Genomic DNA, 71,175 nt, shown 5'->3' with positions numbered 1-71,175 from the left:
ATCACGTCTGCACGCTGCCTGGATCTGACCTCTGCCTGGAACCTGACTCCTGCTTTGGCTGACTATCCACGGACTGACCACTGGTATTGACCTCTGCTTTGGCTGACTACGCTACCTTGATTCTGGCCTTGATTCTTGCCATACATTCAGAGACTTTTATTCTGGCCTTCTCTGGCACCCCGGACTTCTAGCCTGAACATCGACTGCGTACCCTTGATCGTGATGGGCACACCTCTGATCTTTCTCTCAAGGAGATCCTGTGAGGCCCACCTAAGACCAGGCGGCACGGGTAACCAAGGGCTCAACCTGAGGGAACCTCGGGTTGCTATTGGTGAAGCTCCAGCTAGCCTCTGTCTCCTCCTGGTGGCAGGTGCTCTCTGGGTCTGACCAGGGAGCCTACCAATCCTGCACTAGGCCAAGGGTCCACCTCCCGGCGCAACAGGTTCTTAAGGCCATGGACTCGGTGGAGCCCGCCCCGCTGCAGGCCATTCCTGGTTTGGTGTCCAAAATACTGGAACAACAGCGATGTCTTGAGGCCCTAGTCTCCACCGTGGAGTGTCTGCAGAGCCAACTGGATTCCTACCCCAGGACCATCCAGAAGCTCCAGTCAACTCTGGAACAGGTGGTAATGGACATGAATTGCCTTGCTACCCGAGAAGACTTCTTCCACCGGCTTAACGTCCCACTACTTACGTCAGTGGACTCCGTACCCCTGGCTCCCAGCCCTGCCTGGCCGGTCATTCCTTTGCCTGCACCACCTCGCTATTCAGCAAACCCTAAACAATGTCGGGGTTTTCTCATCTTATTCCAAATGCACTTCATCCTTCAACCAGCGCTTTTTCCTGATGACTATGTCAAGACAACGTTCATCCTATCTCTATTGGACAGCAAACCCTGGCATGGGCCTCCCCCCTGTGGGAGCGCTCCGATCCTTTACTGTCAAACTTTCCACAGTTCGTACTTGCCTTCAAGCAAGTTTTCGAGGAACCAGGAAGACTTCCTACCATGGGTGCTGATCTCCTTCACCTGCGGCAAGGATCCTGTGCCCTGAACGACTATGCTATAGAAATTCAAACTCTGGCATCAGAGCTAAACTGGCAGGGGGCCAGTTTGCATGCCATTTTTTTGGAGGGACTCAAGCCTCGAATAAAGGATGAATTAGCAGTCCGTGAGCTGCCTACCTTCCTGGAAGGCCTTATCGATCTCACTGGGTAGATTGATCACCGGCTCCAAGAACGGGCCAGAGAGAAGGGTTCCTCCCAGCGGGGCCATGCCAAGGAACCACTCTTCCCGACGGATGGACCCAACTTAGCCGTGCAGGAACTTATGCAGCTAGACTACAGTCACCTCACGGCAGCTGAAAGATCCCGTCGCCTTCAAGGTGGTCTGTGTCTGCAATGTGGGAACTCCACACACTTCTTGTCCCAGTGCCCCAAGAAGAAGGAGCGAATTTCGCTTCAGGGAACGCCCACGAAGATAATGCTCGGCCTTACTACACCGACAACGTCCTTGCTCCAAATACCCACCTCTCTGGAACTTCCCGCCACCGGCTTTTCCACTCAAGTCTTAGTGGACTCCGGCGCTAGTGCCAACTTTATCCAGCAGGATCTCATTGATCAATACATAATTCCTACATGTCCGCTGACTTCTCCAATAACACTCTCCTTGGTTCATGGAGATCTTCTTCCAAGTTTGGTGACTCAGATCACGACTCCTCTTACTATGAAGATTGGACTGGATCACACGGAACATATCTCCTTCCACGTTCTACCTTCAGCAGTGAGCCCAGTAATCCTGGGCTTGCCTTGGCTGCAGAGACACCAACCATACTTTGACTGGACCACTGGCAGTCCAGTCCTTTCGGGTCCGCAATGTTCGGAGTCTTGTTTGAAGTCACTGGTACCACCCCAGAGCTTAACCGTGGCCACTGTTCTTCCAAAGTCTCTCCCCTCTGGGAAAAGGTCATAGGAGACTCAAACTCGACCCTCCATCCTTCAGAAGAACGTTTTGGGAACAGTGTTCAATCATCTGAAGGAACAAATGACACACAAGATGTCCGAGATCGAGATGCTCGAAAGGGGATACAAGCAGGCTATAAATGGCTTTGTGTCTCTCCTGGCTTATAAGGAGGAGGAAGTCCTGAGTCTGCATACTAAGCTACATTTGAAGGAACAGAAAGGACTGTCAAGAACTCCAGTCATCCCTCCGGACCACTCTGAGAAAGAAATAACTCGGTATTCCAGTCAGGATCACTTCCCTTATATACCAGAACCCCAACTTGAGGTGCATCCAATCTTCTCGAACCCTTCGGAGGGGGCCTTTGAGGAGGGGGTACTGTTGCGATGGCCGGTCACAGGGTGCACAACCGGTCTGTCTTATCTACCTTCCCGCGCCATCCCGGAACTGACCCTGCTTCGGGGCAGGATGGGAGAGGCATCCGGAGAGCCTCCGGGCATTTCCGGATAGCCCTCCCACTGCAGGCCTTCACCTCGTGGTGGAGACGCCACCACCAATTCTCTCAGGGCTGGCCCTTAGGCACACTCGTGCGCTCCTCCACTCCTTTTAAAGGGCCAGCTGTGTGCCAGAACTGCCGGCCCCTCCTGATGACATCAGCCCCGGAATACTACATAAGGCGGCTCCTGGCACTCAGGAGTTGACTTAACAACTTCTCCCTTCCTTGGATTTGTTGTCTCTCGGCTTGTCTGTCTGCTGACCAGATCTGCCTTCTTCCTGGAATCTGATTGCTGCCTGTATTGATCCCTGCCTGTCCACCAACCTCGTCCGACCGCCGCCTGCCTTGACCTCTGCCTGTTACTTGACCACGTCTACACGCTGCCTGGATCTGACTCCTGCTTTGACTGACTATCCATGGACTGACCACTGGTATTGACCCCTGCTTTGGCTGACTACGCTACCTTGATTCTGGCCTTGGTTCTTGCCATACATTCAGAGACTTTATTCTGGCCTTCTGGCCTGAATTTCGACCGCACACCCTTGATCGGGGTGGGCACACCTCTGAACTTTCTCTCAAGGAGATCCTGCGAGGCCCACTTAAGACCAGGTGGCCCGGGTACCCAAGGGCTCAACCTGGGGGAACCCCGGGTTGCTATTTGTGTAGCTCCAGCTAGCCTCTGTCTCCTCCTGTGCTCCGCCTCCTGGTGGCAGGCGCTCCCTGGGTCCGACCAGGGAGCCTACCAATCCTGCACTAGGCCAAGGGTCCACCTCCAGTGCAACAATTCTTAGTGGAATGCAGGATTTGTTGAGAGTAATTGTGGTGGGGATAGTGACAATAGTGATCATAACATGACCATGTTTGAACTAATGACTGGAAGGAAGACAATATGTAAATCTACAGTTCTAACACTAAACTTTCAAAAGGGAAACTTTGATAACACGAGGAAAATAGAAAAAAACTGAAAGCTGCATCTACAAAGTTTAAGAATGCACAACAGGCGTGGACATTGTTAAAAAATACCATCTTAAAAGCGCAGTCCAGATATATTCCTTGCATTAAGAAAGATAGAAGGAAAGCCAAGCGATTAAATAGCATAGTTAAAAGATGAGGTGAAAGAGGCTATTTTAGCCAAAAAAAGTCCTTCAAAAATTGGAAGAAGGATCCATCTGAAGAAAATAGGAAAAGGCATAAGCATTGTCAAGTTAAATGAAACAGGGTCCAATAAAGCAAAACGGAAGATGGTCAAGCGTAGCCACAGGCAACAAAAAACGGAAGAAGACTGTTCGCCTTGGAAAGTGAATTCTTATTAATGACAATTAATCCAAATTAAAGGGAAAACTGCCCGACTCTGGCCGAGTTTTGCCTGATCGGCTGCAGCAGGGGCTCAGTTATCCAGATAAAGTCTTAATGGATTTTAAAATTCACATTTATACCAAGATGGCTGTATTAACTGCATATGGCACATAATAATATTATCCCAGTCACCACTTTACACATTTTGTTTTTCTCTTAAAGATACCGCAGTTCCTTTTCCTTTTGTCAAAGTACGCGAGGGTATACTGCCCACGCAAGTTACTGCTCTTCAGGGCAGCAGGTGAGTAAGGGGGGGAAATAAAAACCTAGTTAGAGGGTTTTTAGGGGTTGGGACGGATAGGGGGAAAGGCAGGTAGAGTGGGTAGGGGGTTAAGGAAGTTCCCTCCCAGTCCACTCATTTATTGGAGTAGACTGGGAGGGAACTGGGAAAAGGCCTTATTGCGTCGCTGCACGCATGTAGCAATATCCCCCCTCCCCTTGCGTGTGAGAGTCGGCGCTCACACGCACATGGATGTGAACACCGGTATCCGTGCATATGCGAGCGGATAACAGATTTCATAACATGCGTGTGTCGGAGCGCGCATGTTATAACATTGGGGCGTGCCGGGAACCGCGCACACACATGGATGCCCACATGCGGGTCTGAAAATTCACCTTTTAGGGAATAGCCACTGCTATTGCTGGCATTAGTAGCATGGGATCTATTTGCCAAGTGATTGTAACCTGGATTGGCCACTGTTGGAAAAAGGATACTGGACTTGATGGACCCTTGGTCTGACCTAGTATGACATAAAAACAGAGAAATGACGGCAGAAAAGAACCAAATGGTCCATCCAATCTGCCCAGCAAGCTTATGGTAGTATCTGCCGCACCATGCAGGTTACCCCCTGCTTATCAGTTTCTTAAACCGTAAAAGTCAAGGCCCTCAGTTACTGTCTGAATCCAATTCCCTGTTACCCCCTGCCATTGAAGCAGAGAGCAGTGATGGAGTTGCATCAAAAGCATGAAGGCTTATTGGTTAAGGGTAGTAACTGCCACACCAGTAAGTTACCCCCATGCACTCTTTTCCTCATTCCCATCCTCTAACTTTTAGGGATCCACAGTGTTTATCCCATGCTCCTTTGAAATCTTTCACTGTTTTGGTTTTCACCCCCCCTCCTCCGGAAGGGCATTCCAGGCATCCACCTCCCTCTCCATGAAGAAATATTTCCTGACGTTGGTTCTGAGTCGTCCTCCCTGAAGTTTCATTTCTACTGATTTCTTTCCAATGGAAAAGGTTTGATGTTTGTGCATCATTAATACTTTTCAGGTATCTGAAGGTCTGTTTCATGTTTCTCCTGCATCTCCTCTCCTCCAGGGTGTACATATTCAGATCCTTCAGCCTCTCCTCATAGGTCTTCCAAACAGAGCCCACACCATTTTGGTGTCCCTTCTCTGGATCACCTCCATCCTGTCTCTGTCTCTTTTGAGGTAAGGGCTCCAGTACTGAGGCCTCACTGAGGTCCTGTACAAGGGGATTATCACCAGCTCCTTTTTCTTACTGGTTATTCCTCTCTCTCTCTATGCAGCCCAGCATTCTTCTGGCTTTAGCTATCGCTTTGTCACATTGCTTCACCATCTTCAGATCCTAGACACTATCACCCTAAGGTCCCTCTCTTGTTCTGTGCACAACAGCCCTTCATCCCCCATCACATACAGCTCTTTTGGATTACCGCACCCCAGGATGCATGAATCTGCACTTTTTGGCATTGAATCCCAGCTGCCAAGTCTTTGACCACTCTTCAAACTTTCTTAAATCTCTTTTCATTCTCTCTACTCCTTCAGACATGTCCACTCTGTTGCAGATCTTAGTATCATCTGCAAATAGACAAACTTTACCTTCTATCCCTTCCATAATGTTGTTCACAAATCGGTCCCAACACTGATCCCTGTGGCACTCCACTTAAAACTCTGTCTCCTATCCTTCAACCAGTTTGCACTCCACGCCACCACCTTGGCACTCACTCCCAACCTTCTCGTTTTATTCACAAGCCTCTTATGCAGGACCGTATCAAAAGCTTTGCTGAAATCCAAGTACATCACAACGAGTGCTCTTTCTCGATCCAATTCTCTGGTCACCCAATCAAAAAAATCAATCAGATTTGTCTGACAGAACCTTCCCCTTATGAATCCACACTGCCTCGGATTGAGGATCCTACCAGATTGTAGATAGTTCACTTTCCTTTCCTTCAGCAGAGTCTCCATTACTTTTCCCACCACTAAGGTGAGGCTGACCGGCCTGTAGTTTCCATTCTCCTCTCTGCTCCCAGTCTTGTGAAGCGGGACCACCACCGCTCTTCTCCAATCACTCGCCACCACTCCCGTTTCCAGGGATCTATTGAACAGGTCATGCAGCGGAGCCGCCAGCACATCTCTGAGCTCCCTCAGTATCCTGGGATGAACTTCATCAGGCCCATGGCTTTGTCCACTTTCAGTTTCCCCAGCTCTTCCCATACTTTCTCTTCTATAAATGGAGTTATGTCCATCCCATCCCCAATCTATGGTCTTTCTCCAGAACTGAAGTATTTGTTTAATATTTTTGCTATTTCTTTGTCTCTCTCCTCACACTGCTCCTCGTCACCTTTCAGTTTCACTGCACCAGTATGGACCTCCCTTCTTTCTCTGATATATCTGAGAAATGTTTTGTCACCTCGCCATCCTTTCTTCCGCCTGACTTTTTGCTTTCCTTTATTCTTTCTTTGTCTCCCTCAGATGTTCATCCCTGTGATCCCTGTGTTCTTCTGATGTTCTTATGTTCTTAAATATAGGAGGCCCGATATTCAAAGCACATTCAGCACTACTTAGCCGGATAAGTAGGACTTGTGTCCTTAAGCCGCAGCTGCTGAATATGCGCTTGCATTTAGTGACTGCTGCTTAGCCACATAAATCCCCTATATGGCTAAAACGTTAGCTGCATAAGTTGTGGGCGGGCAGTAAGTGGAGCATAACTTATGCAGCTAAAGGAGCAATATTTGGTCTTGGCCACATAAGTTACCCAGCTAAGTTAGACGCTTATAACTTAAATGGTTAAGTTCAAATATAAATGTGTATATTCAGTGACATAGCCATTAAGTGTGTAATGTATATGGTATTTAACCATGAAGGTCGGTATAGAAAAATGTTAAATAAATAAATAAATAAATAAATAAATAAATAAAAAAATAATGTTGGACGTTGGTCAAAATTATGTTTTTCTAATGATTATGAACATTCGTATTTCTGACGCAGAAACAAGCCCTTGAGAAAGGACATTATACAGTCCGAAACACAGCAAGGATATCGCTACATGTGGGCAAGGAAAAGGCTATAAATTTAAAGACTGCAACAAATTATAATACCTTACAGAGAATTCGGAGTGAATATGAAGATTGTAAGATCATCAAAATTGAAATCTAAGATAAGTTGAAGTTTTCATAGATCATAGATATATTTTAATATCACGGGTGATGAAGTATAGAAAAATATAAAAAAGAATTTGAGGTGATAATATTGACCTATGATTATAAATAAGGCAGAGTGCAAAAATTGCGAAGAAGCATAACACAATGATGCCTATTTTGATGGTCAAAGATCTCTAGCGTTCTAAGTTCTGTGAAGTAGGGAAAGTAGTCATTCAGTGTTGTACATTTATTAGACCAACTATTCCCACAAAAAAAAATGGGGCCGTGTAGCATCAAGAGTTATGTATTAAATAGCTAGTCAAAGGACAGGCAAAAACCAGGAGTTTGTGTGTTTGTATTAAATAGCTAGTCAGAAGGCAGGCAAAAGCCAAGAGTTTGTGTTTGTCTTTCCCTCCCTCCCACCCACCCCTAGCGCATCCTTTAATTTATAGGCAGGTGACACTTTCTCACTAAAAAAATAAAATATTGGCGGGGTGGTGCTTTATATCCAGGATGGCATAGAGTCAAACAGGATAAAGATCCTGCAAGAGAATAAATGCACAATCAAATCTTTATGGGTAGAAATCCCTTGTGTGTTGGGGAAGAGTATAGGAGAATACTACCGTCCACCTGGCCAAGATGGTGAGACTGTTATGACCCAGAAGGTGGACCCTTGATCCGAGGTAGTAACACCTAAGTTCCTTCTGTCGGAAGGCGAGGCAAAACTCAGAAGATCTTGTGAAGTTAAAGAGGGAAATCTGGATGCAGGCGCCTCCTGCAGGTCATGTGTCCAGATAGCTGGCGCCTCCAGCAGGTCGTATGGTCCAGATGGCTGGCGCCTCCAGCAGGTCGGGTGATCGAGGTGACTGGTGCCTCCAGCAGGTCGTGTACAGCTCTAAATCACGCTCGAGGGTAGTTGAAGTTAGTCCAGGGGTCCAGACCAGAGAATACTCCGCAGCCAGTCCAGAGGTCAAGATCAGAGGATATTCCGCAGCCAGTCCAGGGGTCAAGATCAGAGGATATTCCGCAGCCAGTCCAGGGGTCAAATCCAAAGAGAAGTCAGCAGCCAATCCAGAAGTCAATACCAGAGAGAACTCAGCAGCCAGTCCAGGAGTCAATACCAGAGGGAACTCAGCAGCCAGTCTAGGAGTCAAGCACAGGAAGACACTCAGCGGAACAGGAACAGAACCCAGGAACTAACACCAAACAAGAGCCAAGAAGCCAAGGCAAGGTCTGAGGGGCAGGCCTTGCCTTAACTAGTCCCCCACAGATGGAGCCCGCAGGAAGGAGCCAATCCCATTTCCTGTAGTGGCTCCTTTAAAAGATTAGCTTCTGCCGCGCGTGCGGCTCTAGGGAGGTCCGGCAGGGGCGGAGCCAGACGCGAGCAGGAGGATGGTTGACGCCGTGGCCATGTTGGCTGAGCAGCAGGAACTGCCGCGGGACGAACCCGCCGATGCCGAGTGCAGTCAACGCGAGCGGGGTGGTCTGCTGCGCCGGTGAGTGGCTGGCCCCGGTTGTGGCTTGCCGCTGCCGGTGGCCATAACAGTACCCCCTCTTTTAGGCCTCCCCCTAGAAGGCTTGGGTTTTCCTGGGTGACTGGTGTGGAAGTTCTTGAGAAGATCTTTAGGATGTTTGTAGCTGGCTCCCAAGAATTCTCTTCTGGCCCAAATCCTTCCCAAGCTAGGAGATATTCCCATTTACGGCCTCGTCTCCGCACATCAAGGACCTCCCGAACTTGATAACTAGTGTCCTCCTCAGCCCTCAATTGTGGAGTAACAGGCACCTTCCGAGAGGGCCAGGCGAGGAGCAAGGGTTTCAATAGAGACACATGAAATGAATTGTGGATACGTAGTGTGGCGGGCAGGCATAGTTGATAGGTCACGGGACCTAATTGTCTTGTCACTGGAAAAGGACCAATGTAACGAGGAGCCAATCTCATCGAGGGAACTCTTAAACGGATATGTCTGGTACTGAGCCACACTCTTTCTCCTGGATGAAATCGTGGTGCTGGTCGTCGGTGTCAATCTGCGAATTTCTTTGCAGAACTTGCTGCCTTCTGTAGCATCTGCTGGGTATGCCTCCAAAGTCGTTTCAGTTGTATAGCAGTAAGCTGGGCCACTGGGGAGGGGACCGGCAAAGGTAGCGGCACCAGTGGAGCAGGTTGTTGTCCGAAAACAATTTGGAATGGTGAAGCCCCAGTCGAGGTACAGGCATGAAAATTATGGGAAAACTCTGCCCAAGGCAGCAGTGCCGCCCAATCATCCTGTCGCGCATTAACATAGGAGCGTAAGAATTGCTTTAGAGCCCGATTAGTCCTTTTTGTCTGCCCGTTGGCTTGGGGATGAAAGGCGGTGGTGAAGTCTAGCGTAATGTGAAACTTGGTGCAGAGGCTCCGCCAGTATCGGGCCATGAATTGCGACCCTCGGTCAGAGGTGATGTGCTGAGGTATTCCATGAAGACAAAAGACATGTAACATGAATAGTTGATATCAATCACAAACCTTGCCCCAAATATCACTGTATTCCAGTTTACTTTAATGTATATCCACAAAACAAAAATAGTGGTTCAACTGGTCAAATCTGATTCAATACATTCCTTTTACAGTCCCAGTTGGTAAGACGGTGGTACCCGGGAGACTTCGTAATAAGGTATTGAAATGGGGGCATGATTCCCAGTTGGCTGGGCATCCAGGACGGAGACGAATGCAAGCCCTTCTTCAACAACATTATTGGTGGCCTGGGATGCGCAAGGACATTCGCGCTTATGTAGACTCCTGTCCCGTTTGTGCTCAGCATAAGAGTCCTACAGGGAAAGCTTGGGGGCAATTACAACCACTTCTGGCGCCTACTAGACCATGGACTCACATCTCCACCGATTTCATTGTCGATCTTCCATCTTCAGAAGGACATACTGTAATATGGGTAGTGGTGGATCAATTTTCTAAGATGGCCCACTTTACACCACTACCTGCCTTCCCATCTGCTCCCCGTCTGGCTCAACTATTCATGTATATCCACAAAACAAAAATAGTGGTTCAACTGGTCAAATCTGATTCAATACATTCCTTTAGCCAACTATATATGTGGGCCCCTTACTCTAAGGGTCTGTATTTAACACAGAAAACGAACTAAAAAAAGGAGTTGTAATAAAAGTAAGGTGACCCTATACCATATCAGAGTCTGTGTTAAATACAGACCCTTAGAGTAAGGGGCCCACATATATAGTTGGCTAAAGGAATGTATTGAATCAGATTTGACCAGTTGAACCACTATTTTTGTTTTGTGGATATACATGAATAGTTGAGCCAGACGGGGAGCAGATGGGAAGGCAGGTAGTGGTGTAAAGTGGGCCATCTTAGAAAATTGATCCACCACTACCCATATTACAGTATGTCCTTCTGAAGATGGAAGATCGACAATGAAATCGGTGGAGATGTGAGTCCATGGTCTAGTAGGCGCCAGAAGTGGTTGAAATTGCCCCCAAGCTTTCCATGTAGGACTCTTATGCTGAGCACAAACGGGACAGGAGTCTACATAAGCGCGAATGTCCTTGCGCATCCCAGGCCACCAATAATGTTGTTGAAGAAGGGCTTGCATTCGTCTCCGTCCTGGATGCCCAGCCAACTGGGAATCATGCCCCCATTTCAATACCTTATTACGAAGTCTCCCGGGTACCACCGCCTTACCAACTGGGACTGTAAAAGTTGCTGAGAGAATGATGCGGGCAGGGTCGATAATGTTCTGCATAGGCTCCTCAACGTCTTCACTGACAAATGATCGAGATAACACATCAGCCTTGATATTCTTGTTTGCTGGTCGATATCTTAGTTCGAAATCGAAACGTGTAAAGAATAGTGCCCAGCAGACCTGACGTGGGTTTAGGCATTGAGCTTGCTGTAGGTATACTAGATTTTTATGGTCTGTAAAAACTGTGATACGGTATTGAGCCCCCTCCAACCACTGTCGCCATTCTTCGAATGCTAGTTTAATGGCTAATAATCCTTTGTTGCCAATGGAATAGTTGCGTTCCGCAGGAGAGAATTTCCTAGAAAAATAGGAGCACGGATGAGACGTTCCTGACCCCCCAAAAAACTTTTTACAGGTACCTGGTGGTCCAGTGGGGGTCCCTGGAGCGATCTCCCGCTCCCGGGCCGTCGGCTGCCACTAATCAAAATGGCGCCGATGGCCCTTTGCCCTTACCATGTGATAGGGTATCCGTGCCATTGGCCAGACCCTGTCACATGGTAGGAGCACTGGATGGCTGGTGCCATCTTGTGCTCCTACCATGTGACAGGGGCTGACCAATGGCACCGGTAGCCCCTGTGACATAGTAAGGGCAAAGGCTATCGGCGCCTTTTTGAATACTGGCAGCTGACGGTCCGAGAGCAGAAGGTCGCTCCCGGACCCCCGCTGGACTTTTGGCAAGTCTTGTGGGGGTCAGGAGGGTCCCCCAAGACTTGCCAAAAGCCCCTGGTGGTCCAGTGGGGGTCCGGGAGCGATCTCCTGCACTCGGGCCATCGGTTTTGTTTATCGGCTCGGGCGCAGCTGATAAACAAAACCGCGATCGGGCCCGATGAAAAAAAAACCACTTGTGAATCGGAACCAGAATCGGAACCGATTCCGGTTCCGATTCACATCTCTACTAAAGAAGTTAGGGCTGTTCGGTTTGGAGAGCAGCAGCTGACGGGGGATATGATAGAGGTCTACAAAATTATGAAAGGACTTGAACAGGTTAATATTAATCATTTATTTACTCTCTCAGATAATAGAAGGACCAGGGGCACTCCATGAAGGTAGGAAGTAGCTCTTTTAAAACAAATCAAAGAAATTCTTTTTCACTCAGCACATAGTTAAGCTCTGGAGTTCATTGCCAGAGGATGTGGTTATGGCAGTTAGTGTAACTGGGTTTTAAAAAAAGTGTTGATAAATTCCTAGAGGAAAAATCCATAAACTTCTATTCATTTATAAACAATAGTAGTTTGAGATCTATTTAATGTTGGGTACTCACTTCGATTGGCCACTATTGGAAGCAGGATTTTGGGCTTGATGGGCCCTTGGTCTGACCCAATATGGCATGGCTTATGTTCTTGTATTTTTATATTCTTATGTTCTCTCCTTCACACCCAGAGGCACTCTTTCTCTCATACACATGCAGGCTGTCACACACACATTCAGGATCTCTCTTTTTCTCACACACACGTGCAGGCTCACACATGCAGGATCTCTTTCTCATATACATATGCAGGCTCTCTCACATCCAAAGGCTCTCATGAACACTTTCTCTTTCTCATACACATGCAGCTCTCATACACATACAGTTTCTCTCATACTCACGCAGGTACTCTCATGCACATATGCAGGCTCTCTTTCCTTCATACACACACACACCGATTCTCTCTCTCTCATACAGACATGCAAGCTCTCACTCTCTCGTACACACATGAAAGTGCTCTCTGATACAGTCATGCAGATGCACTCTGTCTAATACATGTGGCTCTCACACACATGCAGGTGCTCATCTAATGCACATATTCAGGATCTCTCATATACACATGCAGGCTCTCTCTCTTTCGTATACTCATGCAGGCTCTCACTCTCTCTCATACACACGTGTAGGCGCGTGCTCTCTCTCTCTCATACTTTTATGCAGCTCTCACACACATGCAGGTGCTCTCTCTCACACACACACCTCTCAGGCATCCTCCTTTCTTCTGGGCCTTGGCTATGCTCGCACTGCTCCTTATTTACTGCAAGATGCATCCTTCTGCCGACCCCAAAGTCGGCAGAAGGATGCGTATCTTCTGGCCTTGGTGACCTCCCTCAGGCTGCATTGGATTGTGCTCCGTCGTGGCCCTGCCGAGACCTCCCTCGGAGCATGTCGGATTGGCTTCCGTTGCGGCCCTACTAAAGATGAGCTGAGATGAAGACCATGTGAACAGTGTGACTGGCCCACCAGGGGATGCCTGATCCTTTGATAGGCCAATCCGCCCCGGGTTCAACCAGCTCAGCAAACCAGTTGTAGGTGAGACCTTTGCATTGGACTGACTCAATACATCTGTGAGTAACGCATGCAGGTAACCTCTTCCTGGCTGATTCTACAGAATAACCCAGCATAACTGTGCTGCTCACTGAGCTGATGGAGGGAGCAGAGCTCTCAAAAGCTCCTCACAGAGGTATTGAGTTAATCCAATAAAAAGGTCTTATTTCTTCCCTTAAAGAAGCAACAAATTGCGTTCTGGAGGCTCTAGACTGATGCTGCCTCACGTCGTCAAGAGATGAATAGTTGTTTATTTATCTTCTGTAAATGGTGCTCATTGGTGCTGCAAAACACAGTTCAGTAGATTATGCCCCTATAACCACATGAAGTATGGGCAGAACAAAATAAAAAGGTTTATTTAAAAATGCGTTAGAACCCCAGATCTGTCTGCAGTTATGTCAAAACGTGCACAGGCTGCTACTCACAAGGAAAGAAAATGTTAGTGGAGAAAAATGGATTTTGGACAGCAGATGTTAAGATGTCAGATTCATCCATCCTTCAAGCTTGAGCTGAGTTCTTCAACTCTCATTTGGCACTTAATAAACTTCCTACCACTGCTGATTTCATTTGTGGCAACAACATCTTTTCAATGCCTCCCACTAATTGAACTAAGCAGAGACAAATGCCTGTAAGTTTATTGGGGGGATAAGGAGGTTTGAAGGAATAAAAGCTTGGGAATGCTAACTGGGGAGCCTGCCGCATTTGACTCGTGGATATTGACTCTTCAAGGTAAAAAAAAAAAAATCAGCAGCCTCTCTTTACAACTTCCGCCTCGTCCAGTCCTTTCTGGCAGAGGAAAGTGAACCAGGACGCCACGAAGACCCCCTCCATCAGCCCGTTTTCTGTCAAATTCTTGTCCCCAAATGGAGGAGGTTTACCATACATAGTAGCAGCCTGGTGAAACCAAGGGGACGGGGAGAGAGTGGTAAACTGAGACCCCCCTCTCTATGTGGCTGAGCTAAAAATAGCCGAGTGGGAAAAGGGCCGAGTCAGGACTCTGCAGGGCTAGTAGTCAATGGGCTGAGAGAAGCGATGGAGCTCGGCGCTCTGCTGCAGCTGACGGGCTATTTTTTGCCCTGCTTGCCTAAATATGGTCAGAGAGGGGATGGCATGGCCGGGGGGGGCCACTTGTCTCTGCCTGTGGGACGCGTGTTTCGGATGCTTGGCCGGGTATATAAGCACTGGAAAGGTGGACTCGGTTTCTGATCAGAGGGCTCGGTTTTTCCCCCCCCAGCCCCCTCTCCTTCCCCTCTATCGGAAGTCCCCTCCCCCCTTCTTCTTTGCTGGTTGGGCTTGTTAGGTGGTTTCCATGTTGTCCTTGGAGGTGGCTTTGCTTTGCTTTCCTTCAGTTGCTGTGATGCACCCTGACCTCTGTCTCCAGCTGCTCCGGAGGAAGGCGAGACTTCTGCAGACTCTGCCCTTTTGGCGGATAAAAGAGGGGGGTGGGGGGAGGGGAGGGGGTGTGTGGTCCTCTTCTCCTCAAGGTGTATGAAAACCCAAGCCAAGAAAAGCTTCCCCTCCCTTAATTTGTGCTTTGCCCTCTATCCTTGTCTGTGCTCTTCAGCGCTCTGCCTGTCCCTCCCCTCCCTCTCTCTCTCTGTCTCTCTCTCTCTCTCTCTTAGCCTTTGCTCTGTGCTTTCAGGCACTCCCATCCCTCCCCCCCCCCCCTCCCCATCCTAAGGGTGCGATGCAGCAGAAGACACCGAGCTCCGGTTGTGCGTGTGTGTGAGTGGCCCGAGGATCTCTCTCTCTCCGCCCCCCAGTGCCATCCCCGGGCCTGCTCTCTCCCTCTCTCCCCTTCCTGCAGTGCTGAGACGGCTGCGGGCTGCAGCAGGAGGCGCAGTGCTACCTTGTGATGCTGTGACCCTCCTCCTCCTCCTCCTCCTCCTCTGTGCATCCCTAACTCTGGGACGCTGATTCAGCTCTCGGCTCGGGGCTCGGGGGGGGACTCCGCCGGCTGCCGCAGGAGCTTCGGACCGGGTACGTCGCGCTCGCTCTCCGCTGCCCGCGCTTCCCTCCCCCCCCCCCCCCTCCTGCCAAACTTGCCCGCGGACTTTGCCTGCGGCTGCTCGTGAAGCGATGCGGGGGGGGGGGGGGGGGGGCTGCAATGTGTGCGTGGCCGAGGCGGCAGCTGAGCGTCAGAGGGAGCCGGAGCCCGCGGGGAAGGCAGGGCACTTGTGCGGGGCACTGGTGGCCATAGGGGGGGGGTCGTCGGTCTGGGCGGAGAGCATTCCCGGCTCCGAGCTGGAACGGGAGCAGTCAGGCAGCCCAAGTTGCAAGGTAGTGGCACCGGGCGAGTGAAATGCAGAAAGCAAGAAGCCGGGATGTGCGCGCTTATTTCACTAAAGATATTACAGGGAGAGGCGCACATGCCCGGCTTCCTTAGAAAAGTTACATTAATAAAGTGCAAAAATGCTAAATGACGGCTTCCATTCCTAACCTGAAGGCGGTTTTATTTCTAAGGGGTCTCGCCTTACATGTGGACGAAGCTTTGACCCTGCAGGAAGGAGCATGCATGCATGTTAGCGAGGGCAGCTCTCTGCATGCAGACGTGTGCCTGACCTGGGCTGAATTTCCAGACTCGGGGGGGGGGGTCCCTGCTCCACAAAAACCTTCACTGAAGGACACCAACTTGGGCTGCAGCGTTAGCGCCGGTATTTCTGAACTGACTTTCCCGAGCCCAGGATTCCTCTGTTTTTTTTATCCCCCCGTGGCTACCTTGGAAGACGCTTCTTCAATCCTTCAGCTTTTCTGGCGCTGACACAAACTTCTCTTGCATTTTCAACTTTTCTCCTGGCGACGAGAAAGGCTGCCTGTCCCCTCTCCCCCCCTTCCAGCTGTAAGGACATAGCTAGTGCTGCTGCTGGGGGAGGGGGAGGGGGGCCTAGTGCGCGCATTCCTGCCTCTGCGGTTTTCCCCAGGACGGGAGGGCAGGCGGAAGAAAAGTTGGGTAACTGCGCCCTTCCTTTCTCCTTGAGTGCAGGGGAGGGGGAAAAGCGAGGCGTGAGGTTAAAGGGAGCCCGGAGATTTCTTCTGCGCTTCCCCAAATTAGGAGGAGCCACCTGTCCACACCCCCGGTCCCCACCGATGCTTTCATGACAGCCCCAGGGGCGTTGTACGGGTGCTTTGCTCTGCTCCGGAGAGGTGTAATGAGCCTTCCGTTCTCATGATGCCTACTGTGCGTGCAACCGTGAAATAAATCCTGTGGCTCAGGGTTCATGAAGAGAATGAGTCCCTTTTGTGCCAGGGGAAGGGGAAAAAACAACCCCATAATTTAATTACAGGCGCTGCTGGGTAAGAAAGGATCCTCCGACCTGGGCCCAGTGGGATGGAAGCTGCGTTTTCAATCCCTAAAGCCACCCGGGTGGCCGCCTGAAGAAATTCGGAGCCCGGGCTTGCTGCCCGGCTGTGCAGGACTCGGGCGGCTGCTGCTGCGCGCTCTTAGGGAAGGCCGGAGAGGGCTTCACCTCCCCTGGTGACCCCGGGGGGAGGCCACCGACCCAGATTTCACCCCCGGAGCCGCTCCTAACTTAAATATAATCATCAGCAAAATCACCCAGGCCCTTCTTAATGCGACCTTCCTGGCGGGGTGAAGTGGCTGCGAGAGGGCGAAGCAAGGTCTCAGCCAGGGCACACCCGGTTCAGGGTGTCTGTCTGTCTGTCTGTCTAATGGGGGACAAGGCTTTATTACTCAGCGAGGGGACACTCGGTTCAGGGTGTCTGTCTGTCTAATGGGGGACAAGGCTTTATTACTCAGCCAGGGGACACCCGGTTCAGGGTGTCTGTCTGTCTGTCTGTCTAATGAGGGACAAGGCTTTATTACTCAGCCAGGGGACACCCGGTTCAGGGTGTCTGTCTGTCTGTCTAATGAGGGACAAGGCTTTATTACTCAGCCAGGGGACACCCGGTTCAGGGTGTCTGTCTGTCTAATGAGGGACAAGGCTTTATTACTCAGCGAGGGGACACTCGGTTCGGTGTCTGTCTGTCTGTCTAATGAGGGACAAGGCTTTATTACTCAGCGAGGGGACACTCGGTTCGGTGTCTGTCTGTCTGTGTGGGGAGGGGCAGAAGGCTTTGCTTCCCCTCCCCCCAGCCCTGCTAGGATGCAGCAGCAGGAAAGCCATCGATACAATTGAGCAGTTCAGAGGCCCTTGCTTTGCCACTTGCTAAGTTTTACTTCAATCCGCTTCCAAGGGCTCGTTAGAGACGGTGAAAGAGCTGGGGCGAGGGCGAGCCGAGCCCGGCCTGCCCCCTCTGACCTCTGCGGCTCCTCACCTTCAGCAGCGCCCCTGGCTGCACGGGGAGCTCAGCGTGGCCAGCAGGGGGGGGGGGGGAGGGGGAGGGAGCGACGCCCGCCCCGCACGCACGCGGCTCCCACCTCGGCCTGGGCCACTCACATCTCCGGCTGCCCCCCTCCCCCTCTTCTCTTTCAGATGTCCGCCGACTGCAAGAGGAGCCGTGCAAAGAGCTCTGCACCCGCCATGCGTGAGGGAGAGAGAGAGGACCTGCCTGCGCCCCCCCCCCACCCCCCAGGTAAGCGCGGGGCTTTTCATTGCACGGGCATTCAGGGCTGCCTGCACGTTTCTTGCCCTGCAGTGGATTCTGCGGCTGGAAGCCCCCCCCCCCTCCTCCCCCCGCCTATACCTTCCCGCCCGAGGGCCATACTTCTGTATATGTCCATATGTACGTGAGCAGCTATGGAATGTAAAGAAGTATGGTTCTCAGGCCGGGGACCGAGCGAGGAAACTGCCGGCGGCGGCGGCGGCGGCGGCGCTGGGGAGCACCGGCAGGACTGCGGCACCCCGGCCGGGCTCTTTCCCAAGGAGGATCCGGAGGAGCCCGGAACGGGGGAAAGGAAGAGAGACCCCCCCGCCCCGCGTCCGTGGAAAACGCCTTTATAGCACAATTACTGCCATCACAGGCGGAGCAAGGTCGGCGTCTGACTCTGGAAATGGGACTTTGGCCGCGCGCGCGGGTTCAATTCTTGCCGGATTCCGCAGTTTTCACAGCCCAAACTTGCGCAGGGGGGAAATGCCAGTTCGCCCCCTTCAAGCAGATTTTTTTTTTAAATTTAAAGTACAGCAGCGAAGGGTCCCTAGCCTGCAAGTGGCGGCGGCCGGGCAGTGAGTGGCCCTCTCCCTCCCCAACGCTTCTTGGCGGCCCGCGGGCCTTGTTCCTTAATCTCGGCTTTTCTAAAGTCCGGCACTCAAAGCCAGGGATGAAGCAAGCTCAGTGACTTGCTGTCTGCCCTCCCCAGGCTCGGGGTCAGGCACCGGGCAAGGCTTGACAGCGCGGGTGGGCGTAGCAAGGCAGGAACCTCAGGGAGGAAGGCTGGCCCCGGGGCTGGTTGTGCTCGCAGGCCCGGCAGCCTCGCCACCGTCTGCCCTGGCTGGGAAGTGCTTATTCTGCGGCCGCTGTCCGCCTCCGGCTGCCCCGTCCGCATTAAGTTAATGGCCGTCGCCGGCCGAGGAGCCCCGGCAGCTTAGGCAGCCTCTCGGCAGGAGACTTGCTCAGTGTCCCGAGGTGCATGAAATTGCAAAACGATCGCCTTTCGGCTCCTCTTCCAGCATGCTGCGATATCACTCGCAGGGCGCCCGGCCTGACGGGGCCAGCGTACGAGCGTTACCGCCAGCCAGTAGTGCGCACAAACGCCTCATAGCAGCGCTGTGCGGAAGGTCGATGTTAGGGCTCTATTTATTAAGCTGCGTTAATGCACGTTTAATCGCAGCATTTGAATGCTTAACGTGCATTAAAATCGCGGGGGGGGGGGGGGGGGGGGGGGAGGGAAATCTTCAGCGGGTATCACTCCTGCCATTTGGTAAAAAAGGATTCCAGGGTGGGGGCTGGGGTGAGCGGAAGCTTTGGGGACCTTCAGGGGTGTAGGGTGACTGTTAGCCTGCCAGTGTTTTGGGGGGAGTGGAACTTTCCCAGATCCTGAAGTTTATTGTGATCTATGTTAAAGCCATTTTTAAATTAGTAAGCTGCTTGTGTTAAGTGATGAACACATTTTAATAAATGTAAAGAAATGCATTAACATGTTAGCACAGCTTAATAAATAGGCCCCTAAGTCACCTGAATGTTTACAGGGAAAGTGCAGCTGAAGTCTGAGCTGGCCACAGTCATCGTTAATTATAAACCACCCTGCTATAAAGCCATCACCCAGAACACCCACCAACCCCACCTAGAGCTTCCAAGCAAAACCCAACTGTCCCCCACCCCACCCCCTCATAATATTTACTGACTCCCACCCCACCTAGAGCTTCTGAGCAGCACTGGACAGCAAACAAGAAAAACCCACTGGGTGCATTTTTACATCTTAAAACAGAGCCACCTTATGAAAAGAAGTAAGAATGAGCTGAGGAACTGCTGGGTCAGCAGTTTTTCTCTTCCTCTTCCTGGCCTTGTAATTGTTGAAATTTTGGAATTTTGCTCTGCCCCCAGCGACTTGCTGGGAGTTTGCTGTGGCGGAAGAGAGATTCTGCCTTATTCAGTGGAACTGGAATGTGGGTGCCATTGGGGAAACAGAGAGGAACAAGGCCTGGTGTTCTTCGGCCATTTACACTGTAATTTGATTTCTGAAAGCAGAACCTGTAGGGCCTGCCAGGAAGGACCAGGTTAATTCAACTTTCCCATTCGATTCTATGGCCAAAAGCAGCCTGCCTGAAAGTCAGAGCAGTTATGCAAAGGCACTTAAAGCAGGTTTAGCAGCGATTCCCTTTGTGTGCGTGCGCAATTTGTGTGGAAGGTGTATTCTGGTGGATCCTTCTGGCATTCCTTTGTGAGCAGATGACATGCACCATTTAAACTTCCACATCCACCTGCCTCTGCAGGTTTAAACAAAGCCACAAAAAAAAAGGTGGCTGGCGTGTGCAAGGGAATAGTGCATTCATCAGGAGCAATAAAGCATTTTATTGTGGCAGTATTAAAAGTGTGAGCTGGCCCTGGTAGGAGCATTAGTAAAGGGGTGTATCAGCAATCTCATTTAAAACTGTCGACCCAACATGAAAAATGTAATGTTGGAGAGTAAACTGCTATTAAGGATGATTAGATTGACCTAGAGGACAGATATTTTAGCTGCTGTAGCATGAGTCGATCAAAGTGTGCGTTGCTGGGATTGCACTTTTGTTTTTTTCTAAATGAAAGAGCCGCAGAATATTTAAGATGCACGAGTGAGCTTTTTTGTAAGAGATGATTTTCACATTGGATTTCCGGCTTTTTTTTTTTTTTTTTTGCAGGGAGGGGATGGTGAATACAGGGTTTAATTGCTAGCACTTTAGCATACATTGAAGGTATCTTACTCTCAGATCAACCAATCAAAAGCAGCAGTGTGCTGACTCAGGCTCTGGACTGTGCACGTTCGTTTGCAGGGAAAAAAAAAGCACCACTGCAGTGCAGCTTCTTCCACTGCCTTCAGCAGCAGCAGCAGCATGGCTGGGCAGAGCCTCCCAGGGCTGGCCGAGGCCCAGAGCAAAGGAAAGGCCCTGGAAACTAGCAAGCAACACATTGAAATGTGTGTGCGCACCCATCCCTAAACTACTGACCCCCATCACCTGGGGGGACTGCAGGCCAGCCGCTTACTTTCAACTCCCGTTCCAGGCTATTCTGAGAACTGCACTCCGCTTTCTTCATAAAGGAGAGATGAAGTGTGCGGCCATCCAGGGCCAGACTCAATAGCCCTAAGGTCATTTAGGGACAGATGGAAAGTATAGAATCAGCAGCGACCTTCAAGGGCTGCAAACAGGTCTGGATCTCCATGTGATGAGCTATGCAAATTAACCTGGCTCTAGGATCAAATATTATGCAGAAATAGTCTGATATGTATTTCTGGTGGATCTCCAGAAAAGCTGGTGGCCTTTCCTGACCAGGCTTGTGGCACTGCTGCTGCTGCTGTAGCTTCTAATTTTAAAGCATAGGGTCCCCAAATGCAGGACCCCCGGGGCTGCAAACGGATCTGGTTTTGATTTCCATGGTGAATATGAATGAGAGCTATTTGCACACAAAGAAGGCAATACATGCAAACACATCGCATGCATATTCGTTGTGGAAATCCTGAAAGCCAGATCGAAGGTCTGGATTTGGTACTATCCAGGCCTTTCTGAGATTGCTTCTGAGTCTGTGCACGTTGGAGTTTCATATCATGACCCCTAGTCCTGCCATTGGAAGAGGCTTGATTCCTGTGCATTTTCCCCTGTCCCTCCTCTCCTCCAGGGCATACACATTTAGATCCTTCAGCCTCTCCTGGCAGGTCCTTTGAAACAGGCCTTATCCCCTCCTTTTTCCTGCTGGTTATTCCTCTCTCCGTGCAGCCCTCTGGCCTTAGCCACATTGCTTCGCTACCTTCAGACCGTCAGGCACTGCCACTCTAAGGTGTCTCTCCTGCTCCGTGCACATCAGTTTTCGGCCTCCTCCCCCGATCATGTACAATTCCCTTGCATTTTTGTTTGCCAGTTGCCTGGCTCTGCCCTCCTTTGCCATAGTTTCGGCCACTCCTCAGGCTTCGTTAGATCGCTTTTCATTCCTTCAGGGCTGGGCACTCCATTGCAGATCGTAGGGTCACCTACAAAAAAGACAAACTTCTTGCTTTCTCTCTCTCTCTCTCTCTCTCTCGGGCACAAAATGGGTCCCGGCTATCTGTGCCCTGCATGCTGCCCAGTAATTACCAGGCTTCGTGTCGCCACGTGATTACACAGGGTCTCAGGAAGGCGCTCCTGCACCTTTAAGAGCCACTGCTGGTGTCTCTTGTTTGATGCGAGATGCCGAGAGCAGATCCCGGGTGCTGGCCTGGATCTGAACGTCAGGCAGTGGTAGCTTTTCCGTGGCATGCCAGTGGGAAAACACTACTCTAGGATGCAGCAGGGATGTGCATTCGTTTCATCCGTTTCATACATTTCCTATACAAGCATGTAATATGAAACGAATGAAACATATGAAACGAATGCACATCTAGTTGACATGTAATGGGAAACCTATGAAATGAATTAAATGAATGAAACGAATGCACATCCCTAGGATGCAGCAGGGATGTGCCTCATCTCCTGTTCGCTGGATAGAAAGGGGGCAAGGGTTGCTGATGCAAAAGACCAATATCAGTGGATGGAAACCAGGAAAATTGTACCCTTTTTGCCTCATTCACAGATACCCCTTGTATGTGAAGTTTCTCCCTAACCATAGAAACACTGCAAGATGGGTCAATGTCAGCATTTTCTGCCTTTTTGCATGGAAATCCTCTCACTAATGTCCATGGCTAGTAACTTTGAGAAACTGGGAAAGTTTGCAGATAGTTTGCTAAATGAAAATGTTCCTGTGTTACTTCTGTTAATTAACCTGCTGGTCAGCGTGCTGGCAGCGATGGGAACAATTAACATTCTGCCCCACTGTTTTCAGGGTGGAATCCCAGAGGTAATGTTACTGCTCTGCTGATGTGAATAGGAAACACGGGGGTTAAGGAGCTTTGCAAAGTCACTTCTAAGGAATACAGAATGTCGTTTTTACAGTCATAACAACATCTTATGGGCTGACTTAAGATGCTCTACTCAAGTTATTAATTATGTATCCATTGCTGACCCAATGATTTACAAATAACTGTGAAAAGCAAAGCCACACATGGGTTAGAACAGGTAGGCTGGAGATGGCATCTTAGACATTCTGTTTATTTAGCAGTGTGCTGAGAGATTTAGGATTTTTTTTATTTTTTTTTGCTTGCTTGTTTGCTTTTGAAGATCAGAACGGACAACAGAACCTTTTTCTGAACCTCGTAGAACAAGCAGTGAATCTTAAAAGCAAAAAAAAAATAAAAAACAGATTCCCTTAGGTTACATTCCACACATGTCCAACAGTTGTGGTCATCGTTTACCAGCTGTGATAAAGTCCCACGTTAGCCTGGTACTTAGGTCGTCAGTGGTCTCTGGAGCGTCCCCAAAACTAAATTGTTCTGGGTGTGTGAGATCCTCTTGTCATACTTTAGAGCAGATGCATCTTTTCGTGCCTTTGTAGGAATACTTACGTCTATGCCTAACTATGGAGATCTTACATTTACGTGACCTTATGGGTCGTAGTGCTTTTGGTGAGGGGGTAGCTAGATTCTGGCCCAGGCGGCTTCAGGGGAGTAAACGGCGCGCCAGTGCTTCAGAGGACGTGATTTCTTCTATTACTGCGTGGGCCAGGAAAGAGCCTTGAAACTGCCAGGACTAGCTCGGTTCACATTTTAAATATTCAAAAGAATCTTTCCTCTCAAGGAACTTTTCCGAATGGCACTTGTGCAGCTGGAGAGGTTTGGCGATGGACAATAATGAGACTGACACACGTTGGAGCAGGAGAAGGAGTCACATGCTGCGCCTGTAGGAGACCGCCATGACCAGATATGGCCAGCGTTTGACAAAGTGCTGCTCCCTATAAGAAAGTCCGACGAGTCCTAAGGGGCCGCGGCACAGCTGACAGAAATATTCCTCATTCTCAGCTGTGAAACCAGGCTCATGCTAGCTGAGTGGCGCAAGAGGCTAATAATAGCGTAATCTGCAGAGGCAGTCAGTGACTGACCAAGGCCCTGGTAGTGCTAAGATTATAAAGCAGAAGGTCTGACTTAGGTATCAGGACCGCTGAGCCACAGGAGCATGGCTGGTAGTGACCTAAGAGCATGTGAACTGGCTAGGACAGTGGCTACTAGTCCACAGATTCCTTTTGGAATTGAAAGGCAGAATGGCTTGAATTGGTTGCCTTCTGTAGTCTTAATTCAAAATACCAGGAAGACATGGTAGCGAGCTTTAATGCCGCCCCTACAGTTTCTTATTCCGTTCCAGAACGGAGTACTTACTTAATAGCGTAAATTGAGCAGTCTCTGAGCCCGATTGCTAAGTTTTTCCCCCGTAGACAAAGAGTGGGAGAAATGTCTTAATGGATGAGGCCCTAGGTGCTGCTGTGTGTGGGTACAAAGCTGTACTAATATTGCCAGGAAGGAAAGGAATGAGAGCTATGAGAGAGAGAGCAAGTCTGCAGCCTATTTTTTTTTTCCCCATTTCCATTCGTTTTCTATTCGTTTCATGTTTGAAATTCAGGGATAATACGATTCCGATCAACAAGGAACTCAGCTTGGGATGAATCGGGGGGGGGGGGGGGGGGACGACTTAAGGTAGAAGAGGACGGGGTTTGGACTTTAATCTAGGAATGTGCCAGTCATTCCTGGGCCTTCCTCTTTTTCAGCCTCTCTGTCAGGGTCCACTTTCTACATTCACTTGCATCTGTTCTCTGCTCTTATCTTTCTAGGAGACAGAATGCACGGTTTTTGCAAAGAGGAATACAACTGGATTTCTTTTCTTTTTTTTTCCCCAATCATTTCCTACTTCTGGGAAGGTTCCCATCAATTGAGTTTATTCTTTTGTTGTCACATTCATAACTACTCATTAAACGTTTATCTCTGGTGAGAAACGACACCTTTTTTTTACAATGGAGGAAACTTATGGATCTGCTCTTTGTGGATTTGTGCATCAGCACTAGAATTCTACTTGTATAGGTCTTTATTTCCTTAGCATCCTGAGAAGGCGTCAGATTCTCTGCAATATAGATTGTTTTTCCTTTAACCCAGAGCTCCCTATACTTGTCCTGGGGATCCCAGAGCCAATCGGGTTTTCAGGATATCCACAATGAATATGCATGAGATAGATTTGCAGATAGTGCAGGCAGTGCATGCAAATCACCCTCATGCACATTCATTGCGGATATCCTGAAATCCTGACTGGGGGTTCCCCAGGAGAGTTTGGGAATCACTGCTCTAAGCCATGGAGTATAACTCTCTCTCTCTCTCTCTAATCCAGGGCTCCCCCATACCTGTCCTGGGGACCCCAGAGCCAGTAAGGTTTTCAGGATATCCACAATGAATATGCAGGAGATAGATTTGCATGCACTGCCTCCACAGGATGCAAACTGTGTCTCATGCATATTCATTGTGGATATCCTGAAAAGCTGACTGGCTGGGGGGGGGGGGGAGCCCTGCTTTAACTTGTAAAGCACAAGTTGTGAGTCAGGCCACTAGCACTGAAAAACTCGGGGCTGATGCATGCTGGAAGTTTTCTGTAGACACAAAAAATGGGACAAACCTCTGACAGGCCCATGTACCAAGCTGCACTGAAACATCCACAGGCCGATGAATATTTGTGCGTAGAAAACGGGCGCTCAGTGTCGAGCGCTTGTTTTCCTAACGCGCATCCAGCCACCTCTCCTGGGCGCGCGATGCAATATTTAAATGAGGGGCGCACTAAAAAGGCGCTAGGGAAAATTGTGCGTCCCTAGCGCCTCCTCTGCATCTGGCGCCCAGGAGAGGTGGCTGTCAGTGCGGGTCGGGACAACGGACGCTCAATGCACGCATCCGTTTCCTCCCGCTACCGGCACAATATACACGCACAAGATACACAGCCTGGACCGTTTATGTTGGGCGCCCAGAATGTGTTTTTTTTAACCCCGACTTTTTAAAACTTTTACCTGAATCTGCTTTCTGTGGTTCCTTCTACTTAGTATCGCGACGATACCAATAGGAGGAATCGCAGAAAGGAGGATTTGTTGTTTTTAATCAATGAGCCCCGGGCTGGCGTAAAGTTAGCCGCGTTGCAACGGGCGCAGTGGCCGCGGGGGAAACGTTTTGCATGGCGGGTGTTAGCTGACAGCCCCGTCCGCAGGGAATTTACACGCGAGGAGCGCTATTAGCCTCGCGGCGGTTTGGGCGCACGTAGCACCGGGGGGGGGGGGGGGGGCGTGTGTGCCCGCCCAAAACGCGCGTCCAGTTGCACGTTTTATTTATTTATTTTTTTTTTATTTAAAAGTTTTTTTTTATGTACCGCAAAATGGTAAAGTAGCCTGACCCTCCAAGCGGTTTACAGGAAAACATTCATAGTTAAAAAGCAAACCAATCGGTCATAAAAGACATCACATTTATAATAAATTTAGTCTGGAAACAATTTCTCTGATGAATAGGAGGTAATAGCTATTGAATATCGTAAGCAGTGTTTGCCCGTGTTGCATCGGCCTGCCCAGGAATAGGAGCCAACGTTTCAATAAGACTGGGGGTGCTACAGGCAGCGCAAATAACCCCTCCCGGGACGCGGCGAAGGAGTTTGCGCAGCACCCGCAGAGCTGGCACCTGACTTCCTGCTTTTCACTTCTGATGCCGCACGCTGCTCAGAGCTGATAAAACGTGAGCTGCAAGCAGACAGGGCCTGTCTCGTACGGGATAACGCAGGCTCTTTTCCACAGGTGCAACTTCGCCTCCTTTCACACAAGTACAATTTTAGCAGGCTTTCTTGTGCTTTTCTGAATTCTCAGGCAAAGCCAGTGCTGATGACCGACTGGGATGCAAAATTATGCGAAGCAGCCTTTTAGTACGATGGCAAAGTTTGTGGCTAAAGACTTCGCCGAGGCAATGTCGCTGATAATGTTCCGCACCTCAGGGAGCCTTTTGCCATGAAGTCCTACAGGGCTCGTTTACATTTACCGCCGGTCGCCAAATAATAACGCCCGCTCTTTAGTGCAGGGCTTGTTTTTCGCGGCAAGTGACTGACTGACTGGCGAAGGGGCAGCCAGAAATGCCCCCCCCCCCCCCGGGTCATTTATCAGTTTGCATGAGGTTCTCCTGAAGGCCAGCGAACGATACTTTTGTTCTGCAGTTCGACCTTTGTTTCTGCAAATCCAGGGGGGCTAGCATGAGAAGCAGACTTTTCAAAGTGATTTCATTTTTGCTGCGAAGCACGGATTCAACGACTTCATGGGGAATATAGAGAGTCAGGGTGTTAAACCTGTGAAGTTTTCTTGTCTTCCATGGTCTGTGTACGGCCTTTCCTACATAATATCTATCCCTAAGTGCTTCGCAGAACGTATGAATAATTCAAAAAACAGCAATACGGTTTTGTACGGGCAGCCTCCCTTCAAAATAGCAACTGGGACTCGGCATAGTCAGGGCGTGGAGAGGCAGGCAATGCAGTGCCTGAGCCTTCTGCAGGGGCAAGCTTTCCAGAAAGGCCTAAGACCCGAAATCCTGTCACCCCCTCCCCCTCCAGGCTGGGAATCCCAGGGCATTGCAGACGGCAGCTGCGCTCCATCATCCCGTCAGCAGATAAGAAGTGTGCGGGCCAGGAAACGCGCTTTCAGACTTCACTGCACGGCTGTCACCCAATCTCTGACTTGCCTTTCTTATCTATAAGATTCACAGAAAAAGAGTCCCTTATCAGTCCCTTTACAAAAAAAAAAGAAAATAGAAATGGGATTAGAAAGCCAGTCCTGGTGTGAATTAAATGCAGTAACTGCCCGGGTTAGAGAAAGTGAAACTGCGAATGCGGCCGTCTCCCTGCGCGCATCTTTCCATCTCCCTGTGCGCACCTTTCCATCTCCCTGCGCGCACCTTCCCATCTCCCTGCGCGCACCTTTCCATCTCCCTGCGCGCATTTTTCCATCTCCCTGCGCGCACCTTTCCATCTCCCTGCGCGCACCTTTCCCATCTCCCTGCGCGCACCTTTCCATCTCCCTGCGCGCACCTTCCCATCTCCCTGCGCGCACCTTCCCATCTCCCTGCGCGCACCTTTCCATCTCCCTGCGCGCATTTTTCCATCTCCCTGCGCGCACCTTTCCATCTCCCTGCGCGCACCTTTCCATCTCCCTGCGCGCATTTTTCCATCTCCCTGCGCGCACCTTTCCATCTCCCTGCGCGCACCTTTCCCATCTCCCTGCGCGCACCTTCCCATCTCCCTGCGCGCACCTTCCCATCTCCCTGCGCGCACCTTTCCATCTCCCTGCGCGCATTTTTCCATCTCCCTGCGCGCACCTTTCCATCTCCCTGCGCGCATCTTTCCATCTCCCTGCGCGCATCTTCCCATCTCCCTGCGCGCACCTTTCCATCTCCCTGCGCGCACCTTTCCATCTCCCTGCGCGCATCTTCCCATCTCCCTGCGCGCACCTTTCCATCTCCCTGCGCGCATCTTTCCATCTCCCTGCGCGCACCTTTCCATCTCCCTGCGCGCACCTTCCCATCTCCCTGCGCGCACCTTTCCATCTCCCTGCGCGCACCTTTCCCATCTCCCTGCGCGCACCTTTCCCATCTCCCTGTGCGCACCTTTCCCATCTCCCTGCGCGCACCTTCCCATCTCCCTGCGCGCACCTTCCCATCTCCCTGTGCGCACCTTCCCATCTCTGCGCTCCAGGCAGGCTTCATAGTTCTTTCCCTGCCACCACAGCTTTTAAAGTCCTGCTTCGTTTTTTGAGCAGGGGTTTCCTGGAATAATCTGTCAAGTGCGACAGAGGGGACGGGAGGCTTGCTGGCTGAGGGGAAGGGGAGCAGGGTTAGAATGGACGGGAGCGAGCACTCGTGCAGCGAGGCAATTCCGGAGGCTTTAACGCCAAGCGCATAATGAGATAAGAGGTAAGATCTGCCTTTGAGCCGGGTCATCATTCATGCTATAGGATTCAGAGCCACCCCAATACCGCGTGGCTCGGCAAGGAGGCACTAAATACATCTTACTCTGGGACCAAATCTACAGCATCATTTGCTGCAATTATAAGTAATTGGATACATATTGCGTTTTCATAGCTTGTAATTTAGCATTGATTTTAACAAACCACGATGCCGAAGACCTGCCGCTGTGCGCGAGTGGCACGATCAGATGTGCAAGCTGTGTCCGTGAATGGCTCCCAAGCATTTTCCTATGTACAAAGGAAAGAACTGAACTATCTGAAAAGTCGGCAATTTAAGAAAAGGCAGCAGAGCGCTGCTTGCTTCTTAGTAAGGACGGCGGAAAACGCCCGCCCAGAAACTGTCTTATGGTAGTGACTGCCGCTCCCTGCGGGTCACCCCCAAGGCCTCGGTTAAGGGTAGCAATATTTACAATCAGAACCAAGCAAGTGTCAAATCCATAAAAAAAAACGACTGCTAGCACCATTTCTACGGGGTGAGGAGCCGTCCTAATGATTCAGCCAGTGCTGCTCGAAGGGCCCGGCCGCGGAGGCAGTCCTGCGCTTTTTCCTGCCTATCAGTACTCCGGGGCCCAGTGCTGAATCCAGCTTCTTTACCACAGTCATTCTAGGTTACCACCTACCCTATCATAAGTCCTATCTGGGGGAAGGAGGGTTCCCCCGGTGTCACTTTTCAGGAAGTGCATGATTTTAGATCACTCAATCCTCTTATTACTGAGAGCTCCAGTCTGGAGTATCCCAGGGATGAAAGATGCCATGTGTTATGTCTGCTCCTGGTTCCCCGTCCCAAGCAGTTAAAATATATATAAAAAAAACCAACAACCCTCTCCTGGTGGCAACCTAGCCAGTCACGTTTTCAGGATTTCCACCATGAATAGGCATAAGAGATTTGCATACTCCAGGTCTGCACTGTGTGCAAATCTCTCATGCATATTCATTATGGATATCCCAACAAACAGATCGGCTAGGTGTGCCTCCAGCAGAGGGCTGGTAAATAAACACTGTTACTAGAGTAAGGTTTGCTCCTCCAAAATCACTATATATTGACAGGTATTTATTCCAGTTTCATACGGCCAAACCCAGAGCAAACAATGATAAGTGTGATGCTGCTAATCTGTCTTTTACAAAGCAAAGGAAAGGGGAAGTGTGAGACCTGCAGAGGTGCGCGCTGCCAGATCGGGTGGGTGGCTGAACCACACAGTCTGCACGGGTCAGGTACAGGACCAGCCATCTGGTGAAACACCAGTCTGGCCACTTCCCCCTGCACAATACTTTTGCATGGCAACACTGTGCTCATTGTGCAGGAGATTCTGAATTACAGAGTCCCCAAAATAAAAGGGAAAGTGGAAAAAGCAGAAGAAAAGCCATCATCTCTTATTTATTTATTTTATTTTATTTTAAAAGTTTTGTATACCGTTATTGGAAATACATCACAACGGTTTACATAAAATAACATAAAACACAGAGTATACATCGGAATTTTACAACACGCATTCAGTAGGAAAACAAATACCTTAATAATAAAATACAAAACGTAATCTTTTCTATCACTTTCCGCACGGTTTGATGATCCCCCCACGGATAAGCTGGGATCCAGTCTGCTGAAAGTGCCCGTCCGAGAGTCTGATGCAGTAAGATGTGAGTGAAAAAGGTGCACTGAAGCTCAGCACACACTTTCTTTACACATCTGCTGAGAAAGGTGAAATGCCAATGCAGGAAGCTGCTGTGTGCACATAAAACCTGATCGATGCCCATAAACCAGGTTTCTATGCATACACCCTGAGTCCAGGACCCTGGTACCATGAACTCCAGGTTCAGCCCCATGTGACCAGGAGTCACATTTCCTGTCTGCACTGGGAAGTAATAGCCGATGTCTTGATTAACATGGGATTTGCAGGGAGAAGTGCTAATTTGGAGGTGCAGTTTAGCTTGTGTTTGTGGGCAGATTTTTTTGTATGTTCAACTCCTTATTAAATTAGGAGTCAAGCTGCGGGCACATCTGTGCATTAACCTGTCTGCACAGCTTTTTACTCCGGGGCCTTGGAGCTAACCTGGGAAACTCCAGTTCTGCTTTCTGCAATCTGGGCCGAAAGGGCCTTTATTCTCTGCTTTCCATGAAGCATGTTTTGTAGTGAACTGTGTCTTGTCTGCACTTAAGCACTTACAATTCAACTGGGACAGAAAGACATCAGCAGCAGCACAACAGACGACTGCTCCCAACTACTCCCTGGGTCCCAGCGGCGATTTCCGGATCACCCAGGCCAAAAACTATTTGCTGTGGATCTGATGCCAAACTGTTGCGCACTATAGCAAATGCTTTGCTGAACCTGCCTCCTGTAAGGGCAGGAGGATGAGATCTCAGAGGGCCAGCACATTTCATGTTGGACATAGTTCCTTTAAGGCATTAGCACTAGACCTGAATGGAGGCCTGCGGACTGCAGTGCTTTGGGGTCTGCGCTCTTGGACTGGGTGTGCAGAGAGGGTTTGCATTTAGTATGGTTTCATATTAGTTTTTAGGAATGTGCATTTGTTTGAGACAAAAAGTATAAAACACGACGAATGAGTCCATTTTTGTTTCATTTCAAATGAACCCCCCAAAAAAAACAAACCCCAAAATTTCATCTTTTTTTTTTATTTTCAGGAAATAGTGAGCACTATTAAAACAATCCCCCACCCCCCAAAAAATATGAAAAAACAAAAAAAATAAAAAAAAATAAAAACCCTGAAAACAAAACAACAAAAATCTCTGAAAAACAGAATGAAGATGAAAAAAAAAAACCAAACCGAGCGTGCAGATCCCTAATCCCTGGCCTCTCCTGCCCCAGCACCACCTCCAAGCTCGGGCCGGTGTCATTTTGTACAGCAAAACTCAACAATGGCGCCAGCGGGGATCGCTCCTTTCTCGTGAAGTCATTTGCAACTCCAGGGTAAGAGGGGGGGTGAGGAGGAGACCCAGGAATTTAAATTAACTTTGGGCAGGGCTTCGTGAAAGAAACCCCAGAACATTTCCACTTTCGTTTCAGACGAATGCACGTCCCTAACGCTCAGCGTGGCGCACAATTCGTGCCCAGCATCAGGGCCCAGAGAGGCGGATCCGGACACCTGAGCGGCAGGCAGCTGACAAGCGCACTTTTTTTTGCAGGGTTGGGATCCTGCATTCACAAGCACCGGACCGATTTCCTCCCCCCCCTTTATTCTGTGTCCCCCCCTCCGGACGTTAGTGCGGTCGCTGCAGAGCTGCCACTCAGCCGCTAACGAATGCTTCGTGTCTGCTGACGGGCAGCTTGCAGCCTGTGGGCCTAAGCTGTCAGGCCAGCGGAAGCGTGCGAGGAAGCCCCCCCCCCCCCCCGTCACCTCTCCGTGCAGCCCCCTCCTCCACCGGGGACCTCCTGAGGTGGGAATACCACATCAGCAACGGTACAGCAGGGCTCAGCTTTCACCTGACTTGACGGGGATTTGGAGCCGGGGGTTTGCTGTTAATCCCAGCGCAGGCTTCCGGCGTGCTACCTGCTCGCTTGCCCTCTTCCTTCACCGAAGCTTTGTTCGTACAGGACAGTGAGGAGGAAGGAATCTCCACAGTCTGCTGATTAAAAGCAGGATTTCTTTAATGGTTAATGAGGCGGGGGATGGAACAGTCACCTGGAGCCCGTACAGGGCGAAATGCTCATTCCAGCCCAATGTCTGAAACCAGACTTTCTAAGAAGGAAAGAAAAAGTATCCACAAAGGAGCCTGAATGATGTAAAAAGGAATGAAAGGTGGAAACTGGCAGCGGGTAAAGACCTGCAGACTCATCCAGGCTCCCATTCCTACTGAGGTCTCAGACAGCCTCCTAGATCTCCGGTCTTACTCTCACTTCCCCACCGCCTGTTACAATTCTAAGGGGCAAGCTGTCCTGTGTGCTCCTCCATCTCATACCATGACCCCTTGATTGTAGACGTTCTTGTCTATTGAAGGATGTCCCACGGAATAGCAATATTTCCCTCCTATACCCTCTCTCTCAGGTGAATTTATTTAGGTCCTTAATTCTCACCTTATAGTGTACATTGTGCACTAGTTTGATATCACTTTAACCTCTGTTCCTTTCACACTGCAGCCTCCAACTCTGGCGTCAGTGCTCCAAGTAACATCTCACAATCAGGTTGATGCAGAAATCTAAGCATGTGCTGGACTTCAGCTGATGCAGAGATCTGAGCATTAAAGCTCCATGTGCTGGATTTCAGCTGATGCAGAAATCTGAGCATGTGCTGGATTGCAGCTGATGCAGAGATCTGAGCATTAAAGCTCCATGTGCTGGATTTCAGCTGATGCAGAAATCTGAGCATTAAAGCTCCGTGTGCTGGATTTCAGCTGATGCAGAAATCTGAGCATTAAAGCACCGTGTGCTGGATTTCAGCTGATGCAGAGATCTGAGCATAAAAGCTCCATGTGCTGGACTTCAGCTGATGCAGAGATCTGAGCATTAAAGCTCCATGTGCTGGATTTCAGCTGATGCAGAAATCTGAGCATGTGCTGGATTGCAGCTGATGCAGAGATCTGAGCATTAAAGCTCCATGTGCTGGATTTCAGCTGATGCAGAAATCTGAGCATTAAAGCTCTGTGTGCTGGATTTCAGCTGATGCAGAAATCTGAGCATTAAAGCACCGTGTGCTGGATTTCAGCTGATGCAGAGATCTGAGCATAAAAGCTCCATGTGCTGGACTTCAGCTGATGCAGAGATCTGAGCATTAAAGCTCCATGTGCTGGATTTCAGCTGATGCAGAAATCTGAGCATGTGCTGGATTGCAGCTGATGCAGAGATCTGAGCATTAAAGCTCTGTGTGCTGGATTTCAGCTGATGCAGAGATCTGAGCATTAAAGCACCGTGTGCTGGATTTCAGCTGATGCAGAAATCTGAGCATTAAAGCACCGTGTGCTGGATTTCAGCTGATGCAGAGATCTGAGCATTAAAGCACCGTGTACTGGATTTCAGCTGATGCAGAGATCTGAGCATTAAAGCTCCGTGTGCTGGATTTCAGCTGATGCAGAGATCTGAGCATTAAAGCTCCATGTGCTGGATTTCAGCTGATGCAGAAATCTGAGCATTAAAGCACCTTGTGCTGGATTTCAGCTGATGCAGAGATCTGAGCATTAAAGCTCCTTGTACTGGATTTCAGCTGATGCAGAGATCTGAGCATTAAAGCACCATGTGCTGGATTTCAGCTGATGCAGAAATCTGAGCATTAAAGCACCGTGTGCTGGATTTCAGCTGATGCAGAGATCTGAGCATTAAAGCACCGTGTGCTGAATTTCAACACACAGTTTTAATGCTCAGATTAAAAATGTTTTTAATGCCTGATGCAATAAGCTTTGTAAACCATTGTGATCTATACATGGAACGAAGGTATATAAAATGTTTGTATAAATAAATAAATAAGCTAATGCTATGCAAATGCATTGGGAGTTAAAATGTGCGCTTGTCACAGGTCAGATGTACATTTAACTTGGGAAGTGGGAGACGGGATACTTCTCTGAGATCACAGGGGCTAACTGCGGCCATGGTTAGCTGGATAAGTCTGTACTCAGCTGGTTAAGTGGTCCTGGCATTTTTTTTTCATGCCAGCACAATATTGCTGGAAACTTAATTCCAACTCTGACCTGGGCTTAAGTTTCCTGTGCTAAGAAAGTTTAGCTATTCCAGAGCATCTCTCTGCATCGGGAGGGAAGAGCTAAAACCCTGATTTGTATGGGATTTCCATGCCAGGGTGCTAAGACCAATGCCCAGTTTTACCCATGCATTTCCTGTGGGTAAAGCTCCTTGCCGCATCGCTAGTAAGGTTTACCTGCAGAAAATGTTTGCAGAACTGTGGGTAAAACTGTGCGCTCCACCTTTCTGCGTACAAGGTATTGCTATCTTCTTCTATCTGCTAATCCCATCTCTCCCTTTGATTTCTACTGATGCTCTCATTCTCTGACAGTTTTCTGTGTTAGTTATGTAGGTGGTTGGGTAGAAAGGGCCCCCCCCCCCCCTGTCTGCTGTTTGCCTTAACGCTCTCTCTGGTGGTGGTAGTCCAGGGCAGGATTTATTTCATTTATTTATTTGAGTTTTTTCTATACCGGCATTCACGGAGTTCGTATCATGTCGGTTTAGGATAGAAGGAGTCCCTTCCCCATTGACTCAGTGTGGTTAGATTACCACTTCCCCCTAATGTGTAGCTGCATCAAATCCACCAGTATCTTCCTCCTCTAGAAACCTTGCTCTAGCTCCCTTCAATAAAAATCCCTTCCATTGAATGTGATTCCATCTATTTCCTCTGAATCGTAGAGGATGGCTTCTCTTTCTACCCACGATCCGTCCAATATTCCTCCCTTGTTCGGTTGGGGGATCAGTACTTCAGCCCTCCACTCCCGTCATTACTAAGATATTTTAAAGCAATCTGGTTTTTTTTTACCGTAAACTGAGTCCAATGAATTCTCGACGCCTTACCACAGCATTATCCTATTCTTTAATCATTTTTAGTTTGGAAGAATTGTAAGAGACCCATTTTCTTTCCTTCAGCAAAATAAAGTCATGGCTTCTCCTGAATTCCACTTCCCAAGCTGAGACAAAGCCAGCACCAGAGGCCCCTTCTGTCACCTGTCACCTGACTCCTGGATCTTGATCAGGAGACTGCATCGTGACCCTTCCTCCAGGGCATCTGCGCTCCTGTCCCTTCCTCTGCTCTGGCTCTCTTCTCTGTCTGGTTGACCTTGCATTGCTGTCTTATCTTCTGCTACTCCCTAGAGGACCAATTGCCACCCTCTTTGGAGCTCTAGTCCTATCTCTGCATGCCCCTCCTTCAAGCTTCCCTGTATTGACTGTAAACCGTGGCACAAACGTAACTGGAATTTAACTATGATCTGATTGAAACTCGCCTTGAGAGGAGCCTGGAAAGGGCAGGCTATAAAACGCTTGCAGGTAAGTAAATAAATAAATGAGAATGGCGGTCCCAGAGGGAATCCTGGCATCCTCCCCTTGTAACTTAAAGCTAAGTAAAGCAACGCGCACGTCACCTCTTATTTATATTTCTTACAAACAGCCGAAGGCCAAGGAATTGCAACACTTCCTCAACCAAAAGAGCAGAAAGCGACACCTATCTACAAAGATCCTAGACACTTGAGCTGACTTTGTATTTCTTGGACATTGAAAAAAAACAAAACTATAACATTTTACGTGAATAAAAATAATGATTTTAAGAAGCTCATAAGAACATAAGAAAATGCCATACTGGGTCAGACCAAGGGTCCTTCAAGCCCAGCATCCTGTTTCCAACAGTGGCCAATCCAGGCCATAAGAACCTGGCAATTACCCAAAAACTAAGTCTATTCCGTGTTACTGTTGCTAGTAATAGCTCAAACCTATTACAGCTTTTTTTTTTTGGAATTAGGGTTTATGGACTGGAAACCTTCCATTCAGGCAAAGAATAAACTCAAGTCAGATTTAGTGCAGGTTTGGCTGCCCTTTGGATGAATTTCTGATGGAAAGAGCTCTGAGGGTGCCTTTTAGCAAGCGATTTCCGCTGTTTAAAGCCCCAGTTCCCTCTGGTAAATTTTTTTTTAGGGACAAGGAATACAAAAAATAATCATTTCAATGCACCACCATGCATCTGTAAACGATTAGAAAAGGAGGTATCACCTATGGTCATCATTGACCACCGCCGGCCTTCTCTATCTACTTCCAAAACAAGCTTTTTTTTTTTTTTTTTTTTTTAAAGATTGTTTTTTTATTTTCTGCAAATCTAGTAATCTTCCCAAATAAGTTAGCCCATAAACTTCCAAAACAAACTGCCAATGATGTCAGCTCATGTTTCATATCAGGGGACAGAAGTGAAAACAAAACGTAGCTGGACATGGTTTTGAAGTTTGGACAGCAACGTCTAATAATTTAGAGATGACTGTCGGTGCGTCGAAATGATTGCTTTTTGTATATCTTGCCCCTGGTTTATTTGATTGTGATCAAGGCTTTTGCTTGGGTTGAATTTTATTGAATGCTGACAGAATCTTTTTGTCTATGTGGCAAAAGTCCTTGTGGCCAGATCCCAAACCTAGGTTGGTACAGGCCCAGTGCGGGAAAAGTCACAGGATTGCTCCTGAATTCAAAGGTTTGGAGTCAGGGGACATCTTTTTCTATCTCAGTTAAGAACTGCTCGTTTACTCCCTTCATCCGGTTTTTTGATGGTTGAAATTTTGAAACGAGCAGGTTCACGAAGAGCCAAGCCTTTTGATCGTGCGCCATTCTCTTCTGCCTCCTAGCTCGCGCCGAGCCCCTGGGAGAGTGAGACGTGTGGGCTTAGCCATGCAGCATGATTATTTGATGGGGAGGTCTGAGGGCTGGAACTCCTTAATATTCTGCAGTGTTTACAAAGAAAGAAAACTGTATTAAGCTAATTCATTAAACATGCTTTCCATTATGATAAAGCAATATGAAATGACTGCTCCGTACTATTTAGTTTTTGGTTTGATTGGGGTTTCGTTTGGGGAATGGTTAATGGAACCCATTGTAAAGCCAACCTCAGAAAAAGGTCATGTGGTTCCTCCTAAACTGCAATGTCTTTGAGCCTGCCTTTCAGTCTGTGCTTGTAAGGCAGAGCCAGTGAGAGTCCCAGGAGCCGGTTAAGTGTTGGAGAACTCAATTGTATGTTGGACCCGTGTACTTCACTGGGATTATAGAGAAGCCATTATGAATTCTTTATCTCAGTGGTGTTGTCTGCGTGAAGCCCTGGTGATAAATTAAAAATGCCCTGATTTGGAGTTGGATCTGGCCTGGGTTTTCCATGCACTGAAATGTTTTATGACTATTGACTATTTCAGCAAATGGCACAGTTTTTTTTTTTACATAGAAACATAGAAATGACGGCAGAAAAGGACCAAATGATCCATCCAGTCTGCCTAGCAAGCTTCTGGTAGTAATCAGCTGCCCAGACCGTCGAAGTCAGGGACCTTCTTGGTTGCTATTTGAGACCAATTCCCCGTTACCTCTTGCCGTTGAAGCAGAGAGCAAGGATGGAGTTGCATCAAGAGTATGAAGATTTATTGGTTAAGGGTAGTAACCTCCACACCAGTAAGTTACCCCCATGCTCTCTTTTCTTCATTCCCATCCAATAGCCTTAAGAGATCCACAGTGTTTATCCCATGCCATTTTGAAATCTTTTACTGTTTTTCTTCACCACCTCCTCCGGAAGGGCGTTCCAGGCATCCACCCCCCTCTTTGTGAAGAAATATTTCCTGACATTGATTCTGAGTCGTCCTTCCTTGAGTTTCATTTCGTTAACCCTAGTGATTTCTTTCCAATGGAAAAGGTTCAAAGATTGTGCATCATTAAAACCTTTCAGGTATCTGAAGGTCTGTTGCAGATCTTAGTATCATCCGCAAACAGACAAACTTTACCTTCTATCCCTTCCACAATGTCGCTCACAAAGATATTGAACAGAACCGGTCCCAACACTGATCCCTGTGGCCCTCCACTTAACACCGCTCTCTCTTCAGAGCAGGTTCCATTTACCATCGCACGCTGTCCTTCTATCCAGCAACCAGTTTGTAATCCAGGCCACCACCTCGGCACTCACTCCCAAGCTTCTCATTATATTCACAAGCCTCCTATGCAGGACCGTATCAAAAGCTTTGCTGAAATCCAAGTAAATTACATCGAGCGCTCTTCCCTGATCCAATTCTCCAATCACCCAATTAAAATAATCAATCAGATTTATCTGAGAGGACCTTCCTCTGGTGAATCCATGCTGCCTCGGGTTCAGGAATCCTTCTGACTGTAGATAGTTCACTATTCTCTCTTTCAACAGTGACTCCATTACTTTTCCCACCCCCGAGGTGAGGCTGACCGGCCTGTAGTTTCCAGCCTCCTCTCTGCTCCCACTCTTGTGAAGCGGGACCACCACCGCTCTTCTCCAATCTCTTGGCACCACTCCCGTTTCTAGGGATCTATTGAACAGGTCACACAGTGGACCCACCAGCACATCTCTGAGCTCCCTCAGTATCCTGGGATGAACCTCATCAGGCCCCATGGCTTTGTCCACTTTCAGTTTTCCTAGCTCTTCCCATACATTCTCTTCTGTAAACGGAGTTTTGTCTATCCCATCCCCAATCTATGGTGAACCAGCAATGGTCCTTCTCCAGTGTCTTCTTTAGTGAACACCGAACTGAAGTATTTGTTTAATATTTCAGCCCTTTCTTCATCCCTCTCCATGCATTGATCTTTGTTACCTTTCAATTTCACTCTACATCTTTGGACCTTTCTCCTTTCTCTGATGTATCTGAAAAATGTTTTGTCACCTCTTTACCTCTTTGGCAATCCTTTCTTCCACCTGACATTTTGCTTTCTTGATTACTTTCTCCATCTCCCTCAGTTTCACCAGATATTCTTCCCTGTGTTCCTCCCTTTGGGATCCTTTATATTTCTTGAACGCTGTTCTTTTTGCTTTTATTTTGTCAGCCACCTCCTTTGAGAACCAGATCAGTTTCTCATTTCTCTTTCACATACATTTGTTGCCTTTGTAACTGCTCCTTTTAGTTTGCCCCACTGCTGTTCCACCTCTCCCAGTTTCTCCCAGTCTTCTAGTTCCTCCTCTAGGTACTTCCCCATTTCAGCAAAGCCCGTATGTTTGAAATGCAAAACCCGGGTCTTTGTGTGACTTCTCCGTATCCTATTTGCGATATCACACCGTACTGTCTGATGATCACTGGTGCTGAGGTGGGCACCCTCCTGGACATCAGAGACATTATCCCCGTTAGTGAGCACCAGGTCGAGTATCTCACCCTCACCTCTTGGATTCCATTATCATTTGTTTGAGCAGAGCCCCATGCAGGGCATCCACTATCCCTCTACCACTGTTAGATTCTGCAGAAGGGATCCTCCAGTCTACATCCTGCAGATTAAAGTCTTCAACAATCACCACTTCTCCCTCCTTTCCCACCTTTTGGATGTCTTTGACCAAATCTCTGTCCAGCTCTTCTGTTTGAGCTGGAGGCCTGTAAACCACTCCAATAAAAATGGATGCACCATCCTCTTATTTTAGGACGGCCCAGAAAGCTGCTACTTTACCCCTTATTCTTTACAGTTCAGTAGCTTGGATATTGTTCTTGACATAAAGAGCTACCCCTCCCCCTTTTCTGTCTCTCTGCCCTTCCTTAACAAGTTATAGCCCGGTATGGCCGTATCCCAGGCATGAGAATCCGTGAACCAGGTCTCCGTCACAGATCTGCCTTTTTCTTCTGACTTCCAAAATGTGCTTCCAGCAGTCACAAGTGCGATGCAGGCTGGATTTCATTACCTCAGAATTGCACGGGAAGGGCTGGCTCAGGGGCAGTGCACAGGGGACCTGGGTTTTGAGTTCGCCTCAGGTCCTTCTGCTGTGGAGTCAGTGTTCACTGCTCCTGGGGCGACGCTTCTGGACGGGCGTCCCCGTCATTGTGCAATGCCAACACCTGCTCGCCAAACTTGCAGCCCCACTGGTGCACGGCTCCCAGCTGCGGTGACTGGCCTAGGCCTCCTTCCATGAAAGAAGCAGGAATCATTTCTGTTCTCTTTCCATGGCAGTTGGGTTCTGTGGAAAGGTTTGGCAGGGATGGGATGATGCTGCGGCAGGAAGAAACGCGTTATTCTTTGTTGATATGTCTGGATACATTGGGATTGACCTAGTAATCCTGTTTGTAAGGCTAGTGATTGGTTCCTTGCCTAATGTTTGAAGCTGCTTTCTGTGGTTTTTAATTTATTGTCGTGCTTTGTTTGGGCTTTTGATTTTGGAAGGTCGTGTGGCTAGCAGCGGGGCACAAAAACTACATAAACACAAACATATAAAATAGATGGTGTGTGGGGGGGGGGGGGGGAGATAGGTAACTGCAAGCATTTCCTTTCCACCAGCCCTCCCAGAAAAGAATTACACGGGAGAACGTCCAATCTCCCCTCCCAGCAACCTTTCCTAACAGAACCAGAGCTCCTGCACGCGATCTCATGCTCAGTGCTTTAAAATGTATAAGCCAGGTGAGAAAATCATAAGGCAACAGAGAGCAACATCATGAGAAATACAAATCACGACGAAACAGACAGAACAGCATAATACAAAGCAATAAAGCAAAGGCCACAACAAAGCCATGCACGGCGTCCAGGAGTTTGCACTTCCTTCCTCCTACCTTGGCACTGTGGAACACCTCATTCTCTATTCTGCCCCCTCCCCAAAAAAACGCTACTTCTCCCAATAGCTGAGCCCGTCTTGTTTTCCTTTACATTGTTATGTCCTGCCTTCTTTCCATTCTTCTCTGTGTCTTCTCCCCTTAAATGCAAGATTGCGCCCCATTCCTGTAAAGTGAAAAGGCCTGGCATTGCTTCTTATTAGCTTACGTTTTGAAAGTCTGGAGCTGCGCCCGCTCGACTCGCCCAGATGTGCAAGGCAGAAGCTAAAATCCTCAGGCAAGCTGCTTCCCCTGTGGGTCTCCGGTCTCTCGCGCTTACAGTGCGGAAGAAAAGTATCAGTAGTTTTTACGAATGATGCTAGAGCACAGAAAAAACTAATTTTCCAAAACGGAAATCTCCCGGCAGAATTCGCAGGTGATGATAGGGAAACGATTTAAAAAAAAAAATGCAGCTAAGAAATTGGTTTCAAATATTCTGCACAGAGATTTTGCAAAGCTGAGTTGAAACCATTAATAAAGACATCACTGAGAATTATGCTGATACAGCTTTGTAAGTTAACGTGTAAAGCTGTGCCAACTGTCAGCCCGATCCAGTAAAGTCCGTGGGAGAGCGGACTAACGCCCGCTCTCCCGGCGCGCGCACCAGCCCCTCGCCGGTGCGAGCGATCCAGTATTTAAATTAGGCGACGCGGTGCAAACGAGGAAAAGGAGGCGCTAGGGACACTAGCGCGTCCCTAGCGCCTCCTTTTGGCCTGGAGCGGCGTCTGTCAGCGGGTTTGACAGCCGACGCTCAATTTTGCCGGCGTCGGTTCTCGAGCCCGCTGACAGCCACGGGCTCGGAAACCGGACGCCGGCAAAATTGAGCGTCCGGTTTTCGGCCCGACAGCCGTGGGCCGAATTCAAAAATTTTTTTTTTTTTTTTTTACTTTTTTTTACTTTTGGGGACCTCCGACTTAATATCGCTAAGATATTAAGTCGGAGGGTGCACAGAAAAGCAGTTTTTACTGCTTTTCTGTGCACTTCCCTGGCGCCGGAAGAAATTAGCGCCGACCTTTGGGCGGCGCTAATTTCTTAGAGTAAAATGTGCGGCTTGGCTGCACATTTTACTTACTGGATCGCTAGGGAATACCTAATAGCGCCCTCAACATGCATTTGCATGTTGAGGGCGCTATTAGGTGCCGCGGGTGGGCCGCGTGTTTTCCTCCCCTTACTGAATAAGGGGTAAGGGAAAACACGCGTCCAGAGCAGGCTGACAGTGCGCTCCAACGGAGCACACTTTACTGGATCGACCTGTTAGTAAATGATTTCTAACCTAAGAGGCTGCTTCCATTTCATGTTTTAGAGTGAAATTAGGACTGGTGAAAGCTGCCATGCAAAGGGGACAGAGCAGGCCTGGGCATCCTCAGATCAAACTCCAGCTCACCTTGAATTTGTCAGCAAAATTAGATCCTTCCCCCCCCCCCCCCTCCCCCGTCTACTGGGGGAAAGCCTGGAGGATCAAGAGGAGAATCTGAAGTGGAGCCACAAAAGTTCAGAAGAATCCAAAACCGATTCCCCAAAAATATCAGATGCAATCCGTCTCAGGTTTTCCTGACAGCTGAAGCCAATTTGCATAGGTTTGATGTAGAGATGTGAATCGTGTCCTCGATCGTCTTAACGATCGATTTCGGCTGGGAGGGGGAGGGAATCGTATTGTTGCCGTTTGGGGGGGTAAAATATCGTGAAAAATCGAAAAAAACGTAAAATCGCAAAACCGGCACATTAAAACCCCCTAAAACCCACCCCCGACCCTTTAAATTAAATCCCCCCCCCTCCCGAACCCCCCCCCCAAATGACTTAAATAACCTTCGGGTCCAGCGGCGGTCCGGAACGGCAGCGGTCCGGAACGGGCTCCTGCTACTGAATCTTGTTGTCTTCAGCCGGCGCCATTTTCCAAAATGGCGCCGGCAGGAGATCGACTGCAGGAGGTCGTTCAGCGAGGCGCCGGAACCCTCGCTGAACGACCTCCTGCAGTCGATCTCCTGCCGGCGCCATTTTCCGTACGAAAACGATTCACGGCGGGAAATCGCTCCCTGACCCCCGCTGGACCTCCAGGAACTTTTGGTCAGCTTGGGGGGGGCCTCCTGACCCCCACAAGACTTGCCAAAAGTCCAGCGGGGGTCCGGAAGGACCTCCTGCCGTCCAATCGTGTTCGTCTATGGCCGCCGCCATTTTTCGGCGCCATTTTGGAAAATGGCGCCGGCTGAAGACAACAAGATTCAGTAGCAGGAGCCCGTTCCGGACCGCTGCCGTTCCGGACCGCCGCTGGACCCGCAGGTTATTTAAGTCATTTGGGGGGGGGTTCGGGAGGGTGGGGGATTTAATTTAAAGGGTCGGGGGTGGGTTTTAGGGGGTTTTAGTGTGCCGGCTCACGATTCTAACGATTTATAACGATAAATCGTTAGAATCTCTATTGTATTGTGTTCCATAACGGTTTAAGACGATATTAAAATTATCGGACGATAATTTTAATCGTCCTAAAACGATTCACATCCCTAGTTTGATGCAGAATCTGAAAATGTTGCTCAAGGCTGCTGCAATCTACAAAGCTAAATGGAGAATCAGGAAATGGTATGATTTTTTTTTTTTTTTTTAAGTTTCACTGGAAATCCATGCATTTTCAATTGATGCTTTTGACACTCTGCCACTGCTAGTGATTAAATCTAGCAACTTATTTTCACTGAAATTCTAGCTCGCATTCAGGATGGTCCCCAGAGTGCGGTTAAGTCGAGGGAGCTAAGTCACATATTTATTTGGTTATTAAGTTAGGCAGCTATCCTGGGGCACAAGGATCCCAGGCTTAAATCTAGGTGGCTCACTTTTTTTTTTCTTTTTTTATAGCCTTAGGCTGTGACTGAAATGTGCTCTAACTTGGTTGGCTAGAACATAGAGAAGCTGGCACTTAAAACTGATTTGAAAATCAGTCCCCAACCCCCTGCTCAGCCACAGCCTCATCACCCCACCCTGGTAGTCAATGCCCCTAGGATCCTTCAGGCCCTGTATTTATTTGTAAGATTACACAGCTCTAGGTGGCTTACAGAAATCAAAAACCATTTATAACACTGATATCAGAGGGGCCAACCCAATTCTGCAGAATCTGGAGAGCGCGCAGAGCAGAAGCTGACAAACCCAACAAATAATGAGCTGCAGTGGTCTAGAATTGGCAGGATTAATGCCCGGACCACAGATCGAAATTCAGAGTGGCTAGGCAGAGATTTTAAAGCTCGCAGCAATAACAGCTTATAATAACCTGATTTGACTACGGCACCTATAACTTCTTACCGAGGATGACTCCCATCGCATGTATCGCAATGGGAATCCCCAGCTTCTCGAAAAGAAAACGTGAGAGAATACTAACATTATTTAACACTCCTCAAAACAACCACTTCGGATTTTTTTCCAGTTCGATATCAGCATGTTATGAGCCATCTGACGTTTTACAGCAGAAAGTCGGAGATGGTTTCGAAAGGAGCAGACCATAATGACAAAATGGGGACCAAGAATTTTATATGGCCCGCATATAATTTGTTTCCAGAACAGAGCCCACCCAAGAGCCTGCATATTGGGTAGATATTAAACCCAGCAAACAAGGCCAACCCCTGAGGGATAGCGGTCATTAGCATCCGCCATGCTGAGTGACGGAAAATCTTGTGAGCCTTGTTCGTTCGCAGATAAATAAGGTGCAAACCATTCAAGGAATACCCCAGATATATTTATTTATTTATTTAACACTTTTTTTTATACTGACATTCATGACAAGTCATATCACGTCTGTTTACATCGAACATTAGAAGAAAAGAAAAGAAATTACATTTAACAGGGAGTAATAACTTGGCTGGAGTACAGGAGATCGCTTATAAGAAAGCAGCCTAAAGCTGAACTACCTTGCAGAGGGAGGAGCCGAGAACTGAACTAGGTTAACAAGAGAATGAGAGTGAAGATTAAACCAGAACAACTTATATCTAATGTTACTTATTCTATGGTATCAGGGGTGAGGGAGGGAGGGACGTAGGGAGGGAGGGGAAGGAATAGCCACAAGGAGAAACTTGGGCGCAGTTGCAGCAGTGAGAAAAACCTGCTGTTTTTTAAGGAAACGCTTGTTTAAAAAGCCAAGTCTTGAGTTTTGTTTTTTTTGAAGGTCAGTGGGCATTGTTCTTGGCGTAGATCTGGAGGTAAAGCGTTCCATTGAGAGGGTCCAGCTGTGGAAAAGGCACGTTTCCTGATGGTAGAGTGTGAGGAGGACTTGGTAGGAGGAGCGTGAAGGGTGTCTTTGTACGCTGCTCTAACTGGTCTGGTGGAGGAGAAGAGGGATGGCTAGCACCAGAGATGAATGCTTGTAGATGGTCTTGTGTATAATGGTGAGGGCTTTGTGAAGGATTCTGAAGTTAATGGGAAGCCAGTGTAGATTCTTTAGGATGGGTATGATGTGGTCTCCTCGATTGGTGTTGGTTAGAATCCTTGAGGCGGCGTTTTGAAGCATCTGTAGCTGTCTGGTGGTAGTAGCGGGGAGGCCTAGTAGTAGGGATATTCCTTGAAGGAATATACCACATTTCTTCAAGGAATACAAAAGTATTTGGTGCTTAAGAGTATCAAATGCAGCTGAAATGCACAATAAAACGACTACAAAACCGTCACTGCAGTCAAAGCCTCACCTGAAGACGCCAAGGCTTGACTTCAGGGTTCGGAGATTTTTCTAAAACCGGTCGAGGAGCTGATGGTCCTGAATAAAATCATCCAACTGTTGCAAAACCGAACTCTCTCAGATCAGGTGGATCCATCCCAGCATTTTTTTTTTAGCAGTGGTTGAACTGAGAGCAAACTTCCCTTCCATTAATGATAAATTCCCAATTTTGGCCACAGTTGGTGAAATCACCTCTTCATTATAAAGGGTGTGAGAAGGATTTAAAAGGACATGAAGATGAGTTCACAGAGGGTGGGGATTTGGGTAATTTTAGCCTGGGACATTAGTTGGAAGTGATCCCATTTTACATCGAGAGACTCAGGGCAGGAGGTTGCAAGAATCAGCAGCAGGGGCAGGAGGTTGCAAGAATCAGCAGCAGGGAAGAAGGTTTTAGGTTTGTTAGGAGGTGGGAACATTCAGGGGAAGGGAGAGCCTTTTCTAATTGGATGGGCTCCACCTTAACCAGAATGAAACCAAACTACTTCAACTAACATTGCTAGCAACAGTAACATGGAATAGACTTAGTTTTTGGGTACATACCAGGTTCTTATGGCCTGGTTTGGCCTCTGTTGGAAACAGGATGCTGGGCTTGATGGACACTTGGTCTGACCCAGTATGGCATGTTCTTATGTTCTTATGTTCTTAACTGGCAGGAAATGTCGTGCAGATGTCAGAAGATTTTCTTTGTGAAATGATTCATGAAGTCATCACAAAGAAAAGAATCAGAGTTTCTTAACGTCAGACAAGATAGCTGAACCAGGATTGGCCACTGCTGCAAACAGGAAGCTGGGCTTGATGGACCCGTGGTCTGACCCAGTAGGGCATGATTTTATGTTCGGGTATCACAGTTAGATTCTTTATAGTAACTTTAATGAGAAAAATGCTTTTTCCAATGCATCACTCACTTTCCTGTATTTACCAAGCTGTTCTCTAGACATACAAAGAGCTTCTGGAGTTTGCCGTGCCTTTTGGAGATGCAGCTTAAACCATTTTGCATACTTGGTACAGCTTGTTTGATGGGCCTTCACAGGGGCCATATCATCAAGCACCTTGGTGATAATCGTATCCCACTCGTTAAATGCTGTTTCAATATTCTGTGTATCGAAATTAGCCAAAGCAGGTGCGAATGTCTCTTTAAGCTGCTTCACATCAGTATGTACCCCCCTTTTTTTTTTTATAGGATTGCCTTAAAATAATTTAATTCATGGCATTTCTTGAATCAGGATTAAAAAAAAAAAAGTCAACAGATAATGGTCTGACCACACTTTCCACATGATTGTCAGTCTGTCTTCCTTCCTAATGCTGAAAGATTCTGAAAGATGCAATCAGGAGTCAGCCCATGCTTATGGGTATCCTCCCCACCCAAGATGCATCCTATTATCCAAAAACTGCTCTCTGTGAGGTGCCAGAGAGGACACAGCCACATGCAAATTGAAATCACCTAGGCTCAGCATATTATTTAGATCAGCCATTCACTCCACAAGAATTTAAAAAATAGAACAATGTAATGATAGCAAACTCAGGGGACAATAAACCAGACAAATACTGAATACAGAACCAGAATTTTATAAGGTGATCCTGCACCAAGTCACTCAACTGATATTATATAAGCTTACAATTTAACTTTGCCTTCCATGTGCTGGACTGCTAATTTCTGGAATTTGATTTTCTTTCTTTTCTTGGAGTTTATAAGATTATTTTAATACTTCCATGTCCTGAGGATAATTTTAGGTGCACACACGACTACAGCATCTCTGAAAAATCTGAACAGAGGGCAAATATTTCTCTCTTTCCTTAGCTTAACAAACCACGGATGTTAAAACTGCAAAATATGTGCCACAGACTCAAGTCCACAAGCTAGGGCATTAAGGAACAGCCTTGACGAAATTACCTAAAATTCTGTGCGTGAGGATGGGGGCAGGGATTATTCAATCACCAACTGCTTTTGGAGAAGGACATCTCCCAGGTGGTAGAGGAAATGGAGAGGTGGAGCTTTCTCTCTGTGCTGGGATGGAGTGGAGACTTCCGTATTCCCCATTGAGTGCGTATCCCTTCCGATGCCAGCTTTGGGCTTTGCTATCTCTTTGTCCATCACTGGTTGCTTCCAGCAAGCAGGAATTACGATAAGAAGCCCTGATAAAAAATCCAGGGCACAGCGCTCTTTCCAACACATTCTTATCTTTTCAGAACAATAACGGCTTATGACATTTTCCCTTTAAATCCTTCCTCTCTTGAAAAAAGGAACCCAATTCCCCCTGTTTAATCTCTCGAGGCAGCAGAATATCAAACCTGTCCCTTTCCTAACGTGACGGCTCTGCCTTTTGGCCGCGTCTTCAGACAAGTTTGGAATAAAAGGCCAGGGCTGACGCCATCCCACATCACGTGGCTCTCATTGTGGTCAGCACCGCAGTCCCCCCACACCCAATTCACTCACAGTAAGGATGGTGGCAGGGTCCAGATGCAAAACGTTTTTCACAATTTTTTTATTACAACCAAATACCTTCCCGGGAATGAGAGTGAGAAAAACTCTTTGTGGTTATTTTTTAAATGAAGTAACTGTCACCTGCACTATTTGATTTGTATTCTTTGCATTGTACTGCTGCTCACTCCCATTTCCAGAGAGTGAAAATTCAGTGCCCTCCTCCTCCAAGTGCCACTACCTGAGAAAGCCACTTAACGTGACAGATTCTCTCTCTTTACGGTGGTAACCCGCAATAGCAGGGAGTTATAGAGGGGTGAATGTTCAGGGCTAGAGCATGTGTCTCTACTGGGCACATGGTAACGTGCCCAGATCGATAAATGGTTGAGTTCATACACGTTTGAAACGTGGCAGCGATGATTAAGGCTTACGAGTAGAGAAGGCTGAATCCTTGAAGATTCTTTCTGTAGTTTGACAAGACACACGCAGTGCAGTACAGATAAGATGCACACGGGACAGTCCATACCCCATGTAGCTTACAATCCGGTTGCTACTGCTCACAAGTTTCCACCTTTTCTTGGTCAGGTACAGGAAGTGAGAGAAAGAGAAGCAGCCTTCACACTGCTGAGGTGCTCTGCTCTGTCCCTCTGGGTCTTTGAGAAGGTCATTCTCGCAGTTTCTCTACTGCCCGAATGAGACGTTAAGGAAGCGTCAGGACTTGAGAGGCAGAATGGAGCGGAACCCCTGTGGCAGCCTAAATCAGAGGGATTTCCCCATGTAAATCTGAAATAGCAGTACAGGAGGAGAAGGGGGAAAGAGGAAATAAGCTTAACTCTTGGGTCTGAAAGCATTAGCATGGAACAGATCCTAGGAGCCTGGATCTCTTGAGTGAGCCTCGAATGGCCGAGAGAGGAGCGCGAGACCCGCAGTGGACATCCTACTCCCCATGAGGAAAATGCTTTGCTAAAGCTGGTAAAATGGAACCAAATCAACTGTTGAATGGATTTGGTCCCCTTCAACCAGCTGTAGCTGTGCATTGGTCACTCTGATGAACCAAGACAAGGGAGGCAGCAGAAGACAAATGGCCGCCCTTGGTCAGCTGGCATGTGAAGATCCATCGCCCATCCAGCGTGCGCTTCAGTCAGTTCTGTGTTATCAAGATGACCATTCAGGACAGATAATCTCATTTTTCCATGGGGGGTGGAGGGGAGTGGCAGTAGAGCTTATGATTCAGGATTGTATAATTTAATTACAAAGTATCCGCATTTCAATATCTATTTGTAAAGCATGGGATGTATATGGTGGCTCTGTTTTGTAAAGAAATAAAATGTTTATAAAAATCTTTATATTTGTGAGCCGAACTGTTTGAACAATTTAATGGTGAATGATAATTGTATATAAAAAAAAAAACAAACCCTGTTAAATTCTGAAATCAGGCACGGTGGGATTTTCTTTCCTGGGCTGTAGCATGGAACATGGAATTCACTCTGTCAGTTCAGAGACGCTTCCCGCTTTCACCTCATCCTAACCTGAATACTGTATGCATCTGGGGCCTGAGAAAAATGTAGCCTAAAAGTGAAAAGGAATACAAACAATATCTGTGTTTCTCTTTCCTTCTCGTTGCAATATACCAGACATGCGTGCATTGTTAGTTCACTGTAGGGAGTCAAGAATACACCCAGGCAATGGCCATAATTGTGATATCTTACCCTGTGCTTTGTGGGAGAAGGGACACATTCTTCTACTTACCTGCCTCTTGTGATTACAGATCACCAGACTCACTGATTGTTTTCCACATTCTTAAAAATAAATTCTCCAGAAAGTGGGTTTACTATCATAAATTTACCATTTAAATTGCAATGGATCTGTGAGGATGGCTGACTGAGCAAAGGTCTTGTGGACTGGAACAGGACCCACGCTGGCTGCAGCCTTTTCTCATGCAATGTCATTAACCTAAACAGCACATCGACATCCCGGTAGACTGCCCACCTTTGCAGTGCACTCACAGCTGGTCCCAGAGAGGGTCAGGAGCTCTTACTGCTGGAGACGCAGGGGCCTCCTGATCCCAGCTGGGCTCTGCCTCTTAACCTGACCAGCAGGCTCCCACCCACAGACCTCTCTCTGCCTCTCTGGGATTTAAAGTGGCCCAGGTGTCTAGCCTGGTCCCGCACAGGTTCAGGAGGGGTAGTCTGGTCAATACTTCACAGAATCTCAGAGCAGACTTTTCCATTTGGAAAATGATACGTCCATTAAAATAATCCAAATATCCCAGAATTATATTGCTTGACACCATTCTGGAGTAGTGATGTAAACGTCTCTGAAAGAGGTGCACAAACCAAACGCAGTTCTGTGGATTAGTCCAGAGACCCTCTTTTAATGCGAGTGTTCAGCATGGATCTCCTTGGATTGGCAGATTCTTATCAGACCTCCCTGAGATCCATGCAGAAAACTTCGATAGACATTCCCAGCAGACCTCGCAGAGAGCCACAGATGTCGCCAAATTGAAATCCGCCTGGTTTGAATTAAACTTTTGAAAGTTTGCTTAATTTTATCTGGGTGCCTACAACTTTTTTTTTTTTTGAAACGTTTCCGTGAAGGAGAGGGACTGCTCTGTATCCTGAAATATAAAATATTTGATAATGCCAGAGGCTCCAAACGAGAGAGGCATTTTCTGCAGCTTCTCTTTTTAAGGTGACTTTATTGTTTAAAATAAAACATGACTAGAAGTGTAATATTCAGCCTGTTTATAATGAGCCGTGATGCTATACTAATTAAAGGACGCCCCCCTCTGATTCTCATGTAATAATGTTATCTTTTCTAACGTCATTGTAAATCCATAGAACCACTGTGCTTCAATACCAGTGGTCATTTACCGCACATACTGTATTTCTTAAGCAACGAATGCAGACGTCTGGTGTAAAAATTGTCAGAGGAATCGAAAGAGCTTTGAGTTCTGAGGGCAGAGCATCCACTTCCAGACCTTATTTATTTATTTATTTATTGATTGATTGATTGATTGATTGATTGATTGTTATACCGAGTTTCATGACAGGCATCACATCAACCCGGTTTACAATTAACAGAGTGTGTAAAGCATAACATAACTTAAACAATGTTCTCAATAAGAACCTTGAACTTTAAATACAGTGAATCAAATAAAGGATGTGAGAAAGTTACAAAAAATCAGGGAAATCAACTTGGAACTGGAAAAGGGGAGAGATTGTACAGAGCAATATTTACATTTTGGCCTATTAATGTAATAGAGTAGCAAAGTGATTAAATAAGAATATGTGAGTAACTGTGGCGGTGCATCACTATGAGACGGTACATAAATAACCAGATGCATAAATACGATAATGGTATGATAAAAGCTCAGAAGGTATTGATGAGCTTAAAGGCACCTTAAAGGCACTCTTTACTTCACTTGTGGAACGTACGCACCATCGGCTGCAACAAACCAAGAATCGTTGCCCAGTATCATCCCCTCCTATGGCAGTGATAGTTCAATAAAACAAACCCTCTCTTTGTGAATGCCTGGTAGATTGCTATAAACTAAGCGGTGGTGACACTGTCAGTTGTGTGCAAATGCGTAGCCACCCCTGGTGAAATGCTCTGTTTTAATGAATCACTAACAGAACTGACGCTGACAAACACGAGATCTTTCTGTAGTTTTTAATGCTAAATTGTTATTCATTTGCTGATTTTGACAGGCTGAAAACAAAACAGTGAATATGGCACGTGCAGAAACTGGACATCCTTCCAGCTTATTATTGCTCCTTTTTTAAACTTGTTATTAAGGCCAAAAAAAGTCCATCAAGCCCAGGATCCTGTTTCCAGCAGTGGCCAATCCAGGTCACAAGTACCTGGCAGGATCCCAAGGGTTAGAGAGAGTCCATGCTGCTTATCCCAGGAATAGGTAGTGATTTTCTTCAAGTCTACCCTGTTAATATCCGACTATGGCCTATTCTTTCAGGAATTTGCCCAAACTTTTTTATAACTCAGCTGTGCTAACTACCTTTACCATATCTTCCAGCAATGAATTCCAGAGTTTAATTGTGCGCTGAGAGAAAAATAAATTTCTCCGATTTGTTTTACGTTTTACCAGTGTCCCCTTGTCTTTTTATTGTTTGACAGAGTGAGCAACTGATTCGCATTTACTCATTCCACTCCACTCATATCTTTATAGATCTCTATCAAATTTCCTTCAGCCGCCTCTTCTACAAGCTGAAGAGCGTTAACCGTTCCATAGCCATTCCCTTTAGCATTTGGGTCACCCTTCTCTGTACACTTTCCAGTTCCACTGTACCTGTTTTTAGATTTATGCATTTTAAATACCGTCATTCCTAGAGAAGATCACGACGGTTTACAAAAGCGATATGCATATTATAGGTTAGCACAACATCTAAAACATGTTTACTAGAGGGCTAGGAAAGTCATTTGTGATTATATATAATTTCTATTTCAATAGTCTTCACATATTAGTCATAGCGTTGTCATAATACACTGTACATCGCTCAATGCTTATAGTCTTATAGTTTTCTGCATATTGATATTTTATGTGGCAACCAGAAATGCACATCGTATTCTAGATGGAGTTGACCCGTGGAGTGATACAGATATATTATGATATTTTCCATTTTATTCTCCACTCCCTTCCTAATAATTCCTAAAATTCTGTTTCCTTTTTTGACCACTGCCACACACTGAGCCGAGGATTTCAATGTATTGTCCACAATGATGCCTAAATTATTTTTCTGGGTGGTGATTCCAAATATGGAACCTAACATTGCGTAACTACAGTTTGATTTCTTTTCCCTATGTGCATCATTTTGCACTTGTCCACATTAAATTTCATCTGCCATGTGGATGCCCAGTCTCCCAGTCTCATACTGTTCTGCAATTTCTCGCAATCCGCTTGTGAATGAACAACTTGGAATAATGTTGCGTTATCTGCAAATTTGATCACCTTACTCATTGTTCCCATTTCTAGATCATTTATAAATTCACTAAAAAGCATGGTGAAATTAATTGAAACTTGGAGAGGTGGGGAGGGTGGGGTTAGAGGTATCTTAGGGGACGGAAAGGACACGATTGTGATAGGTTACAAATTACTAGTAAAAGCTCTGCAATTTCATTTTTCAGTTCTTTCAGAACTGATCCAGGTGATTGCTACTTTTTAGTTTGTCAGTTCGCCCTATTACATCTTCCAGGATCACTGTAATTTTGTTTCAATTCCTCTGAATCATCACCATTGAATACCGTTTCCAGCATGGGCATCTCTCCAACATAGTTCTCAGTAAACACTGAAGCAAATAATTGAGTGTTACTGCTATGACCTTATCTTCCCTAATTGCCCCTTTGACACATTAGGCCTTGAGTTTTGTGAAAAACAAAGGCTTTAACCCTTCTAAGCTCTCAGGTTGTGATTGTTGTTCTGCCTACTTTCAACAACTATAGGGTCTTCAAAGCACCTGCGTGAGCATTTGAACAAGAAGATAATTCACTCTTAACAAAGCAGGGGAAGGTTATAAAAAAAAAATCTCCGAACACTTCTAGCAAGTCATGTTAACTGTGAGAATCATGGTTAAGAAATGGAAGTTACATGTAACTGTTGAAGTCAAGGCAAGATTTAGAAGACCAAGACAAATCTCTGATAGAACTGCCCAGAGTTGCACAACAGAAACTCCCAGATCACTGCAAATGACCTGCTGAAACGTTTGCCTGTCACTAGAGTTGTCCACAGTATAGCATTGCTTACTCAACAATGTTCTACATGGGACAATTATCGAAGGAAACCTTTCTACAACCTCATCACAAAAGTCATCATCTAAAGGATGCAAAATGAAAAATTGATAAGCCTGAATCATTTTAAAACCTATCCTAGAAGTTAATGTTCCACAGTCAAATGGAAGCTGAAAAGAGACTGGATATTTCAGCAAGAAGACAATCAAAAATACACCTCAAAGCCAAGCACAAAACTCTTACAGGAAAGAAAGAGGAAGTTCTGGAACGACCTTCACAGACTTGAATGTTATTGGAAATCTGTGGGGGGTGCACAAGAGACCCGAGAATACATCTGAGCTTTAAGGCCATACAAGGGAGAGCTGGAAAAGCAAGACTAGACGGACTTTTAGCTGCCCTACAGGAAGCTGAGGTTTCTGCCCAAAGAGCTGTTACTGACTGCAAGGATGCCCAAACTTCTGACACGCCATATTCCCTTTTTTATTATTTTCAATCTGTTAAAAATCATCAACTAGTCTTTTTGCATTACAAATGGAAGAAAAAGGTCATGTTTAGCTTGTACTATGTAGACATTGCGTCAGCTTCTGTTCCCTTACAGATTCATTGAAACATACAGTTTTAAATGTTTGCATCCAACTTACGCGCGTTTTTGACGCGCTAGCTTTACCTCTTATTCAGTAAGGGGTAATAGCGCGTTGAAAACGCGCGTCCAAACCCCCCCCCCCTCGAAACTAATAGCGCCTGCAACATGCAAATGCATGTTGATGGCCCTATTAGTTATTCCCGCATGATTCAGAAAGTAAAATGTACAGCCAAGCCGCACATTTTACTTTCAGAAATTAGCGCCTACCCAAAGGTCGGCGCTAATTTCTCTTGGCACTGGGAAAGTGCACAGAAAGTAGTAAAAATTGCTTTTCTGTACACCCCTCCGACTTAATATCATAGCGAACCTATAGCGATATTAAGTCAGAGGTCCCAAAAGTAAAAAATAATTAAAATAAAAAAATTTAAAATCAGCCCGCGGCTCGTGGGTTGAAAACCAGATGCTCAATTTGCCGGCTTCCGGTTTCCGAACCCGTGGCTGTCAAAAAGGAGGCGCTAGGGACGCGCTAGTGTCCCTAGCGCCTCCTTTACCGCGGGGCCCTAATTAGCATAATTTTATTTACTGTAGCGTGCACACAGGACACTGGCCTCTACCGCGTGTCCTTTCTGTATCGGCCTGTTATATGAGTAAGAGTTTGCACACCTAGCCAAAGTACAGCGTTCCTCCAAACAAGCCAAGCCATTCATCTCCTAAATTTCAAGCAAGAGTAAGTCAGGCAAATTCAGTAACTGTGTGCATGCATCACATCTCTTAGCAGAGCTATACACACACATTCAGGGGGTATAGTGAAACAGGACACATCTTCGCATGGAGCGTAGACTGCTGCCCATTTGTGTGTGTAGGGCTGAAGGGGGCAGGGGAGTGTTTAGCTAGGACGATATATTTCTAGCTACCAGAACTCTAGCTAAATTAATGCACATGCACACATATATGTATTTAATTTAGTTGTTTAAAGGTGCTACTTTCTTGCCCTCTGATGACAGAGCAAATGGAGAAGTTCTAGAAACAGGCTTGGAGAACATCGTGCAGGTTGGATGGAGGATGTCTGATTCTCCTGTTTGCAGTGATTTTGGGGATCTTATTCTCTCGTGGAATTCTGGGACGATCAAACCGCAGCTGCAGGAGTGCCCATGCAGCCACCAGTGAGGCCTGGCTGCACACGAAAGTTTATCAAGGGGAAAGGACAGGGGAGCACAGCCAGGTAAACTGAGGGGTAGTCCAAGGTCACGCAGACAGTCCATGATCTAAGGATTTGAACTTCCACTGCACATCACAGATCCAGGCATACCTGCTTTCTATATCATGATGTGATGGTGACTGGAAGGCTTCTCAAACGGTAAATACAATATCAGTTTCTGGATACCCGAGTACTGATGTTAAGCTCCCATTTAATACTGCACATTCCACAGGACAAGTCAGACGGGCTCGACTTTATTATTTCATTATTTCTTTCACTTCAGGAATTGATCCTCTACCGGGACACATGAAAGCGACCTGTTTTTGTGGCTGCTGGGAAAGAGGGATTAAGTATGTTTTCAGAATCTCATTGCAACTGCAAAGATTAATAATCCAGGGGTTCTCAACCCTAGGGGCACACCTAGTCAGGAAGATTTTCTCAGGCTCTCCACAATGAATATGCATGAGACAGATTTGCATACACTGCCTTCGCTGGATACAAATCTCATGCATATTCATTGTGGAGAGCCTAAAAACTCGACTGGTCAGGTGTGTACCGTGGACTGAGTTAAGGACCCCTGTAATAATATTCGACCTTATAATGCCCTGATGACTGCATTGGTACAGCAGGATTTCCCAACCCAATCTGCTGTACTGGTACTGGTCACCAGGCCCACAGCCAGTCACGTCCTCGGGATACCCCCACTGAATATGCAGGGACATTTCTATCGTTCATTGCCTGAGTGGCTGTAAATCACCAGGACAGATTTGAGAAGACCTTCCTCAAAGCCAGCGTTTGACAGAAGCACGAACCACTTGAGGTGCTTTATCCATAGTTTATACCAGCCACAAACGCCGCAGCACCTCTGGTCTGCTAAATTCGGATGTAGGTAACAAAAATGCACAGGAGAAAAGAAGTGAAGTGGTTTGGTAGCTTTGAACAGAAGGATGGGGGTGCTGGCAGGTGGGAAGATTGGGAGTGCATCTTGTTCTCTGTGGGGGTTATTTTGTTGTATTGTGTCTTGTTTTGGTTTTGTTTATTGGGTTTAGTTGTTAAGTTGTTGTGCTCTGTTGTATCGATGTATGTTGCATTTGCAATTTTCTGTGGAATTTTTGAAAATCGCTCTGGGTGCCCGTTTGTGATTGGGGAGGTGATTAAGAAATGTTTTAAATAAATCTCTTTGCTAGACAAACTGAATATCCCCTGTTACCTTTTGGCAGCATGAGAAAACATGCTCCAGATGTTTGTCCATGTCAGTGATTCAAGATTTCTGTAAGACGGAGAAGGCTGCACAAAGACTGCAAACCCAGCTCTCTAGGAGGTCTGACTGGAGTGGCAGCAAGGGGTGAAACCTGGGGCTTGATTTGTGTATCCCTCTGTCCACTCTCCTCTGAAGTCAGAGCAGGAAGCCCGGAGGAGCAGCTGCCCCTGTGAGCCTGTCCTCATGCCCTGATCCTTTCCACCTCTGGAACACTTTCTAATTCCCCTGCACTGTAACCACACGGCTATTAAAACTCTTCCTGACTGAAGACAATTAACATATTTAGAGATCTGTCACTGGGGGGAGCTGGAGGCATGGTAATAAAAAAACAAAAACAAACCACACACACCACACACAGAATGTAAAGGCATTGAAACGTTTCACCTGCCAGGTGTGGCAGTGCTGAGTCACAGCACATCTGGAATGCCAGGAAACTGGGGGGGAGGGAGGGGATCAGGAAACTTCACCGCATGAAGGCAACGCATCAACAACTGACAACAGTGGGCCATTACCCAAAGCTTCTGGGCCCATTAGACATTCCTATTATAGTCCAGAAGAGTGAAACGATTTCCAGCTGAACATTGCCATAGCTGACTCTAGCGGAGTGAGTGAAATGTCCCCTTGCTTCATCCCTCCAGCCATTCACAAACAAATGCACCGCAAATATTTTCATCTTTCGCTCTGCCCTCCTGGTTTACTTCATTTCACTGTCTAATTTCCAGTGTTCAGTGACTGCTCATCATGCCAATGCTATAGCACCGTAGATGTACACAGCCCTGTACAACACACACATGAGACAGTCCCTGCTTGGTAGAGCTTACAGTCTAGCAAAGACAAATGCACAGGGTGAAAGAGACTTGGGGGGGATTCATTACGGTGAAAACCAACAAGGCTGTGCTCGGGAATACAGGGGTAAGCTTTTCCTCTGGGGACTCAATCGTTCGTCAGAGAATAAGATCATGGACGGGGCCGGCGAGGAGCATTCCCTCCCAGGGTGCCGCCCAGGGCTACCATCAAATATCTACCCAGGTCATCCGTGGCCGGTTATAACTGATGGCAATGCTCCTCCTCCGCTGGCAGCTGCAAAGAAGCTGAGAAAAAAGTCTGAACCCCGAAGGAGGGGGAGGTTACCCCTTCTAACTGCTCTGCTCCCTCCTTGTATCGTGGAAAAGCTAAAGATGATGCATTGCTGCACGTGGGCATGCACTTCATTAAAGCTTTACCGTCCTGCTGGAGAAAGCCTTCCGTGATGAGACAAGCAAACCCACCTTTGTTCTCTTCACGGAGCCTTTTCCTGGCCCACTCCCCCCCTCTGGTGCTAGGAATCTCAGTTCACAGGAGGTGAGCCACGCTGGAGTTAGCCGCTCAGGGCTCGCACCCAGGCTGTGTCTCCTGGTGCTTGGAGTTAGCCGCTCAGGGCTCGCACCCAGGCTGTGCCTCCTGGTGCTTGGAGTTAGCCGCTCAGGGCTCGCACCCAGGCTGTGCCTCCTGGTGCTTGGAGTTAGCCGCTCAGGGCTCGCACCCAGGCTGTGCCTCCTGGTGCTTGGAGTTAGCCGCTCAGGGCTCGCACCCAGGCTGTGCCTCCTGGTGCTTGGAGTTAGCCGCTCAGGGCTCGCACCCAGGTTGTGCCTCCTGGTGCTTGGAGTTAGCCGCTCAGGGCTCGCACCCAGGCTGTGCCTCCTGGTGCTTGGAGTTAGCCGCTCAGGGCTCGCACCCAGGCTGTGCCTCCTGGTGCTTGGAGTTAGCCGCTCAGGGATCGCACCCAGGCTGTGTGCCTCCTGGTGCTTGGAGTTAGCCGCTCAGGGCTCGCACCCAGGCTGTGCCTCCTGGTGCTTGGGGTTAGCCGCTCAGGGCTCGCACCCAGGCTGTGCCTCCTGGTGCTTGGAGTTAGCCGCTCAGGGCTCGCACCCAGGCTGTGCCTCCTGGTGCTTGGAGTTAGCCGCTCAGGGCTCGCCCCCAGGCTGTGCCTCCTGGTGCTTGGAGTTAGCCGCTCAGGGATCGCACCCAGGCTTGTGCCTCCTGGTGCTTGGAGTTAGCCGCTCAGGGCTCGCACCCAGGCTGTGCCTCCTGGTGCTTGGAGTTAGCCGCTCAGGGCTCGCACCCAGGTTGTGCCTCCTGGTGCTTGGAGTTAGCCGCTCAGGGCTCGCACCCAGGCTGTGCCTCCTGGTGCTTGGAGTTAGCCGCTCAGGGATCGCACCCAGGCTGTGCCTCCTGGTGCTTGGAGTTAGCCGCTCAGGGCTCGCACCCAGGCTTGTGCCTCCTGGTGCTTGGAGTTAGCCGCTCAGGGCTCGCACCCAGGTTGTGCCTCCTGGTGCTTGGAGTTAGCCGCTCAGGGCTCGCACCCAGGTTGTGCCTCCTGGTGCTTGGAGTTAGCCGCTCAGGGCTCGCACCCAGGCTGTGCCTCCTGGTGCTTGGAGTTAGCCGCTCAGGGCTCGCACCCAGGCTGTGCCTCCTGGTGCTTGGAGTTAGCCGCTCAGGGCTCGCACCCAGGCTGTGCCTCCTGGTGCTTGGAGTTAGCCGCTCAGGGCTCGCCCCCAGGCTGTGCCTCCTGGTGCTTGGAGTTAGCCGCTCAGGGCTCGCACCCAGGTTGTGCCTCCTGGTGCTTGGAGTTAGCCGCTCAGGGAATCGCACCCAGGTTGTGCCTCCTGGTGCTTGGAGTTAGCCGCTCAGGGCTCGCACCCAGGTTGTGCCTCCTGGTGCTTGGAGTTAGCCGCTCAGGGCTCGCACCCAGGCTGTGCCTCCTGGTGCTTGGAGTTAGCCGCTCAGGGCTCGCACCCAGGTGTGCCTCCTGGTGCTTGGAGTTAGCCGCTCAGGGCTCGCACCCAGGTTGTGCCTCCTGGTGCTTGGAGTTAGCCGCTCAGGGCTCGCACCCAGGCTTGTGCCTCCTGGTGCTTGGAGTTAGCCGCTCAGGGCTCGCACCCAGGCTGTGCCTCCTGGTGCTTGGAGTTAGCCGCTCAGGGAATGCACCCAGGTTGTGCCTCCTGGTGCTTGGAGTTAGCCGCTCAGGGCTCGCACCCAGGTTGTGCCTCCTGGTGCTTGGAGTTAGCCGCTCAGGGCTCGCACCCAGGCTGTGCCTCCTGGTGCTTGGAGTTAGCCGCTCAGGGCTCGCACCCAGGCTGTGCCTCCTGGTGCTTGGAGTTAGCCGCTCAGGGAATGCACCCAGGCTGTGCCTCCTGGTGCTTGGAGTTAGCCGCTCAGGGCTCGCACCCAGGTTGTGCCTCCTGGTGCTTGGAGTTAGCCGCTCAGGGCTCGCCCCCAGGCTGTGCCTCCTGGTGCTTGGAGTTAGCCGCTCAGGGCTCGCACCCAGGCTGTGCCTCCTGGTGCTTGGAGTTAGCCGCTCAGGGCTCGCACCCAGGCTGTGCCTCCTGGTGCTTGGAGTTAGCCGCTCAGGGCTCGCACCCAGGCTGTGCCTCCTGGTGCTTGGAGTTAGCCGCTCAGGGCTCGCACCCAGGTTGTGCCTCCTGGTGCTTGGAGTTAGCCGCTCAGGGCTCGCACCCAGGCTGTGCCTCCTGGTGCTTGGAGTTAGCCGCTCAGGGCTCGCACCCAGGCTGTGCCTCCTGGTGCTTGGAGTTAGCCGCTCAGGGCTCGCACCCAGGCTGTGCCTCCTGGTGCTTGGAGTTAGCCGCTCAGGGCTCGCACCCAGGCTGTGCCTCCTGGTGCTTGGAGTTAGCCGCTCAGGGCTCGCACCCAGGCTTGTGCCTCCTGGTGCTTGGAGTTAGCCGCTCAGGGCTCGCACCCAGGCTGTGCCTCCTGGTGCTTGGAGTTAGCCGCTCAGGGACTCGCACCCAGGCTGTGCCTCCTGGTGCTTGGAGTTAGCCGCTCAGGGCTCGCACCCAGGCTGTGCCTCCTGGTGCTTGGAGTTAGCCGCTCAGGGCTCGCACCCAGGCTGTGCCTCCTGGTGCTTGGAGTTAGCCGCTCAGGGCTCGCACCCAGGCTGTGCCTCCTGGTGCTTGGAGTTAGCCGCTCAGGGCTCGCACCCAGGCTTGTGCCTCCTGGTGCTTGGAGTTAGCCGCTCAGGGATCGCACCCAGGCTGTGCCTCCTGGTGCTTGGAGTTAGCCGCTCAGGGAATCGCACCCAGGCTGTGCCTCCTGGTGCTTGGAGTTAGCCGCTCAGGGCTCGCACCCAGGTTGTGCCTCCTGGTGCTTGGAGTTAGCCGCTCAGGGCTCGCACCCAGGCTGTGCCTCCTGGTGCTTGGAGTTAGCCGCTCAGGGCTCGCACCCAGGCTTGTGCCTCCTGGTGCTTGGAGTTAGCCGCTCAGGGCTCGCACCCAGGTTGTGCCTCCTGGTGCTTGGAGTTAGCCGCTCAGGGCTCGCACCCAGGTTGTGCCTCCTGGTGCTTGGAGTTAGCCGCTCAGGGCTCGCACCCAGGCTGTGCCTCCTGGTGCTTGGAGTTAGCCGCTCAGGGCTCGCACCCAGGCTGTGCCTCCTGGTGCTTGGAGTTAGCCGCTCAGGGCTCGCACCCAGGCTGTGCCTCCTGGTGCTTGGAGTTAGCCGCTCAGGGCTCGCACCCAGGCTGTGCCTCCTGGTGCTTGGAGTTAGCCGCTCAGGGCTCGCACCCAGGCTGTGCCTCCTGGTGCTTGGAGTTAGCCGCTCAGGGCTCGCACCCAGGCTGTGCCTCCTGGTGCTTGGAGTTAGCCGCTCAGGGAACGCACCCAGGCTGTGCCTCCTGGTGCTTGGAGTTAGCCGCTCAGGGCTCGCACCCAGGCTGTGCCTCCTGGTGCTTGGAGTTAGCCGCTCAGGGCTCGCACCCAGGCTTGTGCCTCCTGGTGCTTGGAGTTAGCCGCTCAGGGAATCGCACCCAGGCTGTGCCTCCTGGTTGCTTGGAGTTAGCCGCTCAGGGCTCGCACCCAGGTTGTGCCTCCTGGTGCTTGGAGTTAGCCGCTCAGGGATCGCACCCAGGCTGTGCCTCCTGGTGCTTGGAGTTAGCCGCTCAGGGCTCGCACCCAGGTTGTGCCTCCTGGTGCTTGGAGTTAGCCGCTCAGGGCTCGCACCCAGGTTGTGCCTCCTGGTGCTTGGAGTTAGCCGCTCAGGGCATCGCACCCAGGCTGTGCCTCCTGGTGCTTGGAGTTAGCCGCTCAGGGCTCGCACCCAGGTTGTGCCTCCTGGTGCTTGGAGTTAGCCGCTCAGGGCTCGCACCCAGGCTGTGCCTCCTGGTGCTTGGAGTTAGCCGCTCAGGGCTCGCACCCAGGCTTGTGCCTCCTGGTGCTTGGAGTTAGCCGCTCAGGGCTCGCACCCAGGCTGTGCCTCCTGGTGCTTGGAGTTAGCCGCTCAGGGCTCGCACCCAGGTTGTGCCTCCTGGTGCTTGGAGTTAGCCGCTCAGGGCTCGCACCCAGGCTGTGCCTCCTGGTGCTTGGAGTTAGCCGCTCAGGGCTCGCACCCAGGTTGTGCCTCCTGGTGCTTGGAGTTAGCCGCTCAGGGCTCGCACCCAGGTTGTGCCTCCTGGTGCTTGGAGTTAGCCGCTCAGGGCTCGCACCCAGGCTGTGCCTCCTGGTGCTTGGAGTTAGCCGCTCAGGGCTCGCACCCAGGCTGTGCCTCCTGGTGCTTGGAGTTAGCCGCTTAGGGCTCGCCCCCAGGTTGTGCCTCCTGGTGCTTGGAGTTAGCCGCTCAGGGCTCGCACCCAGGCTGTGCCTCCTGGTGCTTGGAGTTAGCCGCTCAGGGCTCGCCCCCAGGTTGTGCCTCCTGGTGCTTGGAGTTAGCCGCTCAGGGCTCGCACCCAGGCTGTGCCTCCTGGTGCTTGGAGTTAGCCGCTCAGGGCTCGCCCCAGGCTGTGCCTCCTGGTGCTTGGAGTTAGCCGCTCAGGGCTCGCACCCAGGCTGTGCCTCCTGGTGCTTGGAGTTAGCCGCTCAGGGCTCGCACCCAGGTTGTGCCTCCTGGTGCTTGGAGTTAGCCGCTCAGGGCTCGCACCCAGGCTGTGCCTCCTGGTGCTTGGAGTTAGCCGCTCAGGGCTCGCACCCAGGCTTGTGCCTCCTGGTGCTTGGAGTTAGCCGCTCAGGGCTCGCACCCAGGCTTGTGCCTCCTGGTGCTTGGAGTTAGCCGCTCAGGGATCGCACCCAGGTTGTGCCTCCTGGTGCTTGGAGTTAGCCGCTCAGGGACTCGCACCCAGGTTGTGCCTCCTGGTGCTTGGAGTTAGCCGCTCAGGGCTCGCCCCCAGGTTGTGCCTCCTGGTGCTTGGAGTTAGCCGCTCAGGGCTCGCACCCAGGTTGTGCCTCCTGGTGCTTGGAGTTAGCCGCTCAGGGCTCGCACCCAGGCTGTGCCTCCTGGTGCTTGGAGTTAGCCGCTCAGGGCTCGCACCCAGGTTGTGCCTCCTGGTGCTTGGAGTTAGCCGCTCAGGGCTCGCACCCAGGCTGTGCCTCCTGGTGCTTGGAGTTAGCCGCTCAGGGCATCGCACCCAGGTTGTGCCTCCTGGTGCTTGGAGTTAGCCGCTCAGGGCTCGCACCCAGGCTGTGCCTCCTGGTGCTTGGAGTTAGCCGCTCAGGGCTCGCACCCAGGTTGTGCCTCCTGGTGCTTGGAGTTAGCCGCTCAGGGCTCGCACCCAGGTTGTGCCTCCTGGTGCTTGGAGTTAGCCGCTCAGGGCTCGCACCCAGGCTGTGCCTCCTGGTGCTTGGAGTTAGCCGCTCAGGGCTCGCACCCAGGCTGTGCCTCCTGGTGCTTGGAGTTAGCCGCTCAGGGCTCGCACCCAGGCTGTGCCTCCTGGTGCTTGGAGTTAGCCGCTCAGGGCTCGCCCCCAGGTTGTGCCTCCTGTGCTTGGAGTTAGCCGCTCAGGGCTCGCACCCAGGCTGTGCCTCCTGGTGCTTGGAGTTGCTCAGGGCTCGCACCCAGGTTGTGCCTCCTGGTGCTTGGAGTTAGCCGCTCAGGGCTCGCACCCAGGCTGTGCCTCCTGGTGCTTGGAGTTAGCCGCTCAGGGATCGCACCCAGGTTGTGCCTCCTGGTGCTTGGAGTTAGCCGCTCAGGGCTCGCCCCCAGGCTGTGCCTCCTGGTGCTTGGAGTTAGCCGCTCAGGGCTCGCACCCAGGTTGTGCCTCCTGGTGCTTGGAGTTAGCCGCTCAGGGCTCGCACCCAGGTTGTGCCTCCTGGTGCTTGGAGTTAGCCGCTCAGGGCTCGCACCCAGGTTGTGCCTCCTGGTGCTTGGAGTTAGCCGCTCAGGGAACGCACCCAGGCTGTGCCTCCTGGTGCTTGGAGTTAGCCGCTCAGGGCTCGCACCCAGGCTGTGCCTCCTGGTGCTTGGAGTTAGCCGCTCAGGGAATGCACCCAGGCTGTGCCTCCTGGTGCTTGGAGTTAGCCGCTCAGGGCTCGCACCCAGGTTGTGCCTCCTGGTGCTTGGAGTTAGCCGCTCAGGGCTCGCACCCAGGCTGTGCCTCCTGGTGCTTGGAGTTAGCCGCTCAGGGCTCGCACCCAGGCTGTGCCTCCTGGTGCTTGGAGTTAGCCGCTCAGGGCTCGCACCCAGGCTGTGCCTCCTGGTGCTTGGAGTTAGCCGCTCAGGGCTCGCCCCCAGGTTGTGCCTCCTGGTGCTTGGAGTTAGCCGCTCAGGGCTCGCCCCCAGGCTGTGCCTCCTGGTGCTTGGAGTTAGCCGCTCAGGGCTCGCACCCAGGCTGTGCCTCCTGGTGCTTGGAGTTAGCCGCTCAGGGCTCGCACCCAGGCTGTGCCTCCTGGTGCTTGGAGTTAGCCGCTCAGGGCTCGCACCCAGGCTGTGCCTCCTGGTGCTTGGAGTTAGCCGCTCAGGGCTCGCCCCCAGGCTGTGCCTCCTGGTGCTTGGAGTTAGCCGCTCAGGGCTCGCACCCAGGCTGTGACCTCCTGGTGCTTGGAGTTAGCCGCTCAGGGCTCGCACCCAGGCTGTGCCTCCTGGTGCTTGGAGTTAGCCGCTCAGGGCTCGCCCCCAGGTTGTGCCTCCTGGTGCTTGGAGTTAGCCGCTCAGGGCTCGCACCCAGGCTGTGCCTCCTGGTGCTTGGAGTTAGCCGCTCAGGGCTCGCACCCAGGTTGTGCTCCTGGTGCTTGGAGTTAGCCGCTCAGGGCTCGCACCCAGGCTGTGCCTCCTGGTGCTTGGAGTTAGCCGCTCAGGGCATCGCACCCAGGTGTGCCTCCTGGTGCTTGGAGTTAGCCGCTCAGGGCTCGCCCCCAGGCTGTGCCTCCTGGTGCTTGGAGTTAGCCGCTCAGGGCTCGCACCCAGGTTGTGCCTCCTGGTGCTTGGAGTTAGCCGCTCAGGGAATGCACCCAGGTTGTGCCTCCTGGTGCTTGGAGTTAGCCGCTCAGGGATCGCACCCAGGCTGTGCCTCCTGGTGCTTGGAGTTAGCCGCTCAGGGAATGCACCCAGGTTGTGCCTCCTGGTGCTTGGAGTTAGCCGCTCAGGGCTCGCCCCCAGGCTGTGCCTCCTGGTGCTTGGAGTTAGCCGCTCAGGGCTCGCCCCCAGGCTGTGCCTCCTGGTGCTTGGAGTTAGCCGCTCAGGGCTCGCACCCAGGTTGTGCCTCCTGGTGCTTGGAGTTAGCCGCTCAGGGATCGCACCCAGGTTGTGCCTCCTGGTGCTTGGAGTTAGCCGCTCAGGGATCGCACCCAGGCTTGTGCCTCCTGGTGCTTGGAGTTAGCCGCTCAGGGCTCGCACCCAGGCTTGTGCCTCCTGGTGCTTGGAGTTAGCCGCTCAGGGCTCGCACCCAGGTTGTGCCTCCTGGTGCTTGGAGTTAGCCGCTCAGGGCTCGCCCCCAGGTTGTGCCTCCTGGTGCTTGGAGTTAGCCGCTCAGGGAACGCGCCCAGGCTGTGCCTCCTGGTGCTTGGAGTTAGCCGCTCAGGGCTCGCACCCAGGCTGTGCCTCCTGGTGCTTGGAGTTAGCCGCTCAGGGCTCGCACCCAGGCTGTGCCTCCTGGTGCTTGGAGTTAGCCGCTCAGGGCTCGCACCCAGGCTGTGCCTCCTGGTGCTTGGAGTTAGCCGCTCAGGGCTCGCACCCAGGCTGTGTCTCCTGGTGCTTGGAGTTAGCCGCTCAGGGAATGCACCCAGGCTGTGCCTCCTGGTGCTTGGAGTTAGCCGCTCAGGGCTCGCACCCAGGTTGTGCCTCCTGGTGCTTGGAGTTAGCCGCTCAGGGAATGCACCCAGGCTGTGCCTCCTGGTGCTTGGAGTTAGCCGCTCAGGGCTCGCACCCAGGCTGTGCCTCCTGGTGCTTGGAGTTAGCCGCTCAGGGCTCGCACCCAGGTTGTGCCTCCTGGTGCTTGGAGTTAGCCGCTCAGGGCTCGCACCCAGGTTGTGCCTCCTGGTGCTTGGAGTTAGCCGCTCAGGGAATGCACCCAGGCTGTGCCTCCTGGTGCTTGGAGTTAGCCGCTCAGGGCTCGCACCCAGGCTGTGCCTCCTGGTGCTTGGAGTTAGCCGCTCAGGGAATGCACCCAGGCTGTGCCTCCTGGTGCTTGGAGTTAGCCGCTCAGGGCTCGCACCCAGGTTGTGCCTCCTGGTGCTTGGAGTTAGCCGCTCAGGGAATGCACCCAGGTTGTGCCTCCTGGTGCTTGGAGTTAGCCGCTCAGGGCTCGCACCCAGGTTGTGCCTCCTGGTGCTTGGAGTTAGCCGCTCAGGGCTCGCACCCAGGCTGTGCCTCCTGGTGCTTGGAGTTAGCCGCTCAGGGCTCGCACCCAGGCTGTGCCTCCTGGTGCTTGGAGTTAGCCGCTCAGGGACTCGCACCCAGGCTGTGCCTCCTGGTGCTTGGAGTTAGCCGCTCAGGGCTCGCACCCAGGCTGTGCCTCCTGGTGCTTGGAGTTAGCCGCTCAGGGCACGCACCCAGGCTGTGCCTCCTGGTGCTTGGAGTTAGCCGCTCAGGGCTCGCACCCAGGCTGTGCCTCCTGGTGCTTGAGTTAGCCGCTCAGGGCTCGCACCCAGGCTGTGCCTCCTGGTGCTTGGAGTTAGCCGCTCAGGGCTCGCACCCAGGCTGTGCCTCCTGGTGCTTGGAGTTAGCCGCTCAGGCTCGCACCCAGGCTGGCCTCCTGGTGCTTGGAGTTAGCCGCTCAGGGAATGCACCCAGGTTGTGCCTCCTGGTGCTTGGAGTTAGCCGCTCAGGGCTCGCACCCAGGCTGTGCCTCCTGGTGCTTGGAGTTAGCCGCTCAGGGAATGCACCCAGGTTGTGTCTCCTGGTGCTTGGAGTTAGCCGCTCAGGGAATGCACCCAGGCTGTGTCTCCTGGTGCTTGGAGTTAGCCGCTCAGGGCTCGCACCCAGGCTGTGCCTCCTGGTGCTTGGAGTTAGCCGCTCAGGGCTCGCACCCAGGTTTGTGCATCCTGGTGCTTGGAGTTAGCCGCTCAGGGCTCGCACCCAGGCTGTGCCTCCTGGTGCTTGGATGTTAGCCGCTCAGGGCCTCGCCCCCAGGTTGTGCCTCAGGTCCGCGCACTAATCTAAAGCCGGTCTGGAACCCTGGAGGCGCTTTTCAGCCTGCGTTGCTCTTGCTCTGGACACGGGAAAGAGACAAGGCAGGAGCGGTGCCGCCCCATCCAGGGGTTATGCGGCGCAGCAAATGTTATGTTTCTGTCCCTTCAGGCACATTCTGAAAAAAAAAACAATAGCTAGAAATGCTCTAATGGGTAATAAAGGTCTGACCAAAACAGAAATAAGCCTCTTTCTAAAATAATACAAAGCGTTTTATGGCAGAGGGATCAGAGTCAATTAAACGTAGCACATTACAGGGATAATCTTCACAAAGCTGCACAACAGTGCCAGGACCTCTGTATCTTCAGCAGGTTCTCAAAAAATACAAACTAAGAACCAGCCACCAAGGATGGGCATTCATTTCCAAACCCCCAAACACCCTGACCTCAGCACAAAAAAATGCATTTCAGAAAGCCAAAGAGCCGCCGAATAATGTGATTTATTCCCCGAAGGTGCATTGATCCTTTCAGGGGGTCCTGCTAACCGGCAGGAGGGATCCCCAGTCTCTGCAGACCCCGAGCGAGTACAGCAGGGCACGAGGGGGCCAGAGGCCCGCAGGATCGTTTCACAGCACTGCAGAGCAGTAAGGCTGGGCAGGCATGGGCTTTACTGCTAACTCCAAGGCAATTTCATGTGCATAAGAGCAAAACTGCTGAGGAATGGGCTGGCTCGCCAGGACTTGCTGCTAAAGCCCAAGGGAGCAGTACAGTGTGGGACGAAGGCCTTCTGGGCAGGATCTGAGGAGCCCACTCCCTTCCGCCTGGCCGGCCATGTTTAAATTGGGGATTGCCCCGCCCATTTCCCCTTTGCAGAGTCATGGATGGGGTGAGGAAGGTGTGGGGGGTTTTTTTGGTTAATTATGTGTATAGCACATACTATTTGCTAAAATTAAAAGCCTGGAGACCCTAGGGCAGAGCTTTCCAAAGTGTGTGTCGGGACACATTAGTGTGTCGCCTGTAGTGTGGAGGTGTGTCGCCCGGTCCACAGGGCCGGCGGAAGCAGGGAACTATAGCAGGAAGATCGGCGGGCAGTGGTGGAGCTTACATCACCACGGCCCGAAGAAAAGGGTCACGTTCACTCCTCCTCCTTCCTGCCTGTGCAGCCCTGGAAGAAAAACGTTGCCGGAGCCGCGTGGGCAGGAAGGAGGAGGAGCATCTGCTGCATACAGAAGAAGAGCAGCATTAATGGGCCGTTGCGGATCCCACGTCGCGACGGCCCGAGAAGAGGAGGAAACCCGATAGCAGGGCCGCTGCGGATCCCACGTCGTGGCAGCCCGAGAAGAGGAGGAAACCCGATAGCAGGGCCGCTGCAGATCCCATGTCACGGCCAGGGAAGATCAGGGCCTCTGAAGAGCCCATCCTTCAGCAACCCGTGCAGAGGGACAGCATGTGCCAGTGAGAGCCTGTGCTTGAGCAAGAGAGCATGTAGGAGTGAGAGAGCCTGTGTGTGTGAGAGTGAGACAGCATGTGCACGAGAGAGACAGTATGTATGTATGTATGTATGAGAGAGAGGCATGTGAGAGCGAGAGCTGTGGATGTGTGAGATTGCATGTGAGTGAGAGCCTGTGTGTGTGAGAATGTGTGAGATAGCGTGTGAGAATGAGAACCTGATTGTGTGTTTGAGGGAAGACAGATGGAGAGAAAAGAAATAGAAAAAAAGACCCTGTAAAAGGAATTGGAAAAAAAACAAGAAAGGAAAGGTGGAAAAAAAAGCCTGTGACCAACCGATTAGAAAACTAAGATCAGACAGCAAAGGTAAAAAAAAAAATTACTTTTTAGTGATTGGCACATGTAATCTTTGGGAACGTGCAAGAGAAGCACTTTCTCTATGCCGATCTCACAATGTACGAGATCAGCATGGAGGAAGTGGAAGCCTGCAAATATTTATTATGAGATAGGTTGTGTTGTGAAACATTTTATTTATGTATATATTTAAGGAAACATACATAAATTGTTGAAATACATTTTGTTCGTTTAACCTTTAACCTCTGGTTTGCTGGTAGACTGAATTACTGTGTCCCGAAATTATGTTTGTCTAAAAAGTGTGTCACCAACATGAAAAGTTTGGAAAGCTCTGCCCTAGGGATTTGTTTCATTCGAAGTGAAACAAAGTGAAAATGGGCTTTTTCACGTCGGCTTGCACATTCATTTCAAGTGAAAGCAAAGTGGTATAAAACTTGTTTTATGGTCGCATTGCTTAAAGGCTGTAAAACAATTTGGCACCGAGCAGCCGACCCTGAGGCCAGGGCCATCATTGAATTGGAATCGGCTGGGGCTCGATCCCTCCCTTCTCTAGCTTGGAAACCTTGATGGGGTGCAGCCTGGGAGAGCTGCTCTTCTCTTTGCAGGATTTTGAAAATAGGGTAACTTTCAAGCAATTGCACCTGGCGTCATATATACTTTTTTTTATATATATATATATATATACACGGGCATTCGTGGTTACATCATACTGGTTTACATCTGAACTAAAGGTGGAAAATACATAAAACAGGTAGTGGGGATGGGACAAGGGAGAAAAAGAGGCCAAATGGTAGCAAAAACAGAGCAACAAATAATATAATAAAACTAACAAGCAGCAATATCACAAACTATATACATAGGTACAGGTCAAAGTGGAGAAATGGCATAAGAATATATGTGCATATATGGCCATGTGTAGATTTTCGACAGCATTTTATAACCCGCACATATTATAAAATACTGGTAGTCTACCTTGCAACCTACATGTGTCTCCTGTGTGCTTTTCCTTCCTATTTTAAAAATGTGTGTGTATACTTTGTATGCAAATATAAAGTAGGACTTTCTCACTTAAAACCCGATTTACACGTGCAGGTCGCTGTATTTTAAAACATGTGCACATAATTGAAGTGACCAGTTTTACCAATGACTCCACCAGTTTGCCCAGTTCTTCTCCAGGTTATCAACCCATTGGCTCTTCACCCAGACCTCCCAGCCAGTCAAAGGTACGCAATAAACGCTCTTGATATCACTTTCCCCAGATAATTCACAGGAGTACAATTATACTACTAAAGTTGCCAAGTCTAGGAATATAAGTCTTTGAAAATAGCAACTTTACCTATGTAAATGCTAGCCCGGTCCCAGAACACTGGAGGACTGCTCCTTTTTTAGATGTGCACGGAAACCCTAAATTACACGCGTATTTCCTCCGATTAGGCGGGTGTAGGTTGCTCATTTTTACACAGGTAATGTTTTGAAAATTACCTCCTTAAGAATTACACATGTAAATGAAACATACTACTGTAACTATTTTCAAAAGCCACTTGCACGGGTAAAACCTATGGGCAATTGAATGGCACACATTGTAGCATTATTCAAAAGCCCACTTACATGGGTAAAGTGCATTTACACGTGCAAAACTCAGTTTCAAGCATGTAAATGCTTTTGAAAATCAGCCCTGCAGTGTTTATTTCAGCTTGGCAAGCAAAACAAACCAAAATGGAAAATTTCTCCTGTGCAAAATCCCTTTAAAAAGATCCATCAGGTGACGAAAAAAGCTAGAACAGTGCTTGGGTGCATAGGGAGAGGAGCACAGGCAAAAAACATACGAAATGCTGGGTACCCAGAAAGGATTGTCTCCCAAATATACCAAACTTTGTACAGAAGAAAGATAAACCCCTTTAAATTAAATGTTTGGGAGGAAAAGAAAATAAATATTTAAAAAAAAATTATTTAAAGTAAAAAAGACTCAATCATTCCAAAAATGAGTTCCTGCTGTAAAGTGACAGGTTTTTTTTTTAAGATAATCTAATGGGGTCAAAACATTCGAGATATATATATATATATATATATATATAAAATAACTAAAACTTTTAGTGCAAATCCACACTTCAGACTGTCTCATTGGAACACTTCACATGTGCACATCCAAACTTGTATTTATGTTGCTGTTCAATGCTGTTCCATGCCAAGAAGTGCAGAGTCCTGCACCTGGGATGCGGTAATCCAGAAGAGCTGCATGTGATGGGGGTGAAGGGCTGATGTGCACGGAGCAAGAGAGGGACCTTGGGGTGATAGTGTC

General features: G+C 49.6%; 1 long non-coding RNA gene across 2 annotated transcripts; it reads left to right on the top strand.

Annotated features, from left to right (window-relative positions):
* Positions 1 to 14,444: 14,444 nt before the first annotated feature.
* LOC115097249 lies at positions 14,445 to 56,682 on the top strand. 2 transcript variants are annotated; one of them, XR_003858246.1, is made up of 3 exons: positions 14,445 to 15,204; positions 17,658 to 17,757; positions 55,269 to 56,682. It is a non-coding gene; the product is annotated as an uncharacterized LOC115097249 (long non-coding RNA). The 2 variants fall into 2 exon arrangements; XR_003858245.1 differs by lacking the exon at positions 55,269 to 56,682 and adding an exon at positions 53,425 to 54,474.
* The last annotated feature ends 14,493 nt before the right edge of the window (positions 56,683 to 71,175 follow it).

Source organism: Rhinatrema bivittatum, chromosome 8 (genome assembly GCF_901001135.1).
Source record: "Rhinatrema bivittatum chromosome 8, aRhiBiv1.1, whole genome shotgun sequence".
Classification (NCBI taxonomy): Eukaryota; Metazoa; Chordata; class Amphibia; order Gymnophiona; family Rhinatrematidae; genus Rhinatrema; species Rhinatrema bivittatum.
The sequence above is the reverse complement of the archived record's forward strand: the minus strand, read 5'-3'. Positions and strand labels throughout refer to the sequence as shown.